This window comes from Tachyglossus aculeatus, chromosome 5 (assembly GCF_015852505.1).
Source record: "Tachyglossus aculeatus isolate mTacAcu1 chromosome 5, mTacAcu1.pri, whole genome shotgun sequence".
NCBI lineage: Eukaryota > Metazoa > Chordata > Mammalia > Monotremata > Tachyglossidae > Tachyglossus > Tachyglossus aculeatus.
Window position 1 is genome coordinate 74,477,512 of NC_052070.1, and position 60,948 is coordinate 74,538,459.

At 48.4% G+C, this 60,948-nt stretch overlaps 1 protein-coding gene across 1 annotated transcript; it reads left to right on the top strand.

Annotated features, from left to right (window-relative positions):
- Nucleotides 1-16,867: 16,867 nt before the first annotated feature.
- Nucleotides 16,868-54,639, top strand: LOXL1 (lysyl oxidase like 1). Its single transcript, XM_038746633.1, has 7 exons — nucleotides 16,868-18,479; nucleotides 37,361-37,469; nucleotides 42,439-42,576; nucleotides 44,161-44,317; nucleotides 45,339-45,434; nucleotides 47,134-47,249; nucleotides 54,345-54,639. Exons 1-7 carry the CDS (start codon nucleotides 17,234-17,236, stop codon nucleotides 54,349-54,351), a joined length of 1,869 nt encoding a protein of 622 aa, XP_038602561.1. The 5' UTR covers nucleotides 16,868-17,233; the 3' UTR covers nucleotides 54,352-54,639.
- The last annotated feature ends 6,309 nt before the right edge of the window (nucleotides 54,640-60,948 follow it).

Consider the following 60,948-nt stretch of genomic DNA (forward strand, 5'->3'; position numbering starts at 1 on the left):
GACTTCTACATAAGACCTCCAAGCAACTGAGGCATATTCGGACACCACCATCCCGCCAAAATGAAAAAAATAATTGAATTATACAGTTTGCCTGACTCTGTCACCCAAATTCACCAGACAGTTCCCCAAGATGGTGCTTCACTCCGCCCGTGTAGGCCCAGGCTCAGAGAGGCCCCAGGATCACAGGGTTGAATTTGCACAAACCATGATAATGACTCTTTTTCCTAAGGAAATAAAAAAAAATGGTTCCAGCTAGTACAGATTCAAATTCTCAAGAATGTGGATTTGTAAGTATATCAAAAGAACCAGATCTGCTGGACGTTGTGGGAGAACAAGGCAGGGAGGGAACATTGCAGCAATTTGGACTCCAAATTTTATACTTTATCTTAGATCTGTCTCCTCATTTATAACAAGCAGCTAAATATAGCCTGTTGTTTCTTGACTCTTGGAAAATTGGTCACAAACTGTCGAACAATATTAATTTCTCAGTCCAGCCAACCCAGCTGCACACCAGCTGCTACTCCTGGAATTTAGCTATGCCTTCTTCTCTTGGTCTTTCTCTCCCTCACCAGAACCTGTGTTCTGTTTCTTCTAATGGTGCCTGAATGGTGCAGGTTGGGCCTCCAGTTATGAGCCAGAATTCCTGGGCTCTGTCCTTAGCCAGAACTCCTTCACTTGGCTCAGTCCCTTGGGGTGGATGCTTTTGTTGCCTCTATGTCCCTGGTTGGAAAGATGGGTCTGATGCCATTAACAATTACTTCCCTCCCTGTCAAGATTCTTCCTCCTGCAGGGATCCACAAGCAACTTGGAGAAAGGTGGAGTCATGTTTTTAAATGCTGCCATTCCCCAGGGGCCTCACAAATGCAAATCCAGCTTCAACATACTTGCCCAAAGCTCTCCATGGCACTTTCTGTCACATGACCTGCTTTTCTGGGCTATTCCTGCAGTGCAGGGAGTGGTGAACAATACATTTCTCTATTCACTGCCGAATTTCTCTCCCCTACTGGATTTAATAATAGCTGTAGCATTTGTTAAGCACTTACTATGTATCCAGCACTGTCCTAAGCACTGGGGTAGATAAACTATAAGTAGATTGGACACACAGTCTCTATCCCACATGAGGCTCACAGTGTAAGGGGGAGGGAGAACATGAATTAATAGGTGACGAAACTGAACCCCAGATCAATTCAGCGGCTTGTCCAAGGGATACATGATACAGGTACACATTGGTTAATATATATTTGATTGGATTATGGGCATCCCTTGGTGCCCTTATCTGATCTTCCTCCACCCAGTTGAAGGGGTGGATTTACAGCATGTTCATGAGCTGCATCATATGATTGGTTCCTGCAGACAGGATCTGATTGAGAGCAAAAATCCGCCAATCGTCTGATAAAATGAAATCATAGTGGAACACAGAGATGGAGAGATTAATAGAAAGAATGTTTCTGAAAAATTAAAATTGTAATTTTCCCTGTCCCTACCTACTGCCCACCCCACTCATCTCCCACCAGCCAGGCATGTAGAAACACTGCTGCCTCCACCGCTTCCACCACCTTGCCTGTGCGACCCTCACAATCTCACTCCAAAGGGTTCCAGGAGGATTATGTCAGTGCTGCAGCCCTGGAGGGGACAGAGAGGAGGTGAAGGGGGCCTCCAAAAGAGTTGTATTAGTGGATGAGGAAAATGAGTAGCAGTGTGGCGTAGTGGCTACAGCACAGGCCTCAGCGTCAGAAAGTCCTGTGTTTTAGTTCTGGATCTGCCACTTGTCTGCTGTGTGACCTTGAGCAAGTCATTTAACTTATCTGTGCCTCAATTATCTCATCTGTAAAATGGGGATTAAGACTGTGAGCTCCATGTAGGACAAGGACTGAGTCCAAATTGATTAGCTTGTATTCCCTCTCTGCCCCCCCAGCCCCCACCTACCCACAACCCTCCTGCACCGGTGCTTAGAAAAGAAAAAGCTTAGTAAGTGCTTAACAAATATCACAGTTATTATTATTATTATTATTATTAGACAGGTGGCTCTGGGAGGGGTGGGAACCAAATGTCCCAACTTTCTTCTTCTTCAGTTCTGCTCCCTTGTCACTAGACCGAGACTAATGCAGTTTAAAGCCCTTGGACAATGGAATGAAGTAGCAAGATCCAATGACAGCTTATCAGCTCATCTCAGGGGACTTTGCCCTATAAGAAGGACGTAGTTCCCAATGATGGTAATCCTTCAGAGAACCTGCCACTTCCTGTCACACACCCAGGTCCCCTGACTCCTAACCCCATGCTCTTCCCACTAGGCCATACTGCTTCTCTCTTTACCTCTCAACCCACTCTCTTTCCTGCCACTGCCCCTCTTCAGTCTCCAACACAGAGGTGTCCAAGCATCTTGTAGGAACCCCCTTGGGCCCCCTTCCACCCTCCTTGTGATTCCTTCTGGGTCATGGAAGTGGAAGAGTCCTCACTTTGACTTTGGGTTCAGATTCTCAAACTGTTCTAAAACTAATGGTGGAGCTTCCCCCTGGAGCAGATTTCTTGCAGGGCAGCATTGCTTCCCCTGGAAACCTCCCTAAGTGCAGCAAGCCATTCTGTGCAAAGTCCCTTACTGGTTGAGGATGGTGGGTGCTCAGCCCCGGGGTTGGAGTGAAGGTTACTGGGGTCTCCTCCATCTTCCCACCACAGATGAATCAAAATCGCTTAGTGGCCACCACAGCCACACAAACTCCTTAGAAATAACGAACCCAGTGGCTGTCTTGGTCTCCTCACCTCTTCCACAAGCTAAGATTTAAATCCTGGGGAAGATTCTCCCGGGACTGGGCCCTGCCCCCTCCCCACACACCCATTGCTTCATGCTGAACTTGTGTGCCCACTGAAACGCAGGGGTATTATTAGTCTCTAAGCTGAACCTTACCCAAACAACAATTGCTAAGTCTGTAGCATTCTGCCCAGCAGAAGCATTGAAAAGGGGTCTATTGTTGGCTGTTGCAAGCAAACAACAGATAATAGATACCTTCCTAGCAGCTTCCTGCAAGGTAATCATTTCCCTTTCTGGGAAGATGGCAGGTGTATTGTTAAGCCACACAATAGACCTCTAGAAAAATCAGAGATATAATCATTTGTTCCTTTCTTTAAAAATGCAAATCCCTGCAATGTCCCCCCACCCATTTTTTGCTCCCTAGGGGCAGGGGGTGAGATGGAAGGGGGAGGGCATTTCCAGATATGGGAGGGATGCCCTGCCACCATGATCCCTGTGGGGGTCGGAGGAAGGGCTTGGGAGATAGGGAGGAAAAACAGAGTAATGAAAGGGGGAGGTTATGGGAAGGAGGGAAGGGAGAGGGGGAGGGAAGAAGGAGGGCAAGGGTAAGATGTATGGGATGGGGGAGTAGGGCAGAAAAGCAGGGCAACTGCTTGGGCCCTGCACTGGCCGAGGTGAGGGGAGGCTCCAGGTTCTCCCCCTCCCCATAGAGCTGCCCTGCACCCCTTCCACAAGCCCAGGGTCCACTGATGCCCTAGCCTAGCCCTCAAGTGGGACCCCACCACCCCCAGAAGCTGTAGCTTTACTGTGGGTCAGGGGGTTGGAGGGTGCATAATGTCACAACAGCCACCGGCCACAGGGTGCCCCCGGGTCCCATCCCAGCCCCCAGCTTTGACAGTTCCATCCAAACTGTGCCAGGGAGCGGGGGATTTCTGGGGGCTGCCGAGTGGTTGAGGTCAAGGGGCTGGTTGGTAAGACAGAAGAGCAGAAGGTGAGTACTGAGGAAAACGCCCATCCTGCTTTATGCACTGAGCCCTCTGAGAAGGGTCAGACACGGTGAAGAAGCAGAAATCAAGTTCACAGGACTAGAACTACAACCCGCTGGGCATGGGACCCCCTTCACAATCTCATAAGCCCACTGAAAATGCAGGAAAGGCTCATTTCTTTAAGGATGGGGTGGGGACCAAAGGAAAATTCCAAGTTCTCTGAGACACAAGGGCTTTGCTGTAAGTATTTCTTTGGAGACTTGGATAAACTTGAAATAAATAGGAGAATTACACCAAAACGGGAACCCTGTTACCCTGACACAGAGAGGACCTGTACCAAGCAGGCAACAGGATGAGAAATGGGCTAAACTTTGTAGTCTGAGCCTCAATCCATCAGCCTAGTAGTACAGGATCTCATCAGCCAAGGAGCTCCACTGTCAGTGATCAAAAAAAGGGGGAAATTTGCCATCCTACAGAGCCTTCTTGGGACCCAGACACCCCACCCCTCCGCCAAAAAGAAATAAGTTCAATTAGGAACCGTCCAGTAAAAGAGCACTTCAGGTAAGCAGCATGGCTTAATGGATAGATTATTGGCCTGGGAGTCAGAAGGTCATGGGTTCTAATCCTAGCTCCGCCACTTGTCTGCTGTGTGACCTTGGGCAAATCACTTCACTTCTCTGGGCCTCAGTGACCTCATCTGTAATAGGGGGATTGAGACTATGAGCCCTGTGTGGGACAGGGACTTTGTCCAACCCAATTTGCTTGTATCCACCCCAACACTTAGTACAGTGCCTGGCACATAGTAAATGCTTAGCAAATACCACAATTATTATTGTTATTATTATTCTTGTGATAAACAGCATGGTGTAGTGGATAGAGCACGGGACTGGGAGTCAGAAGGTCAAGTGTTCTAATTTTGGCTCCACCACTTGTCTACTATGGGACGTTGGGCAAATCACTTCACTTCTCTCTGCCTCAGTTACCTCATTTGTAAAATGAGGATTGAAACTGTGAGCACCATGTGGGGCTGTGTCCAACCCGATTTGTCTGTATCCACCCCAGAGCTTAGTACAGTGCCTGGCACATAGTAAGGGCGTAATAAATACCACAATCATTGTTACTGTTATTATAAGAACCAGAATAAACTCTACCCACCCTCCCCCAATCCTCCTCCTCACTCCCTACTGTCCTCGTTCCTCTAAACTCTCCGTGTGGTGAGGCTGAAAGGGAACTTGGGGGAAGTCTACCCTCTCCCATCTCCCTGGCCCCCAGCTACCTCCGACTTGCTAGGACTGAATAAGGCTTCTGCTTAAAACATGACTTTTAAAGAAGGTTGCAGCGACCTCTAGTGGCCCCGAAAGGCACAAGGCAAAATTGCAAGCAGCTCTGAGTCCCTAGACTTCTGGGCCCGTGTCTCCTCTGCAGGAGGTCAGGCCAGGAAAATCACAAAATCTCGCCTCAAATTAAGAGGTCATGTGTTCCAGCCCCCTACCTCCAATTAGATCAATGCCTAAACTCCTTCCAACATATAGGTGCGTGATCTTTTCTTAAAAAACATTGATCGTCGGGGGTGATGCCACCTCTCTTGACTCCTTACTTCCAATCGAGAATTCTTTATATTTTAATCCAACTCACACCTCCAGTAACACAGATCTCGCTGACCTCTGAGCCTGCAACCTGGAGGATATAAAAATTCCAGGTTGCAGTTAAAGACAAAGAATACTAATCCATTCAGGACTTTTTATTCTGTTTCCCATTCAAAAGCTTAACCCAAATTAGGAATTTTTCACCTGTCTTCTCCAGCATTTTATCTTCTCTTCTCTCTCCATTGCCTGTCCAACTCCTCATGGCTTCTCCCTGCCCGACATCAAACTCTCCTTCCAGTGCTCTCCTGTTTGTGGCTGCATCTTCTCCTGATGGCTGCCACCTCCCCCTCTTCCTAAAAGCATCCCCTCTTCCATCCTTACTCCTTCTTTCCTTATTTCTATTACCCTGAAAACAAACAAAAAACCCTAAAGAGCAACACATGCCAAATGTTTTAAAAAGATGTGCAAGCTCTTGTCTCATGTCCTAAAGCAGCGTCTTTTGGAAAAGCTAAACCACTATACTGCCCACCACTTATCTGCTGTGAGACCTTGGGCAAGTTATTCAACTACTCTGTGCCTCAGTTCCCTCATCTGCACAATGGGTATTCAATTCCTGTTCTCCATCCTACTTAGACTGAGAGCCTCATGTGGACCCTGATTATCTTGTAGCTACCTCCGCATTTAGCACAGTGCTTAACTCATAGCAAACACTATTATTATTATTATTGTCCACTAAACTGACAGCTCCTGAAGAGTGGGGAATGGGTCTTAGTTTATACAAAGAACTGGGCCAGGTATGCCAAAGTATTTTAAACAAACCAAAAAGAAATGCCAAGTCAATCCAATTCCTTTAGCCTTCCTTCTATTTATAAGAACTAGCTCTTTGCTCCAGGTCTTAGATCCTTACCGGTCACTACTGACTGATATTACATTTCCTGCCTTAAAAGTGGGGAAACTGAGGCACCAAAAAGGGGAAGGAATTGATCATGGCTACCCAGGGAGCATTTGAGGTAGTGCTGGTTATAGAACTCAGGAGTCCTCCTCTCTCTGTCCATCTGCCTCCTCTTTGGCTTTAGGACCAGTGAGTTCCTAATCTCTCAGTGGGACTTCAGTGATCACCAGGAAGCATCTGTATAGCAGCGGTGGCAGGGCAGCTCAGACCAGCAGCCATCTGCAATGACCACTAACACCCAGGGAATCCTCCTTGCCCAGTTCCAAGGAAGTCATTCTGAATACACATCTCCTCCAGGAGGCCTTCAGTGATTAATGACTAATCTCTGTTCTGTATCTTCCCAACCATTGTCCCTTCAACTTCCAAGCTCTCACTGCCTCCAGGCCGTGGTAGCATTTATGTACTTATCTTTTTACTCTTTTGCTTTCTTCTGCCTACCAGTCAATCGATCGACTGTATTTAGACTGTAATTGTATTCAGACTCTAGAATGTAAGCTCACTGTGGGCAGGGAACGTGTCTACCAACTCTGTTGCATTGGACTCTAACAAGCTTTTAGTACAGTACTCTGCACACAGTAAGTGCTCAATAAATACGATTGATCAATTGATTGACTGAGCTCTTTGTGCTGAACATTGTAACTAAGAATTTAAGGGAACACAAGGCAGGTGGTAGGCTGCTCTAACTGTAATTTATTTTATTGTCTTTCTCCCACACTAGATAGTAAGCTCCTTGAGGGGAGGCATCATGTCTTCTCATGGTATCATACTTTACCAAGGGCTGAGTATAGTGGTCTGCACACAATGGGTGCTCAATAAATACAATTGTTCTCCTATGAATAATGATGGTATTTGTTAAGCACTTGCTATGTGCTGTGCAAAGCACTGTTCTAAGCGCTGGGGGGATACAAGGTGATCAGGTTGTCCCACTTGGGGCTCACAGTCTTAATCCCCATTTTACAGATGAGGTAACTGAGGAACAGAGAAGCTAAGTGACTTGCCCAAGATCACACAGCTGACAAGTGGTGGAGCTGGGATTCGAACCCAGGACCTCTGACTCCCAAGCACGTGTTCTTTCCACTGGGAGGGAGACACACCTGTGCATCGATCCAAGACTTAGTCCCTGGCCCAGACTGCCTATTTTATCGGCTAAGGCCTTTTCCAATCCTCCAGGGACAGTGTGGGAAACAGAGGGGAAACAGACTGGCATGGGACCCAGGAGACCAAAGGTCCCGGATCTCCAGATTCCCAAAGGAGAATGATCAGAGGACCCAGGAGAGCTGAGGCTCTCCTGTTCAGATAGGTTGTGCCCTCCTTCAATGTGGCTCTTTGTCTGCCTTCCACAGCCCTCAGCAACCCAAGTGCCCAGCTCCCCAGCTCCAGGAATAGAAAGCCAAGAGCAAGCAGCCAGGCTTTAAAGGAAGCCGGCAGGAGAAACACTTCAGAACATAAATACCCATGCAAATGACTAATTCAGGTTTCCCTCAGAGAGCTGGAATTTCCCCTGCCTCCCCCTTCCCCCTCCTGCCCCCGCCAGGCCCTCTGGGCCGTTTTGGCAGGTGGGTTTTGGGCCCCCTGGGCAGCTGAGTATAGGGGTTAAGGGCCTCCCTCAACAGGCTCACCAGTTTCTTGGCCAACATGCCTGACCTTGGAGAGAGGCTCAGCTCCAGGATTTCCAAACGGCCTGTTGCTTATCATGACTCCTTTTTTCCTTTCTTTCTTTCTTCAATTCAGAATGGAAATAGCCCAAAAGTGAATGATTTGAAGATCAGTGTGAAGTCATTTATTTAAAAGGATAATCATATAAAATGGGTATTTTTTCAGAGCACTGAAGGCATCCAAGAATTCCCAAACACTACACTCTTTCCTCTCTGTTTCCTAAAGAGCATCCTGTCATTTGGAATTAGCTGCTTCTCTGTAAGGTGAATGGTCCCAGACAGAGTGTGTCCAGGCATAAATGGCTGTCTGGAGACCCTAGACCCACAGGAGGAGACAGAGGCAGGAGTGGTGGAAAAGGGGGTGTAACAGAATCATACAAAATGCCCCTGATTTGGAATTAAGAACCAGGAAGTGGCTCAGTGGAACACCCTGGGGCTTCCCACTCAGCCTCCCACAATCCCTCCATCACCCTCTTCCCCTATCTAGCTGTTCAATCACTTCTTTTCCCTGGGAAGGGTGGCCAGCCTCTTTAAAGTCTCTGAAGTCAGAGTGATAATGCCCTCTGCCCTGGAGCAGAGAGGCAATGTGATGGGGCCTCAGAGTAAGGCACCAGATTTTTTTGCCAAGAAAACCCAAGACAAATATTCTCATAGGATTTAGCTCAAACGTGTTCATTTGCATAAATTTGCATACAGTGGTCCAAAGGCCCTGACTCTTCCAGGAATGTCATATCAGACAAAGGCAAGCTTGAATCCTGTGGTAAAAGGATTCGAACCTGTCTTTCAGGCCACAAGGAGGTGGTGAAACGCACAACCCTTCCCCCAAACTGGGGCCAATTACAAAGCCCAGTGGTGGCTGGGCCTATGAGAGAACACTTGAGAGCTAAGACTGCCCTCCTCTTTGCTCCCTTTTCCTCCCCCACCTCCCCTCTCCCCTCGGTGTGTGGCGGGGAAGGATGTGAGCTGAGTTGGTGGGGCAGGGCCCAGAGCTCTCCAGTCCCTCACTGACAGGGTATGGTCTGTCTCTGGACTCAGCCCAGGTTTCAGAGCTCAGCAGGCTCATGGTCGCTGCACTGGGGGCTGTCAGGCACCCTTCCCCAGCACCTGCCCCCGTCCTCCCTCTGCCTTTGATCGTGTGGTTTCCTGCCTGAGCCGCCCCACATGGAAGAAAAAGCAACAGAGCCAGCCAACCTCAAGCCCAGCCCTGTGGAGACTCCAGCCAGCAGACGATGTTGGCCTCTTCTCTGCCCGCTATCCATCATGTTTGGGGTCAGACAAAACTCACGTCTCGCCCAGACTCTGGGAGGAGCACGGGCAGGCAGAACCACCTCTTCAGTCTTAGAGCAGAGGTACTGAGCTCTAGTGGATGAGAGAGAGTCAGAGAGAGAGACACACACACACACAAAGACAAAGAGAGACAGAGGGAGGGAAACAGAGAGAGACAGGGAGATAAACAGAGAGAAAGAGAGGGAAACCAAGAGAGGGAGAGGGAAAAAAAGAGAGAGAGACAGAATGAGCCAGAGAGAGAACGAGAGAGAGGGAGGAAGGAAGGAAAGGAGGGAGGAAGGGAGGGTGGGAGGGAGGAAAGGAGGGAGGGAATAAACTGGGCCAAACCAATGGATTGAAATCCCGAATGAGGTTACATACCAACCAGAGCCCCTGCCAAGCCTGGCCTGGACTAATACATGAATGGCTTGTAATGAATTTTGAGTAGCTGCACTCTGAACCCAAATGGCAAGGGAACAACTCCAAGGAGACAAAGGCCCCTGGGGCCCAGAAAAGAGACACGTTTCCTGATGATTCCCAGAAAACTGCACATTTTGAAATCTCTCCAGACTAGGACTCACCCAGAGAGGGTACTCTTAAAGAACTCAGGATAGGAGCAGGGCTGTAACCCCATTTGCTACCAGTCTCGTCTCCCAGGAAAGTCAGGGTCATATGGGATTGTAAACTCCCTCAGTAGAATGTATGCTTCTTGAGGGAAGGGACTGGGCTTCTTATTTCTTCTGTGTGCTCTTCTATGTGCTCCCCACCTAGTGCTTACCATACAGGGCTCTGCACTTGTTAGGCACTCAGTAAGCACTGCTGCTTCTGCTGCTGCTGACTGAGACTCAGGAATGATGGAATAAGGGAGGAGGTAGGTGGAAAAGAGGAAAAAGAAGCCAAGTGACCTAGAGTGAAGGCAGAAAGTAATGACCATGGTCAGAATACGCTTGCCTCTTCTGTCAGATGAATAATGAGGAAAAGCAAACCTGGGAAAAAAGATGGGGACTTTCCAACCTTGGTTTCAAGGACACTTGAACAGTAAATGGTATGGCCTAGAGGAAAGAGCATGAGTCTGGGAGTCAGAGGACTTGGGTTCTAATCCCAGCTCTGCCACCTGCCTACTGTGTGATCTTGGTAAAGTCACTTTACTTCTCTTTGCTTCAGGTTCCTCATCTATGAAATGCGAATGAAAAGTCTGTTCTCCCTGCTACTTAGTCTGTGAACCTCCCCTAGGACAGAAACTGAGTCTGACCTGCTTATCTTGAACTTACCCCAGTGCTTAATACAGTGCATGGCACATAGTAAACACAACATAATTATTACCATGTCTGGGGACGGCTGGGTCCTGTGAATGTGACTTCGTGATATAGAATCGTCTTTCAGAGCAAGGTGTATTCAAACGGGACTGAACAGGAAGCTGATCCTTTAATCAGTTTATCAGTCAATCAATCACTTGGGCTCACTTTCATTCAATCTTAAGGAAAGAAAAGCCCGACCACAATTGTTGTCTTACTTCCAACAGCAGCTTCAAAGTCAGGTCACACCAGCTTTCATATACCCCATTGCGAGCAGTTATTTCCAAGCAAAGAAGCCTTATAAAGATCTGGGGATTTCCATGCTTCAAGGATCCCACCTTTCTTCTCAGCTCACCACTCAACTCCCAAGTTCTGTTTTCACCCTACATTTCTGTCCCTTCCTGTCCCTCTATCCAAAGTTGCTTCTCCTCAGTGCTAGTGCCACTCTCCACACTCTGCCTTAATAAGAAATACTAATGATGGTTCTTTTTAAGCACTTACTATATGCCTTAATTCCCAAATCTGCTCTTAAAAATAATAATGATGGTATTTGTTAAGTGCTTATTATGTGCCAGGCACTGTAATAATTGCTGGGGTGGGTACGAGCAAATCAAGTTGGACAAAATCAATGTCCCAACGGGGCTCATAGTCTTAATCCTCATTTTACAGATGAGGTAACTGATGTGCAGAGAAGTGAAGTGACTTGCCCAACGTCACACAGCAGACAAGTGGCATAGTCAGGATTAGAACTCATGACCTTCTGACTTTCAGGCTTGTGCTCTATCCATGGGGCCACACTACTTGTCCTTCACTCCCTTGCTATTCTGTCCTATTTCCCCCTTTGTCTTTCCCTCCCCGATATGGATCCTGGTCTTCTCCTGCCCCTCCCCACACCCCAGAGCACTCCAGGGTAACAGTCATGCCTTAGGAGATGCCAAGACCAAAAAACTATGGGAGAAGAGTGAGGGATTAAACTTGGGCACACAAACCTCGAATAAAACTTTATGGGACTGCCAAATTTTCCTTTCTATCCCTCCTGGCCCCAGTGAAACCTCCCTTCTTTGAGGTTTAATGGTGCATGGGATCTGGTTAGGGGTCTGGCAGCAAAACAGATCCAGCTCAGAGTCCTTAAATCCCTGAGTCCAGAGAAAAGGAGAACCCAACAACTGTAGGGAATGGGAAGGAGCTGAAGGCGTTAAAAAATGCTTTCCAGCTTCAGACCCTGTGATGCAATAACAAACCCACAGAGAAGCATTTAAAGCACACTAACTCTCTCACACACACACATTTCATGCTATTTTTCCTGATTAGGATCTCATACCGAGAAGAATACCCCGAGCATAAGAACACTTCCAGGCCACAATGGGATGAAAGCAGACACAGTAAAAATCACTTCCCGATCCAACCCACATTCAGGCTCCATAGGGGACTGCCAGCTCTAATTTTCTCATGCTGATGTCATTCTAATTCTTTCATATTTATGGAGAGGCCGGGCCCTGTCAGAGCACAGAGATGACCCTGTTTGGCTGAATTTTCCGAGGTGACAGTTGTGCCAAAGCAACCCCAACCCCTGGGAGAGAGCCTGTCAACCTCCCCATGATCTGTACCACGACTCCCACTGCAAAGACCAATTTCTAAGGAAGCTACAGGATCTACAACCAAGTCGCTTTTTTGGAGAGAGCTTCAGGTCTTTGGGGCTGATGTGAGCAAATGCTCATTTCTACCCATGAACTTGAGCCCAAAGTGCTCAGAAAACGTTTGTAGAGACATTTTTTAACACAAAAATAAACTTATCTGGGATTGGGTTTATTTCATTTTTCTCAAATGCCATTCTCAACAGTATGTGGTACCTTTATAAACGTCGACTTTAGTCTCAGCCCGGAGTGGGGTTCAAGAAAGTATATGTATATATGTTTGTACATATTTGTTACTCTATTTATTTATTTTACTTGTACCTATCTATTCTATTTATTTTATTTTGTTAGTATGTTTGGTTTTGTTCTCTGTCTCCCCCTTTTAGACTGTGAGCCCACTGTTGGATAGGGACTGTCTCTATATGTTGCCAACTTGTACTTCCCAAGCGCTTAGTACAGTGCTCTGCACACAGTAAGCGCTCAATAAATATGATTGATGATGATGAAGAAAGTAAGCCAAGCCAGCTGGAGGGGATTCTAGATGGGGTCCAGGGGCATGAGGAAGACAGATTCCTTTTCACCCCCAGGAGGGTGCATTGCTTGGCTCTCCTGCATTCAAAGGGGAGGAGGGAAGTGAGACGGCTGTCTGTCCTTATTTTCCAGCTGAGCAAACTGAGGTCCAGGAGCAGGCCCTTCACTGGTGGGACTGATCTGAAGGCCCTAGTCCAGTCATGGAAAAGCCAGCTGGCTTGGGCAGCCTCTTTACTGATCTACTGGTGCTCTTCACTCTCCCACCCCAGTCATATTTCTAAAATATTGCCCATTCATCTCTATGAGAGACAGAAACTCCTGACCCTTGGCTTTAAATTCCGCTCTCTGTTTTTTTCCTCTTACCTATCCACTGTCTTCTGCTACTACATCTCAGTTCGAACTCTTCTTCCCTCTCACGCTCACCTTCTCATCCTGCCTCATCCTTAACTTTCTCACCTCCAACCCCTGGTTCACTCCCTTCCTCCTGTTCTGCATCCCTCTCCACTTCAAATCCACCAGGCCACAGCACTCCTTGTCTTCAAAAAATCCTTCCTAAATCCCACCTCCTCTGGGGGGCTTTCCCTGGTTAATGTTCTATCTCCCAAGGTCCCCAGGACAATCTTAGTACCTTGACACTCACCACTTGGTGTTGCACTTTTAATAATTAATAATTACGGTATTTGTTGAGAGCTTACTGTGTATTGAGTACTGGTCTAAGCACTGGGGAGATACAAGTTAATTAGGTTGGGCACAGTTCCTGTCCCATATGGGCCTCACAGTATAAGTAGGAGGGAGGACAGGTATTGAATCCCCATTTTACAGGTGAGAAAACTGAGACACAGAGAAGTTAAATGACTTGTTCAAGGTCACACAGCAGGCAAGTGGTATAGCCAGGATTAGAACCCAGATCTTCTGACTCCCAGGCCCATGATCTTTCCACTAGACCACACTGCTTTGTATTTTTTGCTGCTTCTTCCTTTTCTAATTATTTTATGTCTGTTTCCCTGCTAAATGGTGAGGTCCTTATGGGCTGGGACTATATCTTCTTCTAACATATTCTTCTGAGTGTTTAGTGCAATTCTTTGTACCCAGTATGTTCTCAATAAATATTATTGATTGACTGATTGGGCCAGATTCATTGACCGTTGCACAGGTCTTGTTTGGGCCTCTCAGCCTCTCACTGGTGAATCCAAGCTTCAAGAGGCACAGGGGGCAAGGGTGGACTTGTGCACATGCCCATGGGAGCACCCCAGCCCACTGAGTCACTTGAGACTTTCAACCCAGAAACCACATTGGCTGGGTCCAAAGTGACCATAAGCCAATTGTCAGCTGGCCCCTCCCTTGCCTGGGAAGACAGAAATGGCACTGTATGCCTCTACAACCGGTAGTTTTTTGGAATACATTTGACCTCCTTCCACCTTGACTCTGGTCCCCAGGTCCTCCACCTTGGAAGTGGGGCCCATGTTTACAGTGACCTGGGACAGGACTGCAAAGGCTCTGAAGCAAGGGAGCCCTGGGCATACACTTGGCAAATGTGGAGGTTCTGCAAGCCACACATATGACAGCCTCACTTCCATAATGCAGCTTGTTATCTTACAGGATTAACAAAGGGCTGTCCAGAGTTCTTTAGTGCCTCTGATGGTCATTCTAAGCAGGTCTAGTGTGAACAGTGTGGCCAGTCAGTTTTACAATGGAGAGTCCGGTTCCCAGCTGCTCTGTCCCCTATCTGGAGCCAATATGGTGAGAACTCTTTTACATCGCTTTTAAAATTTTCAGGGCCAACCTCCCTCCACTGCAGCTCCTGTTGCTTAGTCCTGTGGCTCAGAAATGGGTTGTGTTTACGGGGACCTGCAGGGGGAATGGAATAGCTCTGGATCAAATTGGGGTTCAGGGTAACCCTCCTGAAGAAATGTTCTAAAATCATGCAAAATCAGTGTACTTTCACAAAATAGATCTTGCGATGTCATCGCATTATGTTATATGCCTGGTGTATCGGGTGGCCACCCTAGGTCTGAGTCCAACACACCTTTATCTGTTGTCAAAGGGCATTCCCATTATTTAGGGAGGATCACTGAGGCCAGCAGTCATGAAGTGATCTGCTTGAAGATAACCAGCATGTCAGGGATGGAACTGAGAATCAGAGCTGGGTTCCCTCATTCCCAGACCAAAATCCACTAACCACTCTTGGGACAAGAAACAGAGACCCTCCCCTACCCCTCCTGCCCAAAAGAATTGTCTAGCAGTATTAGCAAGCCAGCCTTCTCTTCAATGGAAACCACCTGGGACTGGCTCCCTTCCTTCCCACATGTACTTACGAAGTCCTAAATAACCCTCAACCAACCTGATCCTGATCCAAACCCATGACATCCTTGCCAGCCTAGGAAAGGAACAGAGAAGAACTCAGCAAGGAACTGTACCCTGAGCATATAGCTGGGGGGATTTGCTAGGTCAATCAATTGTATTTATTGAGTGCTTACTGTGTGCAGAGCACTGTACTAAGTGCTTGGGAAGTACAAGTTGGCAACATATAGAGACAGTCCCTGCCCAACAGTGGGCTCACAGTCTAAAAGGGGGAGACAGAGAACAAAACCAAACATACTAACAAAATAAAATAAATAGAATAGATATGTACAAGTAAAATAAATAAATAGAGTAATATGTACAAACATATATACATATATACAGGTGCTGTGGGAAAGGGAAGGAGGTAAGATGGGGAGGATGGAGTGGGGGACGAGGGGGAGAGGAAGGAAGGGGCTCAGTCTGGGAAGGCCTCCTGGAGGAGGTGAGCTCTCAGTAGGGCCTTGAAGGGAGGAAGAGAGCTAGCTTGGCGGATGGGCAGAGGGAGGGTATTCCAGGTCCGGGGGATGACGTGGGCCGGGGGTCGATGGTGGGACAGGCGAGAACGAGGTACGGTGAGGAGATTAGCGACAGAGGAGCGGAGGGTGCAGGGTGGGCTGTAGAAGGAGAGAAAGGAGGTGAGGTAGGAGGGGGCGAGGTGATGGAGAGCCTTGAAGCCCAGGGTGAGGAGTTTCTGCCTGATGCTCAGATTGATTGGTAGCCATTGGAGATTTTTGAGGAGGGGAGTAACATGCCCAGAGCGTTTCTGGACAAAGACAATCCGGGCAGCAGCATGAAGTATGGATTGAAGTGGGGAGAGACACGAGGATGGGAGATCAGAGAGAAGGCTGATGCAGTAGTCCAGACGGGATAGGATGAGAGCTTGAACGAGCAGGGTAGCTGTATGGATGGAGAGGAAAGGGCGGATCTAGGCAATGTTGCGGAGCTGAGACCGGCAGGTTTTGGTGACGGCTTGGATGTGAGGGGTGAATGAGCGAGCGGAGTTGAGGATGACACCAAGTTTGCGGGCTTGTGAGACGGGAGGGATGGTAGTGCTGTCAACAGAGATGGGAAAGTCAGGGAGAGGGCAGGGTTTGGGAGGGAAGACAAGGAGTTCCGTCTTCGACATGTTGAGTTTTAGGTGGCGGGCAGACATCCAGATGGAGATGTCCTGAAGGCAGGAGGAGATGCGAGCCTGGAGAGAGGGGGAGAGAGCAGGGGCAGAGATGTAGATCTGGGTGTCATCAGCGTAGAGATGATAGTTGAAGCCGTGGGAGCAAATGAGGTCACCAAGGGAGTAAGTGTAGATCGAGGTGTAGTGTAGGTCCTTAGGAGGAGGAGGAGGTAGGAGGGCTGGTTCCCCTGGGTCCCAAGGCCCTGGGGCCTGGGGAGGCTGGTACAGGCTCCCTGCTCCCCACCTCTCCCAACACAAAGGCAGGGGTTGTTATGGCGAAACCATCCTGGACCTGAAGCTGTACAGAGGGAAAGTCCCATAGCTTGATAACAGCAGGAAGGAAACAATCCTTCCCAGCCCTCAGGGCTTTTGATTGAGCTTTGGAAATCTGGCCCAGCCCCAGCCTCAACCCTGAGCCCAGAAATCCATTTCCTAGACACTGAGCTGAGCCGCGAGACTCTCCCATCCCCAGGATGGCAGCCCGTCCACTTTCTTTCTTCCTCAGCCAGAGGCAGGTTCCCAGCTCAGAGAGAGAACGGCCAGCAAGCCAAATAGCTGAAATCCAGTGGACTCTAGGGCCCTGCAGAGCAGCCAGGGCCTGTCCCAGGCCAGCTACCCTTGAAAGCTCCAAACTTTTCCCAGCCTGTTGCTTATTCATTTAGAGCAGGAGGGAGCCTGCCAGCCGGCAGTCTGCACAGGACCCGGCCTGGATGTAAAAATCGTGGAAGCAGCCTGACCACCCGCCGGCCAGCCCATCCTCCCGACCCTTCAGAGATCTGCCTCAGCTCCTGCCCCACGCACCTCCTCACGGCCCTGCCCTCCCCCTACCCCTCCCCTCCACCTCCGGGCCTGGCCCGACCAGGCTGGGGATGCTGCCTGTGGGAGAGCCTTCTTGCTAGGCACGGCGATCCGGGGATGGGCAGAGTTAGAGCGCCGAGAGGAAGGAGCCCGACCAGAAGGCTTGAGGGAGAGCAGCATTGCTAAGCAAAGGACTGCCAAGAAGCATCATTGCTCTTCTGCCTCCCTAACTCCTCAGAGCGGAGGGGTGGTACCGAAGGAGGGCAGGCCATGGCTCCCAGCTTCTGGGTCCTCTGGGCTCTGATGGGCTGCGGACTCTTTCTCTTGGCCTGTGGACAGCAGCCACAGGGCACCGATGCCAACCGCTGGAGGCAGATGATCCAATGGGAGAACAATGGGAGGGTGTACAGACTGCTCAACACAGGCTCAGAGTATGTGCCTGCTGGGCAACACCACCCAGACAGCAGCGCCCGGGTCCTGCTGGATGACAGCCCCCAGGGCCACAGCCGGAGAGGCCTGGGGGCCACCATTAGGAGGCAGGCCCCTTCCCTGCCGGTCCGGGCTGGCTCAGACACCATCCGGGGCCACACCCGGCATCCTTTCGGGTTTGGCCAGGTCCCGGACAACTGGCGGGAAGGACCCATCGGGGATAGCATTGGCTCCTCCCGGGCCCGCGCCTCCGTTGCCCGGCAACGGCAGGCGGGCTCCACCTCCTCGGTGTCCTCGGCCTCGGCTTCGGCCTTCGCGCAGTCCACCTACCGACAGCTGCCATCGTACCCGCAGCAGTTCCCCTACCCTCAGCCTCCATTCGCCAACCAATACGAGAACTACGAGACGCCCAGGGCCTATGATGAGAGCTACGTGTACTACCGGAGCACGGGAGGCGGTGGTACCGGGGCGGCCGCCGTGGCCGCCGCCGGGGTCATCTACCCCTTCCAGCCCCGGGTGAGGTACGAAGAGTATGGCGAAGAGCAGCAAACCCCGTTCCAGTCCCAGGGTTTCTATCCAGCTCAGGAGAGGGCCTTTGTGCAGGTGCCCCAGCTGCAACAGCTGCCCCAGCCACAGCCACAACCGCAGCCGCAGCCCTCTGATGGCTTGGACAGGAGATATTCCCACAGCCTCTACCATGAGGGTGCCACGGGCTTTGACCAAGCATACCAGGACCCTTACAACTCTGCTCTGAATCAGCCGGCCCCAGCCCCGGGGCTGCCCTCCACCGACAATTTACAGGTCAATCCCGGGCCCCCAGTTGGAGTGGGCCCCGGGTACGGAACTGACCCCCGCCTGGGCTCATACCCACCTTACGCCAACGTACCCTCAGAGCCCTACATGCAGCCCCGGGCTGTGGAGCCCCAGCCACCTTTCCGGGCCCTGGATCCTTATGGGACACCAAGGCAAGAGCCCTACCTCCCCATCAGGAACTCTGAAAGTGTCCAGCTGAATCCTGAAAACCAGGGCGCCCAGCAGGGCCGTGTCAGTGTGGGCAGCGTGTACAGGCCCAGTCAGAATGGGAGAGGTAAGTGCCATGGAGGGTTCCACGGTTTAAGGATCACGATCCGTAGCATTGACCTTCGACCCCTGCCCCAAATATTTCCCACTCGCCTGTCTCACTAACTGTCTCTTCATTCCAGAATCTTTGCCTCTTCCTTCCCCAGGCCCTCCACTCCAGCCCTTTCCCTTCCAAAGAAGGAAGGCCCTATTTTTCCTTCCCTTGGTGTCTTTGTCCCCCACCCAATAATTCTTATTCTCCAACAGTGGCTGTCGTCGTTAGAGGAGCACCCTGAGAAAGCAGAGAGGTGAACACGGGCAAAGAGTCCAATAATCTGGTCTTCCCTCTCTTACTCCTGTCCTAGCCTGAGGGATCTGTAAGGTTTTGGGCAGGAGGTTGACCTGAATCAATGCAGTGATGACTGCTCAGCAGTAAGGAGGACCTCTTGGGGAGGATCCGGAGAGCTAGGCTGGGCTGTGGAGGTCAAGAAGACTGGTAGAGAGGTGGGGGGGAGGGGGGGGGAATCTCCAGGAGACAGTGAAACCGAGGGATTGAGATGATACAAACTTTAGGGGTGTGGTATGCCCCCTGGATGTTCCAACAAGGTGTGTCTGTGCACCTGGGGCCAGCTAGCTGCCCCTACTGCCTGCCTATTGGGGTATCTGAGCTTTGCTCCCAGAACTAGGAGCCTCTTGTAGGGTTGATGGGAATGATGAAGATGATGCCTTCATTTCTCAGATTGCATTTCTCAGCCCATCACTGCGAGGGAAGTCGAGGCCTTAAAATCACATCCCGCCTCCAAGGAGGCCTTCCTTTAACTAAGCCCTCATATCCTCTTCTCCCACTCCATTCTGCACCATCCCTGCACTTACATTTTCACCCTGAATTCACTCTACACTCAGCCTCACAGCCCTTATGTACATAAATGCAATTTATTTATTTATATTAATAATAATGGCATTTATTAAGCACTTACTATGTGCAACGCACTGTTCTAAGCTCTGGGCACTGTTCTAAGTGCTGTGCCTGTCTCCCCTTCTAGACTGTAGACTCCTTGTTGGCAGGGAACATGTATTCCAAATCTGTCATATTGTACTCTCCCAAGCACAAAGTAAATGCTCAATAATTAAGATTGATTGATTGAATTCCTACTGTTCAGCTAGAGAAACTGAGGCCCAGAGAAGACATATGACTTGCCTGGAGTGTCACACAGTAAATCGTAGCAGAATGGGGATTAGAATCCAGGCCTCCTGAAATCCAGTCCAGGGCTCTTTCCATCAGAATTTCCTGTCTCCTGCCTTCAGTTCTCAATACTATTTACTGAGCAGTAACTGTACAGAACACTGTACTAAATACTTGAGAAAGTGCAATACAATGGACTTGGTAAATGCAACCCCTGCCCATACTCTAAGGTATGTCAAAGGTATTTATTGAGTGCTTACTGTCAATTTACTTAATTCCTCAGTCTCACTGGGGGCAGAAAGGGCCTGTGACCACCCAACTATGCTCACTGAGGAAGATGATGTCACTTTATCAATAGCTGTAGCAAGGAGAAAGAGGTAAGAGACACTAACAGGCTGACAAGAAGTATGCCCACCATTCAGGAGGGTGAAGAGATCTACATAGCTCTGTCCGTCGCCTCGTGGCTATCAGCAAGTCAACTCTCTCTTTAATGTGGCTAGGAAGGTTATGGAGAGGGAGGTGTTGGAAGAGTGTCCTGTTAGGCAAAGATTCACTCCCCTAAGAGAAGCCAGCTTCCCTGATTTGTCTTTGTCTAGACCTGGAAAGATTTTTGTTTTCATTTTGGGTATTTGCCCTTGTGTTTTATGTTGCTTTAATATTTTATTGTTTTATGGCTCCCAATGTGTTTGTCTCCAGTCCTGTCTCCCTCATGTATATTCAGAGATGGAATATCCTTGAAGAACGAGGCCCATGTCTAATTTTCACCCATGTACGCTTTCCCAGCACTTACTACAGTGGCCTATACATAGTAAGCACTTAATAAATACTGTTGCTACTAGTGCTACTACTGCTACTACTAATACTACCATGTCTACTAAGAATGCCAATCTTCCCTCCTCCCCAATTGCATTATCTTCTCAGACCCTCAAATTCCAGTTCTTTCTACATTGGCTTTCACATCCCTGAGAGCCTGCACTTATGAGCATCCAGCAACAAGCCCTTACAGATAAAGCAATTCATGTTCCCTTTTCAGACACTTGTCTTTCCAAACCCTATTACCAGCTGCAATCCTGTTTTTTCCCCCTGTGCTCACCCCACTCATTCTCTCAGACATGTCAACCACTATGCATTTCAGATAGAACATAATGGCAGAATTAGGGACATTCTTCCAGTAATTGGTTAGAGTACCGTGCTGTGGAAGAAATGATTGTGTGTTTGCATGTGGCACTTAACCTAGGATAAGCCAATACAATGTGAATTTTCCTTCTTATAGGATACTACAAAAATACAGCCCTCACATTATAATGGATGCAGGTATATTTGTAAATATTTTTGTGTAAGCTCCTTGAGGGAATGTACTATGCCTTTTACATCTATTGCATCTTCCCAAGCACCTAGTAGGGTGCTTAACAAACAGTAGGTGCACAGCAAATACTACCAATGATGATTAATACCTAGAATGACCCCACTCAGCCCCCAAGCCCCAGTTTTCCTTCCTTCCCCCAGTGTCTTAGTTTAGTTGAACTCTGCAGACAGCCAGTTGAAGTGGTCCACTGTTACAGTGGAGACAATCACTGAAATCCTCTTCCCATCCTTATCTCAGGAAGAATGGACTGTGTATTGATCCATTAACTCTGAGAAAACTATCACTGCAATTCCCCTAGCTTCTCTATTCCCAGGGAAATGTCTTCTCCTTTTTCTATTCCTGCTAGAAAACAGCCCCCACACAAGGTTAGTCAGGAATAGAGCTGATATCCGGTGTAGAACACATCAGGGTTTGTTGGGCTATGTTGCTTACCAGGGGTGTGCCTGACCCCTTTAGTCTCCCATACCACCCCAGGGGCCTCAACATAAGAGCAGGCCTGCTCACTAGGCAGTTCATTATCCTTAGGAGAAATCAAGACACATAACAACTGAGCGCCTATCCAACATTCCCCACTTTCTAGAAATCAATGGCAGGAGCATCCTTCCTGGGTACAGTTGCCATGGTGCTACCTCTATAGAGGTGGTTCCTAGGCTACCAGGGCCTGGGGAGAAAATTAATACAGTGAAGGCCCCTTGGGGTAATTCAGTCTGGGTGGGGATGGACCAAACCCCTTTGAGAGTGGGCATGTTGGTGTACAAGCATGTGATCATCAAGAGATCAGAGGTTGGGGAGACTGTCTAATGGCCCCCAAAGCCCCTGCTACTCTGCCTCATCTCTCTTTATTTGCCAAACTACAACAGAAGACAATGGTATTTGGTCTCTTCCATCCCCTGAGTTTAAGGCACTTCTCATTACAGTTATTGCATAGTGCAAGTGGAAGCAAGAGGTCAAGAGTGGCTAAGTGGCTTTAAGAGGGAAGAGAGGAAGGGGACTTTGGATGTTTTTATGTCTCCAATCCCCTGTTCTCCATCCAAAGCCTTCCAACCCCAAGGCAAATTCCAACTTCCCCATCACCTCATCTAACCCTGACTGACTTGCATGAAGTCAAATTGGGACAGACCTGCAGAAAGGCCAGTGATCCTTCCTTCTTTTTACAGACACTACTTAAAGTTTCCCTCCTTGACTTCCCAGTCACCCCTATTGTAAATTATTTGCTTTCACTTGAGGCAGTGAGTGAGGTGGAAGGAGATGGAGCCGGTAGAGGAAAGGTTTGCATGGCTCCTGGAACTGTGTGGAGAAAGCAAACCCTGACACCCGCCCCCTTCCTCCCCTCCCATTCCTCTCCCTCCCATGGTGCCGTGACTATGGAAAATTCCAGCGTTCCATGGGCATGCCAGACTTTGAGCTTGTTCTCCAGATCAGACCCTTCTGAGCCTGAGTCTCATGCAGGCAACACTGAACAAAGGGCTAATTTTATGAGCTTGACCTCATTTCCTTCTGGCCCAGCTCTGAGAGGTCCAGAGTCTTAGGCAACGTGTGTGTGTGTGTGTGTGTGTGTGTGTGTGTGTGTGTGTGTGTGTGTATTCTTGTCAACTTGAAAAGCTAAACACATTTGAACATTTTCCAAGAAAAACCCCGCAACACAACAGCACCCTCCCTGAGCCCCTGCTTTGCTTTGCTTTTGCTTCTCTCACCCTTCACACTGGCTCCAGATCTGAACTGCCTCTTTTCCTCAGTTGACCTCTCTGAGCTGCTTTGGCCATGTTATTCCTCTCACTGGTGTTTGGTTTTCTCCCGTTTCCTAACCTGATTCTTTAGTCCTTGTCCAAACATCATTCCTACTGGGTCGAGCAGAGCCCAGGCCCCTGACATCTTCTACAGTTCATCAACCACCTTGTCTCTCTCTCTCCATCTGGTCTCTCCCTTTGCTCAGTGGATTCTGTTCTCTAATGCCTTTCATCACGACTCCTTTGTCTGTTTTTCACTATATCCTCTCCCTCTTTATGATTAGCTGTGTGTTTGTGTGTTGTCCTTTCATTTTCTTGCCCTTTCTCCCCATTTGACCTCTCTTTACCTCTGGAGCGGCAACTGGTCCCATTTTATATCAGGTAAGTCATACGTTCCTCTGGGGTGTCCCCTACCCATTACCAATGCAGCACCTGGAAATCTTCTGCCCTGTACTTTAAAGTTGCAAGCCTCCCTCTGCCTCACTCCCACTGCCAGGTTTCACAGTTCAGAATCTGCATTCATAGACATCTGAGAGGGGAGAATGAAGGGGGCTGCAAGAGGTTGGGCCCAGGAGGGCCTAGAGCCCCTGCCATCCCTCGAGGGCCTAGACCCTCGGCAAGGAAGCGCAGATCAGACTCAGCTTGCCAATGGGGGAAGGAAGAAAGGGGGTGGGTGTTTCCCCGGCTTCCGGCCACCACATGTCTCTGATTAGATTTATTTTCATTTTATTTCTATTCCTTTGCCTGGGTCACCTAGCAACTCTGCAGCCCAGCATATTGGTTGTTGCATTCCTTGGGTATTGCTCGGCTGTGGGTCGCCTGGGGCTTCTCCTGAATGGTTACTAGTGTGGCGGGTGCATAGGCAAAAGGCAAGCTGGGACAGTCCTCTTCTTGTCCCTTGTCTCTCCCTCCTTCCTCCCTCCCGTAGCATCCAGGTCAAGTTTCCCCTGTGGGGTCAGGGGCTGCTTCTCCCAGGAGATGAGGCCCCCCAGTGATGTCGGACCTAACCTCTTTCCAGATCCAGAGAATCCCAGATTGGTTTCACTGAGTAAAAATGATTTTAGGGTGGGCACAAGGGAAAACACCATGATGGATTTCCTCCAAGGCCTCGGTGGAAACCTGGCATTAGAACACTCACCCGTTTGCCAAGCCTCAACCCTTCAGAGGTAGCCCGAACCCCGTAGAATCCAGGATCTTGAAGCTGCAGAAGAGAAGGAAGGGTGAGCCCCTTACTGTCCAAGATGAGCCAGAGGGGGCCAGAATATAGGTCCTGTCCTCTCCTTCACATTTGAATTTGGTCTTTTTCTGCCTGTTTCCAATCTTCGTCACACTGAGCCTTGAGCAGGGACTGAAGAGAACTGCAAGCTTATTAGGGCTTGCCCAGATGGCATCACCTCCAGCTGCAAAACACCTGGGAGTATCTGACCACCACTCTTCCCTCCCCATGTCTTTGCCCTCCCTTGGGATATCATGACTCTGGGATGAATAGACTCTGCTCTAAGGAAGTTGCTCTTGGTTTAGCCTTTTCACCAACCAAGACTTGGGTTTTCCAGGACTTCATGGGCACAATCCTGAAGACAGCTTAAGCTGGCCACCTGGCTCTTGGAGCAAGAGATGAAAAAAGACAGATAGGCCCTCTGTCCTCTCCATTCGTTCATTCAATCATATTTATTGAGTGCTTACTGTGTGCAGAGCATTGTACTAAGTCTTCCACCAGCCATGCCCACTTTCAATTATGGTACTAATAGAAGTAAATATTTGTCCATGCTTATGAGGAGCACTTGGGATCAAGAGGGAGAAGAAGAAAGAGGGGAGGAGAAAAAAGGTGGAGAGGAAGAGGGGGAGGGAAAGGGGAGGAAGAATGAGGGGGGTAGGGGGAGGGAGAGGGAGAAGAACAAAAATGAGGGCTGAGGAGAAAGTTTTACATTTCCTCTGGCAACCCTGACCCTCTTCATCCCAGTTGTTTCTCCACAGGGCAGAAAAACTTCCCAAATAATTCAGCCAGCCACAAAGCCATGCTCTTTGCTTTTTGAGCTCTGGATCACTAATTTTTTCTTTTCTTGCAATGGAAATGTCAGATCCAGGTGGAGTCACCTTCTTCAGCCTAAATGATCAGCCCCCAAACCATCTAACAGTTGATCTGTTACCCTAGAAGGCAAGCAAATCATCTAGATTCATATCCTTAAACCAAAGTGCCTGAGGGATTTTACCCTCCAAAAGGAAGTCCAATTAGAAAATGAATCCCCCTCCTTCCTTCTGATCTCCCCCAACTGGGTCCATATTCTAATGGAACTCCATAGCAAGCTTGGGACTAATTCACTGAGGCAGATTCAAACAAGTCACCAGGTTCTTTCGGAGAATATAGATCCAGCCCAAACCCATGATTTCTTAGCCACATTCAATCTCGTAGAGCTCCCAGCTTTTTTTCACCCATCTGCTTGTGAGCATGAAGGTGGAGATGAACAGATCCAGGGCCAGCTGCAAAGAGCAAACCAGGAATTCTTTATTAAACCAATGCTCCTTCTTGGCCTCCAATACCCAAATCCCTCACAAAAACCTTTTAGCACAATCACCCTTGACCCATTTTCAGGAATCAATGTTACACTAACTCTCACCTTGATTCTCCAGTTCCTCCCTGCTGGCTTTCTGGTCCCAACTAGCTGGGTCATCCTCTCATCTTGGGTTTGTGTAGAGCCAACCCACTGAGCCCAAAGGGCTTGAAGATGAAATTTCATCCTAAGCTTCCCAAACTCTCTAGTTTCCTGATTAGTTACCCTGTATTTAATTTGAGCAGGGACTGAAGTGAATGAATAGTATTTATTGTGAGCCTACATGTGTGCAGAGTACTGTCTTAAGCACTTGGGAAAATGCAATATAATAAAGTTGGAAGATGAGATTCCTGCACATAAGGAGCATACAGCCCATGGGGGGAGAGGGACACTAAAATAAATTACAAATAGGGGAAATAGTTGGTAGACACATTCCCTGCCTACAAGGAGCTTACGGTCTAGAAGGGGAGACTAACATTAATATAAAGTATGGATATGGATAAGTTCATAAATGCTGTTGGACTGAGGGTGGGCTGAGGTGCAGCTTCCTTCAATCAATCAATCCATCAATGGTATTTGAACACTGTGTGCAGAGCACTGTACTATTGAAAAAGTACAATAGAGTAGGTAGACACAATCCCTGCCCTAAAGGAGTTTACCTCTCTTCCTTTCTTTGCTCTTGGTGCAGGAATGAAGCTCTGGGTCTGTAATTGGGAACCACAGACCTTCAGAGTGGAGGATCATAGAGACAATGATTCTCATCTAGTCCAAGCCTCTTCCTCTCAGCACGCATCATCCAAACAACCTCCTACTTACTCCATATCTGCTCTTTCCCCCAGCCAACTGGTCAGTCATGAAGGGATACCCCCTCTAAAGTTCCAGGAGGCCAGTCTCCTGAACCCTATGGACCACCAGGGTGGTTTGGGGCACTGTCAGAGATCCTGCTGTAAGCCTGAGGGAGAGTTTAAGTCAGGTTAAGCTGACTCCAGGGTTGGGGATCCCTTTAAGGTTTGCCCCACCTCCACCCTCAGCCCTCACCCACAATCCATCAGAACCAGTAGGGACCCTGGAACCACCCCACTGCCTCTGCCTAGGCCCCAAGGCAAGGCCCCATACTGGAAGCCAGGGTCTCCCTGAGCTACCCTGGAGTGATCCAAGAAGCCAAGGGAGTATCAGGCCCCCGTCAGTCCACAACTGGGGTGGGCTGGATGGGCCTGTTGGAGTCACCCAGCCTGAGGGGTGAGATGAATATGGATTAAGGGAATGCTCAGGTCTCCATTTCTCAAGGGTTCCATGATTAACCTCACTGGAAGCTCACAAGCTTGGTGGCTCTCTTCTCCCTGCTTCTTCTCCTGTCCCCAGGTGGAGAAAGCTGCCTGCCCCATCCTCTTCTGGAGCTCCTAGGAAGGAGGTCTTTTGCTCCGGAGCCTTAGATGGAGTTGACATTCTCACTGAATGGCACTCACTGTCTCCCCTCAGTGACTGAAAACACAGACTGAGGATTAACAAGCGCATCCCAGACATTTATAACTAATACCAAGTTCAGCCCCAATGATCCTGCTTTTAATAATTGATTTCAAATATAAATGCCACCCTTCTCCTCCAGCTCTTTGGCGTTAATAATGAAAGGAAGTGTGGTTTCTCCCGGCTGCCTGCCATGCTCAGGGCACCTCCAAGTGTTTTATGGAGCAGCGGTGGCAGGTGATGCCAATTTCATTTAATTAGTATTAAATAATAATCTTTCCAGAGCTGAGACACCAGCCCAGGCCCTGGGGCAGGCTCTTATTAATCTTTATTAAAGCCAACGCACGTTGGGACTCTAACCTCATGCTAGATACCCTTCAGAAGTTCAGTGTCAGGTGATTCAGGCAGAGGTACTTTCATTTGCCCCAGTTCTCTGCTGCCCTTTGCCTCTTGAGGTCTGGCATAGCTCAGGTTGAGCAGCGATCCTAAAGCCACCAGCTTCCAGCATCTCTCACTCTCCTTGAGGTCTAGTTCTTGTACGTTTCAAAAGCAAAAGCTCAGCAAAGAGGAAGTAGACCAGACATGGAGAATTGGGAAGAAGGCCTAAACTGTAGCAAACGGAGATTTAAATCAGGCAGTAGCAAGAATTAGGAAAGATGGCATCTCAGTGACCTTTCTGGGAGAGTTTGAGTTTAAGAGTTGAGTTTCTGGCCCAGGGCCTGGGGGTGGGACTTTATGCCCCTTCCCACCATGTGAAGCCAGATTTCTTTGGAGTTAGATTAAGGCAGTTGAAATTGGATGCCCTACAGCTGCAAATGATAGAGTGAAAGTCATTTTTCCTGAGGCAGTCAGCTCTAAACAGTTAACTTAAAGTGGAAAATGAACAAAAACTTAATTCAAAGTGGAACATCCTCTCACTTTGGAAGAAGCCCCTCTGGTCTCCACTGCAAAGGAGATCTCAGCTAGGTCTCTGTTGGGAGGGTGGATTGCTGAGGAGCTGGGTCGGGCTGCTAGGTGGTGTCCCCCCTCACCCCGACTGCCAGTTCCATTTCCATACAGATGCATTCTAAGGGCAGCACTAAATACTGGCTTCAAGGGTAAAGGGTGGAAGCCAAGGTCTTTCATTGGTTCCTCAGAGAAAGAGACAGCTGGCTGTCTGGCCTAAGGAACCCAGACAATAAAAGGACACTTGAGGCTGTCTTTGAGGCTGCCCCATGCCTGGCCGGCTGCACCACTCCACACAAAAGGCACCTCCATCCACCCAAGACCCTGTTTGGAAGATTCTGTCCCTGAGACTGAATCAAAAAGTCAAATCTACAATGGACTTATTCTTTGCCCTTCTGCCAGTGGTATTTGCTAAGCACTTACTCTGCACAAGGCATTGTACTAAAAGTGGTGGGGTACATAGAAGTTAACCAGGCTCACTGTCTTAATCCTCATTTTACAGATGAGGTAACTGAGGCACAGAGAAGTTAAGTGACCTGACCAAGGTCACACAGCAGAAAAGTGGCAGATTTGGGATTAAAACCCAGGTCCTTCTGACTTCCAGTTCCATGCTCTATCCACTAGGACATGCTGCTCATTCACAGTTTTTGAATCCTTTTATTTCTTAGCCCAATCTTTGCTACTTTTTCATCTTCCTCAAAGATCTCAAGGCCCTGGAATTATTCAATCCCTGGGATAGAGCAGAGTAGACTGGTTGGCAACCAGGAATCCTACCCCAACTTCATGCTCCTCACCTCCATGAAGCTCATGGTAATGGTATAATGAAACAGGTCGCAAAAATTGGGGCTCAAGTTTTGACAGGCATGGCCAAGCTGAGGGCTCAGTCTGTTGGGAGGATGCACACTTTATTTGATCTATCAATCCATCAGTGGTATATATTGAGTGCTTGCTATGTGCAGAGCACTGTATAGCACTTGGAAGAGTAAAATAGCATTCAAGATTGCTCAGTAGACTAAACCTTCAAGGAGCTTACAATCTAGTAGGGGAGACAAACCTTAAAATAAATTGCAGGGTAATAGTATAAGACTATGTATATAAATGCTGACAGGAGGAGTAGTACCTCATTGTTAAGGGGGTTCAGACTCATGTGCATGGGTGAAGCAGTAGGGAGGGAAAATGGGTTGGGCAGATGAGAAGCAGTGTGGCTTAATGGATAGAGAACTGGCCTGGAAGTCAGAAGGACCTGGGTTCTAAAGGACTGCTGGGTGACCTTGGGCAAATCACTTAACTTCTCTGTGCCTCATTTACCTCATCTGTAAAATGGGGATAAGAATCTGAGCCCCATGTGGGACAGGGGCTGTATGCAACCTGATTAACTTGTATCTCACCTAACACTTAACAAGTACCTTTATTATTAGTAGTATTATGAGGGATTAGTCAGGGAAGACTTCCTGGAGGAGATGTGATTTTAGAAGGGCTTTAAAATGGTCTGTTCGACATGTCTGATGTGAGGGAGAGGCCAGGCAGGAGGGCCAGTGTGAGTAAGGGGTCGATGATGAGTGAGGGAAGAGCAGAGAACAATGAGTATGTTAACATTAGAGGAACAAAATGTGAGGCTAGGTTGTAGTGGGAGAGGAGTGAAGACAGCGGGGAGAGAGATCTGTGAGGAGAAATGCCAGCTGTCATTTATGTGAGCTGTGAAGGGAGGAAGGACTCAGCCAGAAGTCTGGAATCCAGTCTTCCATGGCTACACCCAGCTGCTCTGGGGAGTGGGAGGAGGGCCCTGGGAGCTGATCTGCTTACTGGGCTCTACTTTCAAAGGGACCGTCTTGCTCAGGGCAAGTGCTAGGGGAGAATGCCATAGGAGTTTGGGTGAGATTTTCCCTGGCTTCAGTTCTGGGGAGCAGCTCCTTTAAGCAGGGATTTTCCTCCCCTTCCCCCCCCCCCCACTTCCTGCAACCCCTCCCATGCAATACCCCACCCCCCTCAACTTTGTTCGGATTCCCTCCGTGTATTACATCACTAGTCGTGACCCAGCAGAGCAGCAGGAAACGAGATCCACAGTGCTGACGGGATTCCTCAGGGGACAGCAGTCCAAGAAATAAGGAGGCATTGTTCCTTCTCGGAAAAACAAACTCTGGAGTGAGCCCCGGAGGTCCCTGAGGCCCCAGAGAGGGGCAGAGTGGGGTCGGGGTTCAGGGGCTCACAGTGACAGGAGCCAGAGCCCTGGGCCGGGCCTGCAGTTGGGGAATCCTCCCAGGATTGAAGCTCGGCTTCTCCGCCTCTTCCTTCTGAACCAAAGCTCTCTGACTTGGGCCTCTCTTTCATCTCCTGGCATCCAGGCCCAGGAGGATGAGCCTGGTCCCTAGTAGGCCTGGGTTCCAGGAAAAGAGAATGGGTGAGGGGCACTCCTGGCTCCCTCAGCACTGAGCATAGGACCTGAGTGGGCTGCAGCAATGATGCTCAGCCTGACTGATGCCAGCCTGCTCCACACTTCCCCCTCTCCCTCTCCCCTGCTATCCTCCCACTCACCATCTTTCTCTCCCCGCTCTTATTGCTTCCCCCCAACCCTCCTGCTCTTCCCAACCCTCTTCCTCTCCTTGCCCTTCTCTCTGAATTACAGTAGCTCTCTTTGGTACTGCTTACTTCCCAGGTGGGCCAGCGGCCTGTGGCCAAACAGAGGCTGTCTCCCAGGGTTTTGTAGAGGTTGCAGAGCCAGAAGTGGGGCCTCAGGCACCCCGCCCCCAGCTCACACCGATGAGTGAGTGTACTTAGCCTCCAGGGCCCTGGAGGCCAGGGCAGGAGGGAATGAGGCAATCGTTCCAGTGGCCTTGGGTAATGTTCATTCTGAAAGCCAAGGCTTCCCCACCTGTCCCTTGTCAAGATAATCCTCCTATTCCCTCCCTCCCCTCTGAGGCTCCTCTGAAGCCCTCCTCCCCGTCTCACTGCTCCCTAACCTTGGGCCTTGTTCCTGGGGTCTAAGAGCCCCTCAGAACCCATTTTGTGTGCACAAGGCTAAGCTGCTTCCAAGCACTGGCCCAGGGAATGCCTCCGGAGGGGATACTGGGACTTCACATTGGTCGTCCCTTACCTGGGGGCCCCACCAGGAGCCAATGGGGGGGGGGGTGGCCAGCCATTCGGGAATGGCAATGCTCGAGGCCAGGAGAAAGTACTGACTTTGGCCAGTGGGCCAACCTGTCCTGCAGAGACCGCCCAGCCCTGGAGTCAGGATGCCTGACTTGCATTTCTGATGCTGCCACAGACCAGCAAGCTGAACAGGGATGCTATGCCTCACCTCCCCCTGTGTCTTCATGTTGGTTGATTGTATGTCCTGGGGGAGATGGGGCAATTCTGGGTTTTCGAGGGTTGTCCTGGATGATCTTAGAAAAATATACAAATATCCTGGAGTTGAGACTTCCCCAGTTCACCTGGATTCTCTGTCTACCTCTATCTCAAGGTGCTCTTGCTCCTTTGAAATGCTTGGGCCTCTTCATCTGGATGGGAGAACATTCAGTTTGGAGAAGACAGTAAGCTGGAGTTTATGATACAGCCCTACCTCAAAGGACTTTTAGGTCCCCCTTCCTCCCCGGCACACACACCCACCCTTTTCATTCTCCCCTCCCATCTCTCTTGCCAATCCAGAGAGAAGGGGAAGGTAAAGGAGTTAAGACTCGGTGGGAGTGGTCGCTCCTTTTCCCAGGACGAAAAAACTCCCACCTCCAGAAGGGTCAATATCTGAAGAGAGGAGACTAGTCAGATACCAATGGACAAATTCTACAAGACTCTGGTTGGGTCTTTAGACTGATCCATCAATCAGTGGTATTTATTGAGCACTTTCTATTTGCAAAGCACTATACTAAGTGCTTAGGAAGAGTACAATAGAGTTGGTGGATACAGTTCCCAACCTTGAGAAACTTACAATTGGTGGGGGAGACATGCACTAAAATAAATTACAGGTAGATAGAGGGCAGGGGTCATGGGTCCTGGAGGCTTCTCTGCAGAACTTCCCAGTTGGGAAGGAGAACACCACCAGCCTCTGGGGATGAAAAAGCAGCCATGGGTCCCTAACTCACAGCCAGGAGCAGTGACCTATCAGACCAACATGCCCAGGTGGACAGCTGATGGCCCACGTGACCCTCCACCTGGGCCTTGGCACCTCTTTTTCTGGGCTAAGCTGTCCTCCAGTTCAGCTGCCGGCTGGGGAAGCTTGTGTTTAATTGGTTCCAGAGGGTGAGAGAGGCCGGGTAGGGAGCAGCAAAGAGAGGGACCAGGGGAACAGGAAGGCAGGGAGGGGGCTGCCAGGGGAAAGAGGGAACCAAAAAAAGTATTTTCCATCTTGAGCTAAAATTAAGAAAACATTACAGCGACCAAAGCAAACGCCGAAAAGTTCAGCCCTGCTGCCAAGTCTGAGAATCTCGTCGTGTCAGCGGCCCCAAGAGAAGGCCTTTCATTTCCTCCCCAGGGACTCACCCACACTGGCAGATGTGCTATCCAGGAGGTCTGTCTGCCTGCCTGCCTGCCTGTCTGCCCTGACCCCACACCCTGTCCCCGACCGCCCAGGCTCTGCTGGGGCTGCCATTTCACATCTGACTCTGGCCAGAGTTAGGGGTGAAGGAGAAGAGGAGGGCTACCGCGACAGAGCTGTGCAGAGGTCCAAAAAGGACCAAGGAGAGTGAGAGTACAGGGTCAGAGAAACATTGCAGAAGTAATTGTCAGATTTGAAGAGGGAGGAAATTCCAGGCCTAGTCAGGAAGTGGGCTAGGGGTTGACAGCAAAAGAGACAAGATTGAGGCACAGTGAGAAGTTTAGCATTAGAGGAGCGAAGTGTCCAGGCTGGGTTGTAAAAGGAGAGGTGTGAGATGAGGTGGGGGTGGGAAAGGTAATGGTGTGCTTTGAAGTCAATGGTGAGGAGTTTTTGTTTGCTGCAGAGGTGGATGGTCAACCACTGGAGTATTTTGAGAAGTGGGGTGACATGTTCTTAATGTTTTTGTAGAAAAAATGATCCGGGCAGAAGAGTGAAGTATGGACTGGAGTGGGGAGAGACAGGAGGCTTGGAGGCCAGCAAGGAGACTGATGCAGTAATCCAGGCAGGATAGGATGAGTGACTGTATTAGCATGATAGTAGTTTAGATGTAGAGGAAAGGGAGAATTTTAGTGACGTTGTGAAGGTGGGGCTGACAGGATTTGGTGATGGATTGAATATGTGGGTTGAATGAGAAAGAGGAGTCAAGGATAACGCCAAGGTTACAGTTTGTGAGAAAGCAAGGATGGGGGTGCTGACTACAGTGATGGGAAAGTCAACAGGAGGACAGGGTTGGGTGGGAAGATAAGGAGTTCTGATTTGGATATTTTAAACTTAAGGTGACTGGAGGACATCCAAGTAGAGATATCTTGAAGGCAAGAGAAAATGTGAGACTGGAAAGAGGAGGAGAGACTGGGACTGGAGATGTAGATTTGGGTATCATCTGCATAGAAGTGGTAGTTGAAGACATGGGAGTGAATAAGTTCTCCCAGGGAGTGTGTTTAAATGGAGAATAGAAGAGGACCCAGAACTGAACCTTGTGGGATCCCCACAGTTAGGGGGTGGGAGGCAGAGGAAGAGCCCACGAAGGAGACTGAGAATGAACGGCCAGAGAAGTAAGAGGAGAACTAGGAAAGGACAGAGTCAGTGAAGCCAAGGTTAGACAATGATTTTAGCAGAAGGTGGTGGTCCACAATGTCTAAGGCATCTGAGAGGTTAAGGAAGATTAGGATGAAGTAGAGGCTGTTGGATTTGGCAAGAAGGAGATCATTGGTGACCTTTGAGAGGGCAGTTTCTGTGGAGTAAAGGGGATGGAAGCCAGATTAGAAGGGGTCAAGGAGAGAATTGGAGGAGAGGAATTTGAGACAGCAGGTGTAGACAACTCCCTCAAGGAGTTTGGAGAGGAATGGTAGGAGGGAGAGAGGGTGATAACTGGAGGGAGCCCTGGGGTCAAGGGACGGGTTTTTTTAGGATGAGGGTGACATGGGAATGTTTGAAAGCAATGGGGAAGAAGCCCATGGAGAGCGAACAATTGAAGATAGGTGTTAGGGAGAGAAGAAGGGAGAGGGTCAGAGTTTTGATAAGGTGCAAAGGAATGGGGTTGGATAATAATGATGGCATTTACTAAGCGCTTACTATGTGCAAAGCACTGTTCTAAGCACTGGGGAGGCTACAAGGTGATCAGGTTGTCCCATGGGGGGTTCACAATCTTAATCCCCATTTTACAGATGAGGTAACTGATGCCCAGAGAAATTAAGTGACTTGCCCAAAGTCACACAGCTGACAATTGGCAGAGCCACGATGTGAACCCATGACCACTGACTCCAAAGCCCGTGCTCTTTCCACTGAGTCACACTGCTTCTCCAAGTAGAGGGAGATGATATAAGCTTCAAAGTAAGGAAAAGAAAGGGATGGGGGAGATGGGATGGTGTGAAAGCGGCGTTGAGAGTTAGAAGGAAACCAATACCTCCTCCTTTCCCAGTGAGCGTGGGGGAGTGGGAGAAGATGAGGCCCCCGTATCTTTGTCCAGAAACGCTCTCGGCATATTACTCCCCTCCTCAAAAATCTCCAGTAGCTACTAATCCATCTATGCATCAGGCAGAAACTCCTCACCCTGGGCTTCAAGGCTCTCCATCACCTTGCCCCCTCCTACCTCACCTCCCTTCTCTCCTACTATAGCCCAGCCCACACCCTCCGCTCCTCCGCCGCTAATCTCCTCACCGTACCTCGTTCTCGCCTGTCCTGCCATCGACCCCCGGCCCACGTCATCCCCAGGGCCTGGAATGCCCTCCCTCTGCCCATCTGCCAAGCTAGCTCTCTTCCTCCCTTCAAGGCCCTACTGAGAGCTCACCTCCTCCAGGAGGCCTTCCCAGACTGAGCCCCTTCCCTCCTCTCCCCCTCGTCCCCCTCTCCATCCCCCCATCTTACCTCCTTCCCTTCCCCACAGCACCTGTATATATGTTTGTACATATTTATTACTCTATTTATTTTACTTGTACATATCTATTCTATTTATTTTATTTTGTTAGTATGTTTGGTTTTGTTCTCTGTCTCCCCCTTTTAGACTGTGAGCCCACTGTTGGGCAGGGACTGTCTCTATATGTTGCCAATTTGTACTTCCCAAGCGCTTAGTACAGTGCTCTGCACACAGTAAGCGCTCAATAAATACGATTGATGATGACTGTGTCACCTTGGGAGAGCCAGGTTTCAGTGATGGCGAGAAGGAGGAGTGACAGACAGGAACAGGTCAAGGATGAAGGGAAGCTTCTCAAAGGGGTTGTGTGGGAGGGGATAATGCAAGGGGTGGGGAGGGTTTGAATGGGAGTGAGTTGACAGGGGCCCGCACATGGGAAGGGGGAGAGTGGTAGCACTGGGACAGGATTACAGGGATGGAGAGGTGGGTGAGAACGGGAGTGGTGTAAAGGGAGGAGTTGGGTGGCAAATGGTTGGGCGAGATGTGGGAGAGGAGGACTGGGATGGGCTGACAGGAGGTGGGGGGGGGGAATTGAAGGGTCATGGTGGAGTCGGTGAGGTAAATGGCTCCAATAACAACTTAATCCTGTGATACTCAGAGGAGATGGTTGAACTGTCCTTGAGAGTACTTGAGAGTGAAAAGGCCAGGGACTAGGGGAGCCTTGAGGCGAGGGTTGAATTGTACTAGGGGTGTGGAAAGTGAAAAGTCAGGGTTTAGGGTAATCTTGGGTCTTTGAGAGTGAAGAGGTCAGTGAATAGGAGTAAACAGCATAAGTTGGGCAGAGTAGGTGCGAAGGCAGGCAGCTTTTGAAATGTAATAAGGTATGAACTGGGGTCTTTGTCACCTGGGGTTAGGCAGCCACACACTGATCCCCCTGCAGGGAAAGAGGGAAGGGAAGAAAATGATCATCTTTCATACTCAAGAGGCCTTCCCTGACTAAGCCCTCCTTTCCTCTACTCCCACTCCCTTCTGCATCGCCCTGACTTGCTCCCTTTATTCATCCCCCTCCCAGTCCCACAAATTATATACATATCTGTAATTTATTTATATTAATGTCTGTCTCCTCCTCTAGACTGTAAGCTCACTGTGACAGGAAATGTGTCTGTTATATTGTACTCACCCAAGCTGTTAGTACAGTGTTCAGCACACAGTAAGGACTCAATAAATACTATTGATTGACTCTCCTCATGCCATGGCTCCCACTGAGAAGCCCTTCCTCCTCCCCTTTGCTCACCTCATTCCCTCCATCTGTTCAAAGTTCAGCTAAAAGCCCAGCTCCTACAAGATATGAATAATGATAATAATAACAATAGTTAATAATAATGGTATTTGTTAAATGCATACTACGTGCCAAGCACTGTTCTAAGCACTGGGGTGGATACAAGGTAATCAGGTTGTCCCATGTGGGGCTCACAGTCTTAATCTCCATTTTACAGATGAGGTAACTGGCACAGAGAAGTTAAGTGACTTGCCCAAAGTCACACAGCTGACAAGTGGCGGAGCCGGGATTAGAATCCACAACCTGACTCATTCATTCATTCATTCAATCGTATTTATTGAGCGCTGTGTGCAGAGCACTGTACTAAGCGTTTAGGAAGTACAAGTCGGCAACATATACAGATGGTCCCTACCCAACAACGGGCTCACAGTCTAGAAGGGGGAGACAGACAACAAAACAAAACATGTAGAGAGGTGATAACGTTGGTATTTGTTAAGCACTTACTATGTGCCAAGCACTGTTCTAAGCACTGGGGGAGATACAAGGTAATCAAGGTTGTCCTACGAGGGGCTCACAGTCCCAATCCCCACTTTACTGATGAGGGAACCGAGGCACAGAGAAGTGAAGTGACTTGCCCAAAGTCACACAGCTGACAAGTGGCGGAGGTGGGATTAGGCTCCCAAACCCAGGCTCTTGCCACTGAGCCACGCTGGTTCTTGAGCACAATACCTTTTTTTCTCCCAGTGGCTCAGTGGAAAGATCACGGGCTTTGGAGTCAGAGATCATGGGTTCAAATCCAGCTCCGCCTACTGTCAGCTGTATGACTTTGGGCAAGTCACAACTTCTCTGTGCCTCAGTTACCCCAAGATGCCTTTCAGTATTGCCTCTCCCACTGGCCTGCCCTCTCCATCCCCATCCACACTAGCTACTGAGCACTTACTTTCTCTCTGTAACTCTAAGGTGTGCACTTCTGATACTGGATTTTTAAAAATCATTTTGCATCTGTTCTGATGCATCTATAGTGTATTTTGGTTTTGCCAATCTTCATTGGTCTAAAAGCTCTTTGTGGGAGAGAAATAAGTCTTCATTATTTTTGATCATTTCCCTCTGGGCCTCCTACAGTGCTTTGCAAAGCAAAAATCCTCAACAAATAGCAGTGGTGGTGGTACTGTTAGTGCTGGTGGATTGTAGTGGTAATGATGGTGGTGTTGGATTGTGGAGGTCATGTTGGTGGTGTTGGTGGTAATATTGGTGGCAGTGGTGGCGATGGTATTAATGTTAGTGGTGGTGGTGGTAGCGGTAGTGGTGTTAGTAGTGGTGGTGGAGGTTAGTAATGGTGGTGAAGTTGGAGAAAGGAATAAGGCGAGGTAGAATTGGATGGAAGGTGGAACAGGTGACCATTATCAAGTACAAATTAAATGTGACCAGTCTAGGTCTCACCCATTCACTGTTCTCTTCCAGGCCTCCCTGACTTGGTGCCAGATCCTAACTACGTGCAGGCCTCCACCTACGTCCAGAGAGCCCACCTCTACTCCCTCCGTTGTGCAGCAGAGGAGAAGTGCCTGGCCAGGTAAAGAGGCATGCGGTCTCAGGGTTGGAGCAGAATTAGGTGGAGTAAGAGTGCTAGGGCTCCTCCTCATGTTGAGTGATGCTGACCAGAGGATGCTGTCCTAACCAGGATCCGCTGGCTTCAGAGGTCTTGGGCAATCCTGGCATGCTGGGAAGGGAACCCGCTCCCCTCAGTATGGAACCCTCAATTCCAAACCATACTAGCAGATGACTTATCTTCCTAGCCATGGCCAGGTCAGAGAAGCCTTTCGTATTATTAACAATAATAATAATAGTATTTGCTCTAAGCGCTGGGGTAGATACAAGGAGTAGATACATCTCATTTTACAGATGAGGTGACTGAGGCAAAGAGAAGTGAAGTGACTTGCCCAAGGTCACACAGTGGACAAGTGGTGGAGTCAGGTTTAGAACCCAAGTTTCTGACTCCCAGTGCTATGCTCTAACCATTAGGCAAGTGTGGACATGCAGAGTTCAGGTTTTGGCATCAGTAAATCCAAGCTTTTAACCCAGCTGGATCCACAGGTCACCTGCTGCATGATTTTGGCCAAACTACTTCACCCCTTTGTGCCACAGTCGCTCCATCTACTACTGTGAATAATAATGATGTCACTGTACTCTCCAAACACTTTGTACAGTGCTCTGCACACAGTATGCACTCAAATGCTATTGGCTTCGATGATAATACTATATGCCAAGGAGTGTGCTAGGCACTGGGGTGGATACAAGAAAATCAGGTTGGACACAGTCCCTGTCCCTCATGGGGCTCTCAATCTCAATTCCCATTTATCAGATGAGATAACTGAGCTACAGGAAGTGAAGTGACTTGCCCAAGTTGCATACAAGTGGCAGAGCCAGTATTAGAACCCATGACATTCTGACTCCCAGCCCCTTGCTCTATAGATTAAACCAAGCTGCTTCTCCGAAAGGCCCATCAGAAATGGGAAGAGTGTTGGGGGAAGCCACTGGAGGGAAAATAATAATAATAATAATGTTGGTATTTGTTAAGCACTTACTATGTGCCAAGCACTCTTCTAAGCACTGGGGTAGGTACAAGGTCATCAGGTTCTCCCACGTGGGGCTCACGGTCTTCATCCCCAATTTACAGATGAGGGAACTGAGGCACAGAGAAGTGAAATGACTTGCCCAAGGTCACACAACTGACAAGCGGCGGAGCAGGGATTAGAACCCATGACCTCTGACTCCCAAGCCTGTGCTCTTGCCACTAAGCCATGCTGCTTCCATGGTCCTATCCTCAGTACCCAGTGTTCAGGCTTTGTGAGTTCAATTAAGTCAGGATGCTGATCCCTGATGCTGGGATTTTTTTTTAATGGTAGTTAAGTCCTTACTATGTTCCTAGCACTATACTAAGCACTTAGGGTAGATACAAACTAGTCAGGTTGGATACAGTCCATATCTCACAGTCTTAATCACCACTTTGCAAATGAGGTAATCGAGGCACAGAGAATTTAAGTGACTTCACTCAACACAGCAAAGTTCTGCTGGCAGCAACCTCAGTGAAATCCTGTCACAATTCATCTTATCAACTCCTCTTTGAGGGAGGACCCAGGAGATCTGAAGCTCTTGAAAGCTGTTTTATTGACTTTGAAGAAAAGACAGTGGGCAGGGCTTAGGTTAGGCATTTTGTAGAATTTTCTTGAAAATTTGGGTGACCCTGGAAAAAAGGAGTCCCTGAGACTCCTCTCAGGAAAGTTTGGCTACTCCATCTGCCAAGGGCAGTTTGGTAGAATGCTCCTGGGATGGACTTATTTCTTGGGGGTTTCCATTTTTTTGTTGTTGTTGTTTGTTTTTTAATCAGATCATTTGTTATTCAAAGGGATGCTGGGGGACTGAGGTAGTATTCAGGGCTGAGGACACTGCAGATACACCAACCTCCTCCGGTACAAGCAGGAATCTAGGAGTAAAGGGAGTTCCAGGTGCCGGTCCTAAGTGGCCTCTGGCCCCTTTTCAGGGGCTCCCCAACAGCAGAAGAAAATCACATTTCTCTTGCTGACGGCTTCCTGCTGAGGCCTTCCATTGTGCTCAGAGGAAAGGAACCAGACTCCACTCTATCGGTCACGCCAGAGATTTCCAGAGCTGATAAACAGCCTCTGTCTTTAGGGCTCTGTGTAGGGTGATGATGTCCACCAGATGTCCATAAGGCAGGCCCTGGATCTGGAATGGGGTGCTCACTGTGAACAGTGTCCTCTCTGAGCCCAAAGAGTTGCCCGTTGGCTGTCTTTGTGGGCCCTGAAGCTCTCACTAAGACCTGCTGCCTTCATCGTAGGGTCCTGTGTTCCAAACATTCACTTTCAGCCCCTATTCTCTCTCTCCTATGCTCGAGTTATTTTCTTGACCACTTGTCTATGAGAGCCAGGAACTGGGAAATGGGAGACCCTCAGGGCAGGGTTATAGAACAGGGCCAGTGTTTTTCTCCAGCTCTCCTGATGGACTTTGGCTAAGTCACTTAGGTTCACTGGGAAGGTGTCTGGAAGTGAGCCTTGGGTCTTTGTGGAAAAGGAGTTCAATAAAAAGTGAAATGGAGCGGCTGTTCTTTGACAATGGGAGGTTAAGAAATGCTCTGGGTCCGGAATGTGTTCCCTCCCTAAAATAATGATCCCATCCCATTGGAAGCATCCAGGATTACTCAAAGCCTTCTCTCAAGACCCCAAGGCTGTTACAGAAAAGCAAGGAACTCCTAATGAAAGAGAGATGGTGACGGGCAAATGAGAGAACACAGAGAGGGAACAGAGGAGAGAGACAGACAGTGAGAAAGAACAGGAAGGGGAAGAAGCAGGGAGGAGGAAGAGGAGAGGGAAGAGAGGGAGAAGGAGAGGGAAGAGAGGGGAACTTGAAGTACCAAGGGACAGAAGGCTGAAGTCCCTGAGTTAAAGGGGTGGAGAGAGGGACCTGAGCCTCCTCCACTTTCTGAAGGACGCCTCTCCCTTGGATGAATCCAGATTCCTTCCAGACCCATCATGAAAAAACTTTAGGTCAGGAAGCAGTCCCTTTCCTATTCACTCTATCACCATGCCATCAAGGCTCAAGGAGAGAATAAGCCTAGTTTTCCTTAGTTTTCTCTTAAACTTTTTCTTCTTACTGACTGACTCCAGTGCTTTGTTTCTGGCCTGGTTTTCCAACAGATTTCCAGCCTGCCCTGCCTTGGGTGGAAACACAAAGAAACTGCACTAGCAACCTGCCACTGTGGAGCTCTTTCAGCCAGTGATAGATCAGCCCCTAACCCTTGGGAGTTGGTCCCATCTTGGAACCCCCCCCACCCCACTCCCTCCAAAGTCAAGGGAAAGCCAGGCTAATGGGGGGTGTGGGAACAGCAAGTGGATGAGGCGGGCATGGAGGTGGGGTGCAACTGGAGCTTCATGACATGAGGAGGGAGCGCCTCTCTGTGTCAGCACTTTCTGCCCATCAGTTTGGGCCATCAGTTTGGGTCAGTGAATCCAAAACAAATTAATGGATAGTTACAGAAGGGTGCCCAGAGGCATCACTATGTCTGTCTCTCCCACTAGACTGTAAGCTCATTGTGGACAGGGAACTCATCTGCTAACTTTGTATTATACTCTCCCAAGTGTTTAGTTTAGTGCTCTGTACACAGTAAATGCTCCATAAAAACCATTGATTGATTAATTAAAGCTAAAAACACACTGTACAAGATGTCAGTCTGCACCTCCCAGTCTGTTGGCTGATTCAGGAATCCTCTAGCCATTGTTATTATTATTATCATCATTATTATTACTGTATTTGTTAAGCACTTACAGTGTATCAAATACTGTTCTAAGTACTAGGACAGATACAAGTTAGCTCTGTGCCAGCCCTCCAGGCTGCTGTCACCATTTTTAATCGTCTCTGAGGTTGAGCCTTTCTTAAAACAGAGCCATGTTCAAAATGGGAGTTGGGGTCACTCAGAGCTGATGCAGTCATAAAAAGATTCTAGTCAGCATCCTCTGTGGGGAGGGGAGGGGCCTGTGGAGAAGCTTCTTAATTTATTATCCTTTCAACTCACAGACCTGGGACCAGGCATTCCCCATTTCCCCTGAGGGTGGAACCAGAGGAAAGGAGGGAGGATTTCAGCCAGGCAGGTTACAGTTAGACATCAGTAAGGTCTTTATGACTTGACTGGAACCCATAGCCTTTATTAAGAACTTTCTATATGCCAAGACCAGTGTTAAGCACTGAGGTCGATAAGAAGATCATTAGATCAGAGACAGTCTCTGTCTCATTGGGGCTCACAATCTAAGAGGTAGGGAAGGCCCTTTTCTTAGCCAGGGTAGTTTGGGAGATGTGATCCATGCAGCCTCTCAGGAGCTTTCCTGTCCTCACAGTCTGATAGATGTTATAGAGATCAAGTAGGGGAATGTTAAGAGGTTCTGCCTGATCTTTATTTTTCCTGAGAGAGGTGGAATTGAGTGGTGGAGAGGTGCAGAAATCCCAGGAAAGGCCTTTGCTTGTACATTCAAGTGCTGGTTCCCTGATTAGCTTCTTCCCTCTCCAGCCCCAGAGCCAGCTGAGCAGGGTAAAATGGCATCAGCTTCCTTTGAGTTCTTGAGAAGAGATTCCTGAGATCGCAAGATCCCTGTCCTTTCTATGCCCAAGGCTCAGGGCCTCTCCAGGCCTGCTCCAATGCAGCAACAGTTCCCTGGGAATGAGGGCCACCTTGACAAGGGTCACTTTGGGTAGTTCCCAAAGGGCTGCTCATTGTATAAAAATAAAATAATTCTGCCCAGCTGGAACTCAGGAGTCCCAGAAACTTCCCAGTCTCCTATTAATCACTTTAGGTCAGTTTCCGAGGTTGGCTTCAGGTGAGCCTGCAACTCTGACCACCCTGACTCTCCTTGTCTGGGCCAGAGTACAAACATACACAAACACACGCCCGCCCCACCCCACCCCCAAATCCCAGGGCTCTGAGAAGCAGCAGTGATCTGGCCTGGAATTAACCTCTCTTTCTTCCCTCCCGACAGCACGGCCTATACCTCTGAGGCCACAGACTACGACATTCGAGTGCTCCTGCGGTTTCCTCAGAGGGTGAAGAACCAGGGCACAGCTGACTTCCTACCCAATCGCCCTCGCCACACCTGGGAATGGCATAGCTGCCACCAGTGAGAAGAAACTGGTGTGGGGAAGAGGGTGGTGGAGAGGAAGGCTTGGGGGAGGGCAGTGGGGAGGCATACAGGACATTGAAATGAGAAGGGAGGTATTGCCCCTTGGAGAAGCTGGGGAAATCTTAGTGACCAGCTAGATTCAAAGGTCCATAGCACCTAGACAAGCCCTGGCATTAGTATTAATGTTCACAGCACCAGACTAAGCATCTGGTCTGTGCAAAGCACTGTTCTAGGCACTTGGGAGCATTTAAGACCCTGAGCCCTATCCTTGAAATGCTTACTTTCTGATGGACAATCAATCGTAATGGTATCTGAGTACTTATTCTGTGCAGAGTACTGTACTAAGTGGTTGGACGAGTACTATAAAGTTAGTCCACAGAATCCCTGACCTCAAGGAGCTTAGTGTGCAGACAGTGAATAAGATTGCCAGCTCATTTTGGGCAGTTAATTTGTCTAACAACTCTATCATACTCTATCATACCATACCAAGCACTTAGTACACTGCTCTGTACATGGTAAACACTCAATAAATACCACTAATGATAAGAGTGAGAGAAGAGATTTAGATATCTTAAAGAAGTGAATCCAAAACAAATTAATGGATAGTTACAGAAGGGTGCCCAGAGGCATCACTATGTCTGTCTCTCCCACTAGACTGTAAGCTCATTGGGGACAGGGAACTCATCTAACTGTTGTATTATACTCTCCCAAGTGTTTAGTTCAGTGCTCTGTACACAGTAAATGCTCCATAAAAACCATTGATTGATTAATTAAAGCTAAAAACACACTGTACAAGATGTCAGTCTGCACCTTCCAATCTTTTGGCTGATTCAGGAATCCTCTAGCCATTGTTATTATTATTATCATCATTATTATTACTGTATTTGTTAAGCACTTACAGTGTATCAAATACTGTTCTAAGTACTAGGACAGATATAAGTTAAACAGATTGGACACAATCCCTGTCCCACATAGAGCTCACAGTCTAAGTGGGAGAGGGAAAAGGTATTGAATCCCTATTTTCAGTTGACGATACGGAGGCCCCCAGAAGTTGAATTGTCCAGGGTGACATATAACAAGTGGCAATCCAAGATTAAAATGAAGGTCCTCTGACTGTCATACTGCTTTCTGACAATGGTGTGACCATTTTAACAGTGGCCCAAGGCTCTCAAGCCTGCAGCCTCTCACATTTAGTCAATCGTATTTATTGAGCATTTACAGTGTATAGAGCACCGTACTAAGAAGAGTACAATGGTAGAGACATTCCCTGCCCACAGTGAGCTTTCCTTCCTGGCTCTTTGGCCGTTAAACTGAATTGAGTCATAATTCAATAGCATTTCAGATCTGATCATAGTTTTTGAGAAAGAGCACAGCCAAGGCTCTCCAACTCTGGAAGACAGGACCATCTTTTAGCTGTAGTAGCTATAGAGACTCCTCCATTAAGGAATGGCAGCTGCTTTCTGAAGGAGGAAACTAAGTAGACATGAGGGAAATCAATGCAGGACTAGAAGGAGAAACAGGGTGTTCTGACTCCTAGGTGAAACCCTTACTAGACCGTCTGTCTATCCTTGTGTCTGGCAGGCACTACCACAGCATGGACGAATTCAGCCATTATGACCTGCTGGACGCAGCCACAGGCCGGAAGGTGGCAGAAGGCCACAAGGCCAGTTTTTGCCTAGAGGACACCACTTGTGACTTTGGCAACTTGAAGCGCTATGCCTGCACCGCACACACGCAGGTGAACGGGAGGGAATAGGATCATAGTGGGGAATGTGAATGTGGGGGCAGAGGTCAGGAAAGCTATAGTGTGGACTGGAGACTGCCAACATCCTTCTGAAGTGGCCCGCCCTGGCTGCCAGAGCTCCAGAGCCTTCAACCTAGCTTTTATTTAAATTTTATGGTATTTGCTTAGTGCCTACTATGTGTCAAACACTGTTACAAGCGCTGGGGTAGGTACAAGTTCATTAGCTAGGACACAGTCTCTGTCCAGGATGGGGCTCACACCTAAATAAGAGGGAAAACAGGTATTTAATCCCTATTTTACAGTTGAGGCAACTAAGGCACAAAGAAGTTAAGTGATTTCTCCAAGCTCACAGAGCAAGCAATTGGCAGAGCAGGATTAGAATCCAAGTCTTCCAATTCCCAGGCCAGTGCTCTTTCCACTAGGCAATGCCGCTTCTTCATTGCATCCTGGGTGTCCTGTGCCGCTCTCCGATGTCACCCTTATCTTTCTTGGGAGGCAGATGAACTCTGGGGAGCCAGAATGCCAAGGTGGCCTAGGTGAAGGGTGAAATTCAATGGGATTCTGGAGCCCCATGGGGACATGGATGCTTCTGAAACAGCAGCTTGCTCATCACTCCATTCCTCACCCACTTCCCAATGACACAGCCCCCTGCCTCCCCTCCCTCCCCCCAGCTTCCAGCTTCTGCTAAAGTGGGGCAGCATTCATGGGACTTGGGAACTTGGGGAGCATGCTGAGGGGCTGCCTGCCTGGGTGCTAAAGTCTGGAAAGGAATAGAAATGGCTGAGAGAGAAGTGTGGATGGCGGGGGTGTCTGTCTCCTTTGCGGAGCCCAGGTCTATTTGCAAGGACAAAGGTTCAAAGCTGAATTCTGCACCAACTCAGAATGACTCCTGGGGACCAGACACCCAGAGGAGAATGGGACTCAGCGTTAGCATCTGGTAGTCCAGCACGAGGGAAGGGAGAAATTCTTAAAGGTGGAAGCCAAATGACCCCTTAACTATTTTTCCGTTTCTCAGGGCCTGAGTCCGGGTTGCTATGATACATATAATGCTGACATTGATTGCCAGTGGATTGATATAACAGATGTTCAGCCAGGAAACTACATCCTCAAGGTGGGTCTCCTTGATCATGGAAGGAGCATCTGAGCCTAGAGGGTTGCTACCCTCTTTGACGGAGCCAAATCGATCAATCAATTGTATTTATTGAGTGCTCACTGTGTGCAGAGCACTGTACTAAGCATTTGGGAGAGTACAATGCAACAGAGTTGGTGACCTATTCCCTATTCACAAAAAATTTACAGTCTAGAGGACTGTTTTGAATCTACAGCCAAAGACCCTATTCTATGAAAGTTTATCTGTAAGGGTAAGGAAGCTTTAGGATTGGGATACCAGACTGAAAGCTAACCTCAATGTTGCTTCGAGTTTAAAGGGACTTTGAGAGGTCATCTAATCCATTCCTCTGTCTCTGGGTATGATTTCATTCAACCATTCTTGATAGCTAATGGCATTTGTTCAACACTTATATGCCATGCACTGTACTAAGCACTGGGGTAGATACAAGATAATCAAGTTCCACATGGGGCTCACAGTCCAAGTAGGAGGGGGAACAGGTATTGAATTCCCATTTTGCAGATGAGGGAACTGAGACACATAGAAGTTAAAATGACTTGTTCTAGGTCACGGACAGAGCCAGGATTAGAATCTAGATCCTCTGATTCCCAAGCCCATGCTCTTTCCAATAGGCTACATTGTTTTCCTACCTTCTCTTTCCAAAGACTCTCCAGAGAAAAAGATTCTACAACCTTAACTGATGACCCATCTCGATGTTTCACAAGGGACAGCCATAAGGAGTTCTCTCTCATGTCTACCTTAAATCCCTCCTGGCTCGAATTTAAACCCATCTCCTTTTAGCCTGCCCCTGTGGAAACAGATCTTTCTCTGTCACTCAGGTCCACATATGCGATATCTGGGTGCCATGCTTGGCCCCTTATGATGGTCAGAACAATTACATGTCTTAATGTTTTGTTTCCTGTCTCCTTATAGATCTATCAGTTCCCTTTCACCCTTTTTATTTTTAGAGTGTGAGTCACTGAAGGGACAGGAACTGTGTCTTATTCCCCTTGTGTAGTCTATCCCTGAATTTAGTACAGTGCTCTGCACACAGTAAGTGCTTAGTAAATACTATTACTACTACTACTATTAAATAACTTAATAGCCTCTTTCAGGCAATGACTTACAACTCAAATAAGGACTAAGCATGTGGACTTTGAGTTCAAGTTCAAGCTCCTGATAGCTGGAAAATGGGCTTTTCACAGATCATGGAATGAGACAGGACTTCCAGCCAAATGAATAAACTCCCCCAACACACAACTGACCTTCCCTAGAGTCTCCTTTTCTGTTCTCTCTCACACAAGCAGTGTCTCCCACACACACCCCTGCTTCATGACAAGCTAAAGAGATGTCCTAGACATATTAGAACTGCCATTACTGGATCAAGCCTGCAGCCCAGTGGCCCCATAGTCTGTCTCTGAACAGATGTTTGAAGGCACTCAGTGATGCTGCTTCCTTGGCTCCATCCTCATATTGGAGAGGTGCCACATACCATGTCTGACTACTTCTGTAGTAGCCTGTTTTGAACCTCTTCTCGAAGGATTTATCTAAACCTCTCTTGAGCCTTCTGCCACTTTCTGCCTGAACCACTTCCTGAGGAAATGTCATGCATCTACCATCCACTCAATGAGGAAGTGCTTCTTTCTGTTGGTTTTGACATGCTAATTTTGGACTTTCTTCTTTGTTTCCTCCCTTCCTGCAGGTTCAAGTGAACCCCAAGTACATCGTGCTGGAGTCGGACTTCACCAACAACGTGGTGAGATGCAACATCCACTATACAGGACGCTATGTTGCCGCAACAAACTGCAAAATCGCCCAGTAAGAGCCCCTCGATGCTTCCTGTCTTCCTGGACCCCTATCAATCAATCATATTTATTGAGCACTTACTGTGTGCAGAGCACTGTACTAAGTGCTAGGGAAGTACAAGTTGGCAACATATAGAGACGGGCCCTACCGAACAGTGGGCTCACAGTCTAGAAGGGGGAGACAGAGAACAAAAAACAAAACATATTAACAGAATAAAATACATAGAATAAATATGTACAGGTAAAACAAATCAATAGGGTAATAAATACGTACAAACATATATACAAATATACAGGTGCTGTGGGGACGGGAAGGATGTAAGACGGGGGTGATGGAGAGGGGGAGGAGGGGCAGAGGAAGGAGGGAGCTCAATCTGGGAAGGCCTCCTGGAGGAGGTGAGCTCTCAGTAGGGCCTTAAGGGAGGAAGAGAGCTAGCTTGGCGGATCTGGGGAGGGAGGGCATTCCAGGCCAAGGGGATGACATGGGCCGGGGGTTGATGGTGGGACAGGTGAGAACGAGGCACAGTGAGGAGATTAGCGGCAGAGGAGCGGAAGGTGTGGACTGGGCTGTAGAAGGAGAGAAAGGAGGGGAGGTAGGAGGGGGCGAGGTGATGGAGAGCCTTGAAGCCGAGGGTGAGGAGTTTCTGCCTGATGTGTAGGTTGATTGGTAGACACTGGAGTTTTTTTGAGGAGGGGAGCAACATGCCCAGAGCGTTTCTGGACAAAGACAATCCGGGCAGCGGCGTGAAGTATATATTGAAGTGGGGAGAGACAGGACGATGGGAGATCGGAGAGGAGGCTGATACAGTAGTCCAGACGGGATAGGATGAGAGCTTGAACGAGCAGGGTAGCGGTTTAGATGGAGAGGAAAGGGCGGATCTTGGCAATGTTGCGGAGGTGAGACTGGCAGGTTTTGGTGACTGCTTGGATGTGAGGGGCGAACGAGAGGGCGGAGTCGAGGATGACACCAGGTTTGCAGGCTTGTGAGACAGGATGGTAGTGCCGTCAACAGTGATGGGAAAGTCAGGGAGAGGGCAGGGTTTGGGAGGGAAGACAAGGAGTTCAGTCTTGGACATGTTGAGTTTTAGTTGGCAGGCAGACATCCAGATGGAGATGTCCTGAAGGCAGGAGGAGATGCAAGCCTGGAGGGAGGGAGAGAGAGCAGGGGCAGAGATGTGGATTTGGGTGTCATTAACATAGAGATGATAGTTGAAGCTGTGTGAGCGAATGAGGTCACCAAGGGAGTGAGTGTAGAGCGAGAACAGAAGGGGACCAAGAACTGAACCTTGAGGAACCCCCTACAGTAAGGGGAAGGGAGGGGGAGGAGGAGCCTGCAAAAGAGACTGAGAATGAATGACCGGAGAGATAAGAGGAGAACCAGGAGAGGACGCAGTCTGTGAAGCCAAGGTTGGATAGCATGTTGAGGAGAAGGGGGTGGTCCACAGTGTCGAAGGCAGCTGAGAGGTCAAGGAGGAATAGGATAGAGTATGAGCTATTGGATTTGGCAGGCAGGAGGTCATTGGTGACCTTTGAGAGGGCAGTTTCCGTGGAAGGAGACGGAAGCCAGATTGGAGGGGGTCAAGGGGAGAGTTGGTGTTGAGGAATTGGAGGCAGCACGTGCAGATGACTCGTTCAAGGAGTTTGGAAAGGAATGGTAGGAGGGAGATGGAGGGAGGGAGATAACTAGAAGATGAGGTGGGGTCAAGAGAGGGTTTTTTTAGGATGGGAGAGACATGGGCATGTTTGAAGACAGACAGGAAGGAACCAGTGGAGAGTGAGCAGTTGAAGATGGAAGTTAAGGAGGGGAGAAGGGATGGAGCGAGAGATTTCATGAGATTAGAGGGAATGGGGTCAGAAGCACAGGTGGCTGGAGTAGCACTTGAGAGGAGGGAGGAGATCTCCTCTGAAGATACTGCTGGGAAGGATGGGAGAGTAGCGGAGAGCGTTGAGAGCCGGGGGGTTGGAGAAGCGGGGGGAGCGACTTTGGGGAGGTCAGACCTGATGGATTTAATTTTATTAATGAAGTAGGAGGCCAGATCGTTGGGGGTGAGGGAAGGAGGAGGGGGAGGAACCGGGGGCCTGAGAAGGGAGTTTAATGTACGGAAGAACTGATGGGGATGATGGGCATGGGTGTCAATAAGGGAGGAGAAATAGTTTTGTCTGGCAGAGGAGAGGGCTGAGTTAAGGCAGGAAAGGATAAACTTGAAGGATAAACTGGTCATCAGTCCAGCAGCTCTTAGCTCAACAAAGTGAATGTAGGAGACTGAATTATTGGGTAATTTGCTTGTATGGACTTAGAGTGTGTGACTCCTCCCTACACAGCTGGGTTTGGTAGTGATTTATTGGCATTACTTATCAAATCAATCAATGTATTTATAGAGCACTTACTGTGTACTACACACTTGAACGACTATAATACAACAAAGTTGGCAGACATGTTCCCTGCCCATAGGGAGCTAACAGTCTAGAATAGGAGACACATGAATATAAATAGTAATAATAATTAATAACAATTGGTATTTGTTAAGCACTTACTATGTGCCAGGCACTGAACTAAGCCCTGGGGGAGATAAAAGCAAATCAGGTTGGACATAGTCCCTGTCCCACACAGGGCTCACAGTCTTAATCCCCATTTTACAGATGAGGTAACTGAGGCAGGGAGAAGTGAAGTGATTTGCCCCAGGTCACACAGCAGACAAGTAGTGGAGCTGGGCTTAGAACCCAGATACTTCTGATTTCCAGGGTCATGCTCTACCCACTAGGCCACATAATATATAATTCATAATAGATAATTTAAAGATACATACATGACTGCCTCAAAGCAAGGTGTCCCTTTGGCAGGGTCTCAACTTTCACTGTGAGTGCAGAGCAGGGAAATAAGGGCTCTTTAGTGGGGAGCAAAAGGCAGGGCATGGGGATGACAGACAGGCTACAGGCAGACTAATAAATCAGAAAGATGTGATCTGGGACTTTTTCATGACCATTTGGAAGCAGTCAGACCTCAGGTGAGAGCCAGGATGAGTGGAACTGGGAACCCACAAGGCTGTGGGAATGGAAATCATGACACAGACATCTGGAAACCCCATAGGGAGGGCTGGGGAGGGGGGGAAAGTAGGACAACCATCCCCATCCCATCACCACTGCTAATCTCCTGTACCCTTTCGCCCTGTCTCCACCAATCCTGACTGTTCCCCTCTTAACCATTTCCCATTAGCAACTGAGTTGAATTAAATAGAATGAAAAAGAAACAGCATGGTCTAGTGGAAAGAACTCAGACCTAGGAGTCAGAAGACCTGGGTTCTAATCCTGGCTTGGTTAATTGCTTGCTGTGTGACCCCGGGCAAATCACATAACTTCTCTGTGCTTCTGTTTCCTCAACTGAAAAATGGGGATTAAATCCTCCTCCCTCTGATTTAAACTGTGAGCCCCATGTGAGACAAGGACTCTGTCCAACCTGATTAACTTTTATTTAAACCAGCTTTTAGCTTAGTACTTGACACATACTAAGTGTAATAATAATGAAAGGTCTTCTACCTGCTGTGACACTGACAGCCTTTAAAACAAACCATACCACTGGATTACGTCAACTAAATGGATACCTTGTTATTATGGAAAGCAGAGGTTTCCTTTGACCTGAACTATTTCTAGGGTGCTAAGCAGATATCCTGGGATATAGGCCCAGGCCCCAAGGAAGCTCTTCCCAAAGTTATTCCTTTAGCTCACCAGCACTTGATAAAATTTACTACTACTTGATAAAATTTTCTAAAGCTCTCATTTATGGAAGCTGCAGCACCATCCTAGAGCAGGGTTTAACTACTGGTAGAATGTATTTGGTGGAATCAAAGAGTAGAAAGGCAGTTCAAGAGGTCCTGTCTCCTGGTAGATGCATCCCAACACACAAGGTTATCTAGCCTGTGCTTTTTTAATTTTTAAGGATAAAACTCCTATCGCATCCCCTTCAACTTCTGTGAAGACCAGTGAATACAAGCAGTGTATAGCCAAACCACTCAGAAGTGATTTAATACTACCCTCCCTAATCCAAATGAGTTCAGCCTGATCTGGTAGTGTTGAGACACTGTCATACTTGGTAATGAAATCACATTTTGGATGGCTAGGCCATAAATTACCCTGAGACATCTGGACTGTCACTGGGAATCCAGTTGAGCCAGTCATTCCCTTTTCTCAGGTTTCTGTTTTCTCTGCAATAGGTCAGGGAGCTCATTAGGCCTCCTCCCCAACTCCAGCCAGTAGAGATGGATCATTAAACCACCTCTGAAAAGTGTTTTGACCTCCAGAGGAGAAAGGACCACGAATCACTATTGGATTACACCCAGGACTGTAGCTTCTATTAGTGATGGGTATAGCTGATCCATAAAAATCATCCCTTTTGTCTAGGAAAAAATATCCCTGAATTTATGGTGTGGGTTGAGTCCCAAAGTTTGGCACTTCAGTGCTTATTCTGTGCCAAGCACTTTTCTGAGCACTGGGGTAGATACTAGTTAATCAGGAAGGACACAGTCCCCATCCTACATGGGGCTCACAGTCTCAATAAGAAGGAGTAGGGTTGAATCCCCATTTGACAGATGAGGAAACTGAGGTACAGAGAAGTGACTAGCCCAAGGTCACACAGCGGACACATGGCAGAGCTGGGATTAGAACCCAGGTCTTCTACCTCGCAGGTCCATGTTCCTTCCACTAATAATGATGGCATTTGTTAATCACTTACTATGTGCAAAGCACTGTTCTAAGTGCTGGGGAGGTTACAAGATGATCAGGTTGTCCCACGTGGGACAACCACGTGTCCCAGTCTTATTCCCCATTTTACAGATGAGGGAACTGAGGCCCAGAGAAGTTAAGTGGCTTGCCCAAAGTCACACAGCTGACAAGTGGTGGAACTGGGATTTGAACCCATGACCTCCAACTCTGAAGTCCGTGCTCTTTCCACTGGGCCACACTGCTTCTCTAGGTCACACTAACCCTAGAAGCAGAACCCAGAGTTCCAACTCACTGTTTGGTGGTGGCCAGACAGGGGGTTCATTAGTGAAGCAACATGTCCTAATGGATAGAGCATGGGCCTGGAAGCCAGAAGAACCTGGGTTCTAATTCTGGCTCTTCTGCTGTCTGCTGTGTGACCTTGGTCAAGCCACTTAACTTCTCTGTGTCTCAGTTAACTCATCTGTAAAATGGGGATTAAGACTGAATCCTATGCAGGAGACGGACTGTGTTCAACCTGATTAACTTGTATCTACCCCAGCACTTAGTACACTGCTTGGCACATATTAAGTGCTTAAATACTATTTTTAAAAAAACTCTCATTCTTCCACTTGGCTTTGCCAATCTCTTCACCTATGCTCTCTTGCTGAGACAGTGCCTTTTGTGGAGCACTCCACTCAAAATGTGCCTGAGTTTCAGAGCAGTATACAGTGCTCTGTTTTTCCACAACACTGTCACATAATCTCTTTGATCTTCACAATAAGAATTATGTCATTTATCATGGACTGAGCACTGGAGAAGATACAAGGTTATGAGAACCCTCATGGGGCTCCCAATGTCTCTTGCCCCATTATACAGGTAAGAAAACTGAGACCCAGAGAGATTGGAAAAGCAACGTGGCCTACTGGAAAGAGCAATGTTCTGGAAGTCAGAGGACCTGGGTTATAATCCCAGCTCTGCCAGTTGGATGTTTTGTGATCTTGAGTACATCACTTAATTTCTGTTTCAATTTCCTCCTATATGAAATGGGGATACAATACTCATTCTCCCTCTCCTCTACACTGTGAGCCCCATGAGAAACAGGAACTATGTCTGATCTGATTAACTTTTAGCTTCTCCAGTTCTTGGTACATAATAAGCACTTAAAATATAATAATAATAATTATAATAATAATACTTGCCATAGGTCCCAGTCCCATGCTCCTTCCATTAAGGCACACTACTCTCCCACAGGGCAGATGGGAGAAGATATTTTTTCACCCATTTACAAGTCAGGAAACTGAGGCACAGATAGACTAAATGACTTGCCTCAAGACCCTCAGTAAGTGTGTGACAGAGCCAGAGTTAAAACCCAGATTTCCTGACTCTCAGTCCCACAGCAGAGTTGGGGTGAAGACCCCAGGCACAGTCCACAACCCTACCTGCCTTCTTCCTGCTGTATGGGGCCACCTCTGCCCTGGGATAAATCACCAGCATTGGCAGGAATCAATTCAGACACTCATTTTGAGTCCTTTACATAAGTGCTTGGGCTTTCAATGAAGTAAGTCTATTAATACCCCTCTCCCTCGCTAACCACACAGAAAGGATGCCAGGACAAACAGGAATCCAGGAGTAAAGCTTTCCCAGAAAGGCCACGTGACTTTGGTTGATTTTGACCAAGTTTCTGAAAAAGAAAAGGAGGCCGAAAAAATGGCCTTAGAAAAAAAAATATTTCCAGACATTCCCAGTTTTGGTTAGGGAATGGAAAATAATCCAGAGAGCCAAAACTGGTGAAGATTAATCTTCATAGAGACAGAGAGTGTCAGGAAACTTGGGTTCTCCATTACAGGATCTTTGGCATCCTCCAATAAAAATTCTTTGAGAGTGGAGGTTTGGGCCAGACTGCCAAGGAGTGGTTGGTTAATAGTGGTAGCCTTGATGACACTTATGGGCTACCTGCCATGGCATCACTCAAGGGGAGGCGAAGCACGGCCAGGATCTGGAGGACTCTGGCTCCCTTTCAGCCTCTGGACTTAATGAAGAGGTGTCCTGGCCCCAGGGACCTCCATTAGGGCTGAGTACCGGCATCCCATCGTTAGGGGTTTTGGCAGAGGGCAGGAAGTCTCAGTACTCGCTGGCTGGGCAGCCTCATAGAATGGTCTGACTCCAAAGTAGGAATTGTCTCTGAGCTCTGAGTGGACACAGGGAGAAGGACAATTTTGACCCTTCCTTCTTTTACCCCAACTGCAAATTATCCTGATTCATCCTGTAATGTAGCAAAATCCCCAGGCTTCTGCCCATACTACCCTCCCATGATGTCCAGCAACCAGAAAAGGGGGGGGAAGGAAGCATTTTGTTGATGAGAAAGGGGATGACTACCCATTGACTCATTGAGGTTTTTGCTTTCCTTCCACAGATCTTGATGTTCTTGGGATCGGAAGGTCCCACACATGCCCAGGCTCCCTCTTGTGCCCCCACAGCCCCCGTTCTGTGCAGGGAGATGTACCTGAGACCTGGGCCCTACCAGACACTGCAGGTGGCAACAGGCCCTGACACCTACAGAGGAAAGAGAACCTGGCTTCATTTTACAAACCTGAAGGAAATGAGTGATTCTGGCTCATATTTTTATACTTAACTTTTCTTTAAACTTGTTTCTGTCCCCATTGCTGATTGGAGATTGCTGATCTTGTAGGTAGAATAAAACAAGATTTCTACTCTCTGTTGAGTCTCTGGGTGGTCTGAAGCCTACGCAAGCAGCAGTATAATTTCCATAGGCCCTAGGGCTCAGCAACAAGGTGGTCTTCAGGCAGAGGACAAGTGGGCCTGTGCTGGATCATCAGGCCCAGGGGGAGGGATGGTTAACCCTTTTACATCTCTGCAACTCAGCCCCCAGGGGTTTGAAACTACTACTTACCCAGACCAGCTCTGGACTCTTCCCGTGCCTTCCAGGCCCAACCTCCCTAGGGGTACCCACCAGGGCAGACACCAGTTCTAGCTGGAGGAGGAAGCCAAGTGAGAGGCCTAGCCCTGTGGTCCACCTCTTGAATGGATTAATAATCCAGAATGAGCTCAGGTCTTCACGGGCCATGACATACAGATGTCTACTCTTGCCAGCCAATAACTCTCTTGGGGTCAAACAGGAGACATCTTGGGCCCAGATGTGAGTTTCTGGCCAAAGATGAACAGAGGAAATAGGCCTCCCTGTTCCCTGGCACACATCTTGCCCACATCTGGAGGCATAGTAGATAGCTCCCCTCCCCACCTGACCACATCCTGGAAGAGCTCAGATGTGGGTGGCAGTGAGGTTTTCCATGAAATGATTGTCGGGTCCCCCCTGAGTTCTCACCCCAGGGGGCCTCAGTTCCAGGGGGCTTCTCGGCCCCTAGTGAGTGGCTCCAAACAGGACCTTATGTAACAGGCATCTGCCCAGCACACGCTGTTCCAGGATCTTTCCCTCCGTACACCTCCCGGCTCTGCCAAGATCCATGCAGCAGTCCTGGGGTGAGAGCAGTAATCCTTCCAACAAGATCCAGGCCCGGCACCATTCCCAATGCACCAAGAGCATGGGAAAACAGGTCATGGCAAGACTGGGAAGCACGATTGGAATGTAGCTGCCTGTCAGCACATTCCTCCCAGAATTAACTCCTTTGTGGGCTCTGGTCAGAGCCTCCTGCTTCTCCTTCAGCTGCTCTGAAGGGCCAGGTATGGCCAGGGATCTTGGGGTCATGCTACCAAATCAAAGAGCCCTGAGCTTCTCCTGAGAGGCAGCCAAGATGATAATAATAATGATAATAATGGTGTTTGTTAAGCACTAAGTGCCAAGCACTGTTCTAAACTCTGGGGTAGATCATCAATTGTATTTATTGAGCGCTTACTGTGTGCAGAGCACTGTACTAAGCTTGGGAAGTACAAGTTGGCAACACATAGAGACAGTCCCTACCCAACAGTGGGCTCACAGTCTAGAAGGGGGAGACAGAACAAAACATATTAACAAAATAAAATAGAATAAACATGTACAAATAAGATAAACAGAGTAATAAATACGTACGAACATGTATACATATATAAAGGTGCTGTGGGGAGGGGAAAGAGGGGGCTCAGTCTGGAAAGGGGGAGGAGGGGGAGAGAGGGGGAGCCCCACAAGGGAGGGGTTGTCCCACGTGGGGCTCACATCTTAATCCCCATTTTACAAATGAGGGAATTGAGGCACAGAGAAGTTAAGTGACTTGCCCAAAGTCACACAGCTGATAAGTGACGGAGCTGGGATTAGAACCCATGACCTCTGACTCAAGGCCGTGCTCTTTCCCCTAGGCCATGTCACTTCTCTTGCCATTGCAGACAAGCAGGCCACCCCTGCAGCTCAATCCATTAGCCATAGCTTGACCTCCCAGCTTCTTTCACTCCTGAGCTTTCTCAGAATCCCCAAGTCCTGGGAAAAATGATGAAGGGAGGAGAATAGATGGAAAGAAATGATAACTAAAGAGGGTAAAGTGAAAAACGGTAAAGTGGAAAACTGCAGAGCGCTTCTAGATTCACTCCACTGGATTCTCCTCTTCCCATCCTGGAAAAGAGGAGAAAAAAATCAACCCCTGACTTCCTTGTTACAGACTCTCCCTGACAGCCTAGTTCCCCATGGCCAGTGGCAGTCAAACCCTGAGCCTGTTCCTCCAGGAGCACATAAAACAGCTGTTCCTGGGATCTGACCCTTGGTTCCCCCTCACTGAGCCCCAACCTTGAGAGCCATGGATTGACCACTTGGGGTTCTCGTAATGGGATACTCTTAGACCTTGCATGGCCAAGTGGGGTGATGAACATGCATTTCAATCACTCACTCAATCAGTGGCACTTATTGAGGGCCTACTGCAAAGTGGTACTAATGAATTTTTATGGACGAATAGAATAATGACAAGAATCAATTAAAAAGGAAGGGGTGGGGCATCAATTGTGCTTGGAGAGAAGAGTGATTAAACAGGGAAGGCTTCTTAGAGGTGGGGCCTTGAGTTAGAACTTGAGAGGGAAGGGAGGTGTTATGGAGAAATGGAGAGGGAGGTATTTTCCTTCACACAAGACAGTTTGAACCCAGGCTCTAAGACAGGAGAGTGGGAGAGGCTCCAAGAGGGCAAGTTGGCCAGCTGAGTAGAAGCAGTAGGTAGTAATGGTTGTAGTATTTATTAAGCACTTACTGAGTGCAGGACACTGTATTAAATGCTGGGAGAGAATACACAGATGGGTGGGACAGACTAGGTGATGAAGGCAGCAGAATAATTTCCACCCGCACCCAAACACCAGCTCCATGGGGTGGCACATCTGCCTTTGGGTGCATTACCCTGACGTAACCCAGGACCACTGGCTCAGTAAGGGAAGAGAGGCTTTCTCTCCTCTCCTAGTAAATGGAAGCTGGGCATTTAGTAGGGATTTAAGCGGCCACCCCACTCCATGGTGGTGGGGAGAAACAGGAAAGCTGATTTCAGGCCTTGGCTCTACTGGCTGGACCCTTCTTGTCTCCTTCCTAAATAAAGATACAGCCTGGGACCTGAACTGGGGCACTCAACCCTAAGCCTAGTGTTGGGGTGAGTGGGAGATCCCAGTCTCTGGAGGAGGCTAGCTGGAACTATGAGAGAACAAGCAGTCTGCATCTGCAGGAAACAAACAGGTCAACAAACTGTTTGGGTTGGAGCTGAAGCAGGAGGAGCAGAGAGGGAGGTCATGCCCTAGATGGCTGAGGAAGACAAACAAAACCAAATCCCAGAACAACATGGTAGTAAACATCCATCAATCCCTGTCTATCACTCCACAACCCTTGCAAGGCTCAGCTGTCAGCTAACACCATTTCCTAAGCCTGGTCCCAGAAAATTCATCACTGGATCCCCCTCCCCTGCCCAGTCGGGGGTCTCAGCCAGCTTCCCTCACCAGGATAGAGGATCCTGTTCTGAATATTCTGCAACTAGGACAGTAGCTGCTTTGAATTTCAGGAATCCCTCTGCTGCAAAAATTCAAGTGGGCTGGAATAGATCTTGCCTACTGTACTTACATTGACCACAGCCATGTTCCCAATACCCCCCACTACACACACACCACCACCTTCACATTCCCAGACTCTTCATCAATCAGTAGTATTTACTGAGTGGAGCAGGGAATAAAGCATGGACCTGGGAGTCAGAAAGACCTGGATTCTAATCCCAGATCCGCCACATGTCTGCTATGTGACCTTAGGCAAGTCACTGAACTTCTCTGGGCCTCAGTTACTTCAGCTATAAAATGTGGATTAAGAGTGTGAGCCCCATCTGGGGCAGGGACTATGTCCAACCTGATTAACTCAAATCTACCGTAGTCTTTAGAACAGTGCTTGGCACACAGTAGACACTTAGCAAGTACCATAATAATAATTGTTATTAGTATTACCATTAGTAGTAGTATGGTACTTGCTAAGTACTTTGTGCCAAATACTATCATTATTATCATCAATTACTTGGGAGAATACAATATAGCTAGAAGGCCCAATCCCTGCCCTCAAGGAGCTTTCATCTTCCTTGATTCGGACCCCACCAGCAAGAGCCTGCAGCAAGGCACTGCTATGAAGCCTTGGAACTCCCTCACCCGACCCAGAAAATTTGTAAAGACAAAATAAAAATAGAGGGCCAGAGCATGAGTGATTCTCAGGCTTGGATTTCACTAGAACCACTGTCTGATTTCTTTCCACTGCAAAATACCTTTAAGGCTCTGAGCCCATGGGACAGTAGATGGTTAGTTCAACTAGGTTAGAGCTGTTGGGATTCAGGATTTTGGCTTGAGGGAGTGAAGTCTGGTGGGCAGTGTGCTTTCCTAGGCATCAGGAGATGTGGGACTCTCTCACAGCTCTACCACTGACTCTGTGTTACCTTAAGCAAGTCATTTCCCCCACTGGGTCTCAGGATTCCCATCTGAAGAATGGGGCAGAATGAGGGCAGGAAAAAACTGACTGCAAAATAGAGCAAGGGACCAGCTGGGGCCTGGCACCCCTCCAAGTAAAGCAGGAAGAACACCCACTCAGGGGTCAGGAACAGGCATGATGCATCTCTCTAAACAACGGGCTATTCCCAAACTGACCAAGTGGGAATGACAGCCTTTACCAATGACTGAGGACAAGAGTCCACTCTAAGGCTGAAAGTTGTGCATTTCCACACTGCCCAGACCCCTTGAGTGGCAGCTTGAAGCTTAGAAGGGGGAATGAGCAGGAGAATTTCCCAGGAGTTCATACCTTCAGCCAGTTCTGCCCAAGAGATTAAATCAATCCATCAATGGTATTTATTAAGTGCTTACTGTGCAGAGCACTGTACTAAGTGCAATACCAAGTTAGTACATTTAGAACAGTGTTTGGCAAATAGTATGCACTTAAATATCATTGTTATTATTATTATTATTATTAAGCGCTTAGGAGAGTAGGATACAACAGCATTAGTAGACACATTCCCTGCCTACATCAAGCTTACAGTCTAGAGGGGAGCCTACAAAGAAGTAACTAAAAAAGAAGTGGCTTGTGGGTTAATAAAAAGCAAAAGTCACCCCATCACAGCTTGTGTGTTTTGATATGTGAGGAGATATGGCAGAATGTGCAAGGATATGTACGGCTATGTACGGTGAGTGGGCGACAAAGATACCCAAAGAGTTGCTGAATGAAGGGCTGAAGCAGAAAGCCAGGAGGAAAGAAGAAACATTTTAAGGATGCAGTTCATTCATTCAGTCATATTAACACTTACTGTGTGCAGAGCACATTGCTAAGCACTTGGGAAAGTACACTACAGCAATAAACAGTGACAATCCCTGTTCACAAGGAGCTCCCAGTATACAGTTCCCAATTTTGTTTCATTCATTCACTCAATCGTATTTGAGTGCTTACTGTGTGCAGAGCACTGTACTAAGCGCTTGGGAAGTACAAGTTGGCAACATATAGAGATGGCCCCTACCCAACAGTGGGCTTGTCTAGAAGGGGGAGACAGAGAACAAAACAAAACATATTAACAAAATGAAATATATAGAATAAATATGTACAAATAGAGTAATAAATACATACAAACATATATACATATATACTGGTGCTGTGGAGAGGGGAAGAAGGCAGGGGGGATGGGGAGGGGGAGGAGGGGAAGAGAAAGGAGGGGGCTCAGTCTGGGAAGGCCTCCTGGAGGAGGTGAGCTCTCAGTAGGGCCCTTCATGTTATTTTATGGTATTTATTAAGCACTTACTATGTGCCAGGCACTAGTACTAGGCTAGTCAAGTTGAACATGGTCTAAGTCTCACATAGGGCTCATAGTCTTAAACTCCAGTTGAATGCAGTCAAGAAAGGAGTGACTACTTTAGAGCAGAAGCTTCAGAAAGATCATGAGATAAGGAGGCAAGAGCTAGGGTGGTATGAAGTACTACAAAACAATAAACATGACAATATTACAAGAGACAGTCTGTGTCAAAACTGTGGGTCCCACATTGACCTTTTCAGTCACACAAACACCTCCCACACACACAAATTTCAAGTAGCATCTTTTTCAAGGATAAAGAGCAACTACACAGGAAGGCATCAGCCTAAGACATTTGAGTAAAGATGAACATCATTTAAAAAGTTGCTAAATTTACACTATTTCAGCTTTACAAATACATGACTCCCAACTTTATAACTCTAGCCTCCACTATTGCACAGGCAATGGGGAGGGTGGTGGAGGCAACATGCGAGGTGTCAGGTGGTTAAAAGTTTGGAAACAGCCTGAGCTAGATAGGGCAGGCTGATCTGCTATAAACCCAGCCCACATGCTTCCCTCCACTAATGCCAACTTACTGTACCTCAGTCTTGTCTGTCTCACTGATGACCTCTTGCTCACATTCTCCCCCTGGCCTAGAATTCCCTCCCCTGTCACACCCAATAGACCACCACTCTCCCCATCTTCAGAGCCCTACTGACTTAGTGGAAAGAGCCTGGGCTTGGCAGTCAGAGGTCATGGGTTCTAATCCCAGCACCGCCACTTATCAGTTGTGTGACTTTGGCTAGATCA

Excerpts from the sequence above, each read along its gene's own strand:
- LOXL1 (XM_038746633.1), top strand. The coding sequence starts at position 17,234 with ATGGCTCCCAGCTTCTGGGTCCTCTGGGCTCTGATGGGCTGCGGACTC. Across the intron at positions 18,480-37,360 it reads GCCCAGTCAGAATGGGAGAG|GCCTCCCTGACTTGGTGCCA; the intron begins GTAAGTGCCATG and ends GTTCTCTTCCAG. Across the intron at positions 37,470-42,438 it reads GAGGAGAAGTGCCTGGCCAG|CACGGCCTATACCTCTGAGG; the intron begins GTAAAGAGGCAT and ends CCCTCCCGACAG.